Genomic DNA, 72089 nt, shown 5'->3' with positions numbered 1-72089 from the left:
AGTAGATGTTTCGTTAACCCTATTAAAACAAAGCGTGGTAACCATTATTTTGTATTTATTAATTACAATGATAGCATTTTTATATAATTTACAATTATATAAAAAGGGAAATATAGCCTCGATACCACATAAAGGCGAACCGTCAATCCCATCGATAAAAGTGCAATTAAAATCATTCGTAGTCTGGTTATTGTAGTATTTCTGTGTTCTCCAAATACTTCTGTTCCTTTACTATTAGCTAATTAATCATATATTCATTTGCATAATTGTGTAGGAATCATAATGACGTTTTTCTTATTAATGCAGATTATGAAATTTATCTACAAAACAACTTATCACGGCATATATGATTTTTGTTTTTATCTTTAGTGAGTTATCTGACGTCATATGAAGTAGCAGGGACTTTTTATGAAAATAGGATGTTTTTAATTTATATGTGCAGAATATAGATTGTTCGGAGAAACATATTGACAGACTACGTAGAAAAAAAAAATCATCTTATCATAATATTAATTTATATGTTTGCAAATTAATGCCCTGTTTCTGTTTATATTGAAGTCAATTTTTTGGTCGTGAATGACCAGAAAGCATAATACATTAAAGGGAATAAAATACGATGAGATAACACCTCCCTGGAAGAGTGCAAAATGAGATAAATATAACACAATATCATCGATCGAAAAACTGGTATGAATCCAATCTTTGATGAAAATGGGTAAGTTAAATGTAACACTGTATTTCCATGTAGTATATTCGGTTTTCCTAGAATGAAATAAAATAAATCGACCTTTCATAAATATACTGAACCTGAAATAATTCAAAATTCCAACCTAACTGAACAACATAAATTATCTGAAATGCATAAAAAACCCGAGTAATATGAAGGGAAAATAAAGGAGAGTTTATAAGAAATGTGTTTCATTTCCAATCTGTTGACAGATATGAGAGTTGTAAGCAAATTCTAGAATGCCTTGTGAAACTATTTTAGAATTTGAAACAACACGTTTCGAATTTAAAATTTAAAACTTACGTTTAAATTTCAAAGTAAGTATTTTAAGAAATGAGCAACAATCAAGTTCTGTACTAGTTCTTACAAAATACAAATACATTTGTCATAAATTCTCTATGTTCTGCATTCCAAAGTGAGCAGACCGTACCTTGTGGTTCTAAATACTAATTTGATATTACGTGAAATAGTTCATGTTCTATGGTAAGATTCTGAGTTTCTCCGAGAAAATGTTCTAGATATTTAGACAAAAATTGGCTAATAGGGAACCAGTTGAAACAAAAAAAAGGAAAAAGTTACCAGTGTAGTAATCGAACTTCGGAACTTTTACAATAACTAGATCTTACTTTTACTGTATTTATGTTACGTATGTTGTCATAATTAAGCTATCCAAGCATCTTTCCACAACTGTATCTTCCAATAGGATGCACATATTGTGCTTCTTAATATGGCTCATGTTCTCCACCTTTTCGTTGGTTGATCCTTTCGAATATGGTGTCCAAAATTCCACCTGCAGTGCATCCTATACTTACACATTTACAATGTGTCACGCCAGGATCGAAACTCTGACAATCTAATCAGACAGAGTTGGAGATTTAGGCTTTCGAAGGATAAAACCTTCCTCAAATAGTCGAATGGCTGAGATAGTGGCGGTTTATATAATTGAAAACCTGTTAGAAAAAAATGCAGAGGAGCACCATCTTGATGAAAATACATCAGCTAGTTCCTAAGTAATGAGACATTTCGAAAGGGTAAGCCACCTCATTTACGATTATCTGGATCTCAACATACATCTAACGAAAACAGATTTTGGGAATTCATTTCAACTAATCTTCTTAATATTTAAATGCTCATTTTGAATAATATTCAGTTTGTTTTGAGAAGGATCATCGCATCTTTGGTGAACAAGACGCACATCAGAATTTGAGAGCCCCTAAGAACAAAAGATCTTTTGCGACTTATAATCTCTTCAAAATGCTACGATTCTTGTAAATAGAAATCACAAGTGTGACGTTGAATATCTTCAGGCGTTATTTAGCGTCCTTTGATACGTTATTTACATAATACTCAAGCCTGCAGCTATTCAATATTACATTCACATATGTAAATGAAGTACATACGCAGACGTCGTTCGTAAACTTGAGGGATCTTTTCAATAAAATAGACACATAAAGGCGATCAATCCAATAACACCCAATACACTTTTATAAGCACTCTTGCCACAACTAAGCTTTGTAACTAAACCACGATACTTCATTATTTAGACATCTTTTGTGTTACTAGAGGCAGTCGTGACATGATTATACATATCGTTTTTAATGCCAGAAATTCAGGCAATCAGCCTGAAGTCGAATAATTTTCTCCTTGTATATGCTGTATAGAATATAATCATTTCATGTTAAATCTTTTACAGTTCATTTGGCCTTTTACTCTCTATGGTTTGAGATTTAGATTCTTTAGTTGATACTTGCCATGAATATGTCCTTTAACTTCTCTTTTTCTAGTAAATTTATCTATAATTTAATGGTAAATGATACTCATTATTCGTTTTCATATGAATTGTGTGCTGTTTTTATGATATTTCGTATGTATTGTGTGCGGTCTTTCCTTACATTTCAGAAATATATCGAAAGAAGAAAGACAGCGTTGTTTGCATTATATTTTATAGTCTCTTTTTGTCCAAACCAGATAGGTTTCGAAAAAAAGCGTTTTCCATTCTTATTTTCAATATATTTCGAAGCTGGAAACCCATCTTGTTTTTCAAAGCTGACATATGATATATTCAGTTTCTCAAAGCGGTCTCGTCAAATAAAAACTTTCTATCATCTCTAGCAAAATGAGATATTAAATCCTGATATCACGTGACGCATTTCGATTACAGCTTTGCCCGCTTTGATAAAATTACGTAATAATAATAAAAAAAAAGGTGTTTACATTGCCAGAGGGATATTATATTCGCATTCGTTTCAACGTCAGGAATTTCAAGGTATTCCAATAATATTTGTCATATTATTGAAGAAACGTTATCCAAGGATTCGCAAAAAAGAAAAACAGCAATATTTCATGGTTATATATGCACAGAGATATGAAATTTCACACTCCCCTCAATGATTTCCATCTTCGTAACATTTAAAATAACGTGTGTCTATATATCAGATGTTGGATTATAGCCGACGATAACCATAAATAGTCTATTCAGAACTTTATCATGATGTTATCAATCATAAATATGAATATCTGAATTTCTATCTTATTCACAATATCTTATGAATTGTATTTTTAGCGAAAACACGATAAAATGTGTATTGAAATATAGCTAGTATTATAATGGGTAATTTCTCTCTTGTTAATATAAACTTTCATTATTTCAAACTAAACGTATTTAGTAACATTTTTCAAAAATTTAATTTAGATCGCCCGGGGAAAGAATTAAATTTTAATTCTATGAACGAGAACTTATTATAAATAGAATTAGAAAGTTCCGTTAGAAATTGATTAGAATCTACCTTATAATGCTTTTATACGATCTATAAAATCCAATGAGAAATATTCATATGGTCCTGGGTAAAGCAAGCCCTAAAATACAAGTGTTTTATTATTATTATTATTATTATTATTATTATTATTATTATTATTATTTTATATTCACATATTCACATTTTCTACAAAAATCTGAATATGTGAATGAAGAAGTGTATATTTTTGCTTTCTCTATCATAATATCAAAATCTTTCTCTATCATAATATCATGACTTCTTTTAAACTGAAAACAAATTGTATCACTTTTTTTTTCTTTTTTTTTAAATATATGTTTTCCAGTCTAAACCGAAGTTGGTTTTCAGTTACAATTAATATCAGCATCGAAATGACGCTGAAAGTTTTTATTTATTTATTTATTTATTTATTTTATTTTATTTTTGTTAGCTCCGGTATAATATGAAAGTAGCAAATTATGTTCACCGGACAAATATCTGATTGGGCAAGTGAGCAGATTTTATCGACAGTCTGAAGCATGTTCTTCGAAACCGAACCCTAAAATTTGATATAATTGAGATGGATTACAAGAGTGCACAAGAAAAGAGAATTATAGGAACATTATCTCGGAAAGAGGGGTATTTTTTAGAGTTGCCATTCGAAAAATCAGTTACTTTGCTTTGCTTTGAGTACCACTTAGATATAATCACACAATTTGAAATAAACTACGCTTTCTATTGTTATAGCTCTTTCTTTTGAAATAGGCTGAATGTGAATGGGTAGTGGAAGAGAGTTCACATATAGGGAACAGGTAGTTTTATTTATCTATGCGTATTGCAATTACTACAAATTCTCCTTTATTAATAAATTTGACTAGGCTATATATTTCGAAAATAATATAGTTTAAAAAATTGTTTTGTAAACCAGTATTTATTTGATAGTGATATAAACTCATATTGACGGTGGGGATAACAGTCGTCTAGAAAAATAATTTATCTCTAATGCCTTCCTTTCTTCTTATTGATTTTTATTATTAATAATTTAATATAAACATTGTCATTAAGCAGTTTGACCATGATAATAAGCACGACTCTCTCTCTTATGACAGTTCCATCCAAGAATAGTTGAAAGCACATTTTATACATTAGAGATGTAATGAATGCAGTACATTCAGCGGATAAGGATATTTTGGATTTTTCCTTGAATAAACCAAATATCATACCCTTGAAGAGTTATATATATATATATATATGTTTTCTATTATATATATATATATATATATATATATATATATTTAGGTCAAAACATGATATCAGTCATTACAGCAATTTTCCTGAAAATATTCATTTGACTTTCATTCTTCTTAAATAGTTATCATACAGAAGTCGAAGCACAAATTATATTTACATCAGATACTATAAAAATAAATAAATAAAAACTTATTTTATTTGATTATTGTCATTCCTATTACTTTTTATCATTTTCAACTAAGAGCCGTTTTTGAAAATTATATATTTACAAGTATTCAGACATCACTAGACTTTTGCAGTGATATAATATCACTATGGAATAGTTCGTAATAATTTCATCCTATTAAAGATAATGGGATAATAATATGAAAATATGGAACCAGATACATATCTCGTCCCATTTTTTAGATTTTTTTTTATTAGTGATCAGATTGTTCGGTGTACGTTTAGCATTCTTCTAAATGAATTTAGTCAAATCCACATTAGACAGTTAACTAGATAATCGCAAAGCAATTTTGAACTTTAATTTTTGTCATCTTTTGGAGATTTTATTTTTCATAATCCATTCTAAACTGACTGTTTCAACCAGCTTGTGAATCTCTGCAAGAAAAGCAAATTCTAAACCATTCTGGAAGCAAACTATCAGTGAAATATAAATTGATGATGAGAAAATACACGGAAGCATTTAAAATACCGCGTTTTGGAACATTATCTGAGTGAACAGGCTCTTTTTTCGCCATTCTTTTATGGGGACTTTACTGATCTTCACAACGGAGCAACAGTGCTGTTTTTATTTCCCTGCCGAAAGCACCGCTAAAATTGCGATCCCGCTGTTCTTTCTAAATAATGTTTCTTACTTTTATCATTCCTGAAATGAAATAACATCTTCGCGGGCTTAGAAATGACCCAAATAGAGTTTCAAAACCGAAGAAAATAAAAGAGAAGAAGTAGATAAAATATGGCGCTGCAATTATAAACTTTCGGATTAAATTACGGAATAAATAATTTTGAATCCTTTGTTATTCTATAGAATGTATTTCAAAAGTTCAGAAAACATTTGCTTAATTTAATCTTCCTATAAGGAAACTTAATATTTCCACGAGTAGATGAAACTTTGTTTATTTTCATGAGATGAGATCAGATTTTTTTTGTTGTTTAAAAATTAAAATAAGAAATGTCTCAAGTTTTAGGCACCTACTTATCGCACTTGCTCCGATATGGTTTGTATTTGGTTTATACTTTCATTTTGTCGAAATAGAAACGATCACAGTTCCCTGATATGACTTTTTTTATATCTTGAACTTTCAACTCGTTTTTCGAATAACTCCGTTTCAATGACGTAGAAGTTAAAATAATATCATTATTAATATTCTGTAGGGCCATGGACTGAAATGCACGTTCGTACTTTGGGCTGTATAGAGGCACTGGAGAGGACAGTCATTATAAAAGTTCGTTGATGAGTTCCAGATGAGTCGAACCCAGAGTAATGTCCTGCAAATGTTTCCATCTGCAGGACATTACGTCGTCCTTACAATAAGGGAGGGGCTAGTGAAACACATGGAAAACAAACTAATGTAGATAATAATACATATCGAAACAAATCTAGCATCATACCAACATTTTCTAAACTTTCATGTTTCATCTCGTTTTTCTTTCAAATTTCTAACATTTTATCTTTCCAATATTATCCAGACATCTGCCATGATTTTCATATTGTAATTCTCTAGTGCAGGCATGTCAAACTCGTTTACCTCCAAGGGCCAAATTAAGAATTATACATCAAGCCGCTGGCCACACAGAAAAAAATTCTCGAAATAAAGAGGAAACTTTTTTTTTATATATTAACATTAGAGTGTATGAGTACAAATTACAACCATGTTACAAAAATACATATAAAATATAAAGTTTACCTATTTAAATAAAATTATCATTTTTTTGAAGAAACTTGACGTTTTTCATTAATGAAATCTTCAAAATTTGGTTGAATTTGTTGTCTGTAGTTATTTTCAATATTGCTTGCACATGCTGATCTGTTAATCTTGATCTTTACGCAGTTTTATTATTCTTTAACGTTGAAAATAGTTGTTCGCATAAATATTTGCTAACGAAATAGATAAAATACGCCTAATTGCACATAACATATTAGGTTATCGATCGACTGATAAATAATTATAGAACTTCGGAATTCCAACATCCATATATTTTTGTTTCAATATGGAATCACGCTGAATTTTGATTAATTCCAACTGTAAATTGTCATCAACAGTTTTCAACATCAATCGATAGAGGAGAAGTAAATAGATGAAACTGATTTTCATATTTCTTAAAATTTAAAAATCTTCTTTTGAATTCATTTTCTGATAACTTAATTTGATTGGCATATTCTGAAAATTTCAATTTCGGTGATTTTTGTAATAATGATTTTTAAAACCTTCAAAATGGGATAAATTTTCTTTTTGAATTTGTTTTTGCAAAAGTAATAATTTCTGTTTGAAAATGTTGATATTGTCAAATAACATGGTACCTACTGTACTTGATGTTTGCCTTGTAGCTTAAGATTAAGTTGACTAAGGTGAATGTCAACTGAAAAAGCCAGGTCCTTTATCCATTGATCATTTTTTAATATTTCACATTCATAAGTTTTCGATTCTAAAAAAATGGCAATTTCGTCCACCAATTGGAAGAATCGATTTAAAACTTTGACTGGAAATCCATCTAATTTCTGTATAATAAGGTAGATCGCTATATTCACTTTCTATATCTTTTAGAAAGTTACTCACGATGATTAAGCCCACGTGCCCGAATATTACAATTTTATTGACATTTTTTAGGACATGTCCTATATTTAAAACTTTGGAGCATAGTGTTTGCTGATGAATAATGCAATGAAAATGTTGAAAATTATTATTACCTTGTTCTTTGCATTTTTCTTTTAAATTTGTAACAACTCCTTTAACAACACCAGTCATGGTTGGGCACCAGCTGAGCGATATCCCTTACATCTGTACCTTCGTCAATTGCAAGGGAATAGGTCTGAAATGTTAGAATTATTGATTTTAATTAATTCCTTAAGTTCCCGGCTATATCATCAATTCTGCTGCAATGGTATTTCTAGATAAGCTTATATTTTTTAATTTTTTCAATTGATCAGGACCCAACACTTCAACTGCTTTAATAATACATTCGCGAATAAATTCCCCTTCAGTAAATGGTTTCGACATGCTTACAGTTAAATGTGAAAACAAATAACTGGTTTTTAACGTAGGTCTATTATCTTCAATATGTTTAATAAATACACTTTTGTTAATTTTGAAGTGTCAACTTTAATTGTGACAATTTATCTTCACGAAGTTTCGCAACATATTTGTCATAGTTTTCTTTATGATTTGTATCGTAATGCCTTTTAATATTATATTCTTTGCAAACTGCAATAGAGTTTTTACATATCAGGCATAATTTTTCCCCCTCGAATACAAAAATATTGTAACTCCCATTTTTCTTGAAAACTACGGTGTTTTTCTTCAGATAATCGTTTTTTACTCATACTGATTGAAGGTTTCGACATTATTTTTATAATTTATTTATTAATTATAAAGAAAACACTACAGTTTCTTACCACTTGAAAATTGCTAACGGCTAGCCTCCGATTGCTGTGGTCAGCGGATGTAGCGGCGTAGGTAGACTTGCTCGTTAAAATTCGGTAAAATTCGATATTTGTGCAGTGGTAACATTGCACAGTAGTTTGGCGTATAAAATAATCTTAAGTGGAAATGTTAATTTTTTAAATATGTTTATTTAAATCGGTGTTGTCAAAAGTTAAATAACCATATTGGTTACAATGTTTGGCGGGCCGTATGTTATTGTCGGCGGGCCTCATGCGGCCACGGGCTGCGTGTTTGACATGTCTGCGAGTCTAGTGGCTACTTTCTAAATACATGAAAAAAGACCGTAAAATGCAGACATGTAAATAAATGTTTGTAGACATGTTGAATTAGAATTATTGCAATAGAACTGTTGTATATTATGATAAATATTTTCATCAGATAAGCATGACAAAATATTTTTCTGTTATTATAAACATTTAAAGCAGTGACGCGTCACGTTTTTGACCCAAATGAATCCTAGTGACCTTTAAAAAAATAAAAATAAATTTAAAAATGTCTTTAATTTTGATTGATTAATTAATTAATTAGCATAAACTAATATACATATAGTAGTAAGTAGTTAAGTTTTAGAAAAAAAAAGCTTAAGCTTAAAACTTTTATTATATTTCAAACAAAACATTATATATATATATATATATATATATATATAATTTCTCTAAACTTTTACAATTATATCTTCTGTTTCTTCATCAGTTTATAAATTCGCAGTCAAATTGTAGATAAACATACTTTTAATTCTTCTTCAGAGGACAGCAGTATTTAACCAGCGGAAAAACCCCACTCAGAGAGGTAAGTTGATGAAAACTTCAGCAGTATATCAAAACAGGTTTTCCAATTTTGGGAAATTGTTTGACAAAATACACTCCAAACACCGTTCAATGATAATTCATTATATTTCATTTGTAAACTTCGATCTTTTCTTAAAGCAATAAACAAACAAACACCCCTTCATCTTGCAGATTAAAATTACCTTCACGATTGCACATATTTTACATAATATTTTTTTATTTTATTTTTGTACAAACCGTTTAGTTTTATTTATATTCGATATTTCGAAAACATTTCGCAACACACTAATAAGACTTTTATATATACAGTCAAAACCAATTAGGTTACTTTTGTAAAGAAAAAAAAAACAAGGTTGAAAATTAATTTAAAAAGTAGAACGCAATTTATGAAAATATGTCTTATGTAATGTGTTTTTCCTAATGCTTCTAAAATATGAACTGCGAGAGAGAGTTTAATTTTAATTAAAAAGAGTCATAGGAAATTTTCTGAACCCCACAACAACTACCGCACTGATTTCTAATTCTAGAATGTTATCTAGTAAATAGTCACATATAATAATGTGACATATATATAAATATATATATATACCAGTTTATTAAATTTTTTATATATACTCTGTCAGAAAGGTAATCGAGATAACATTTCTGCGAGTGTATAATATTATTCAATATGGCAGCAACAAGCTGACGCTAAAAGAAATGACAACAAAGGTAGTTCCACATTGTTGAAATTTCACTCATGAGCAATTTTCTTTTTGCTTGATTTAAGTTACCGCTTGTTAGTATTTTTACAGATTTGCTGCCTGGCTGAACTGCTGGAAAAAATTCAGTTACATAACGCAATTTAAAGTAAAGATAATTTACTTTCAAAAAGCTACATAGAAATATCGAGAGCGAACACAAATTTAACGTATACCATGCGAAATACTTGTGGTAAGAAAAAAAAAGTGAGATTGTCTAGAGCGCAAGGCTACAGTCATAATGAGCATTTAGAAGGCCGACATAAGAGATGCTTTCGCAAATTGAGGCAAAAACTGTTGAACTATGAAAAAGAAATGTTGAAAAATGACATATATTAGAACGAGTGAAATTACCCAAACGAATGGAGTTTGCACTCCCAATGGTGAGCTGAACAGAGCACAAATGATGGAATTTATAAAGCGAAAGAGTTCGGATGTGAAAATGAGAAAACACTGATGAGAAATATATCGACTACAGTAGTTCTTCTAGAGATATAAATAAGCTACGCATCTATATTGATTCTTTAAAATTTATAAAAATACGTGTTCTGTATATACCGTTCTTCTTAAATTAAAGTAAATAAAGCATATGATTATACTTTATATGAACATCATAAGAACTCGAAAACTCAGACTTAAAATTATCTTTAATATGCAGTCTTATTAAAACCTTCTGATGATATTAAATTAATATTTCGATATGTTATTTATGCTATCTGCATTTTAATAATAACGCAATGAGGCATTCGTAGTAGAGGGGAAAAACTGGGACTTCTCGATAATATTATGTCGAGCCCTAATTTAATTAAACTGGTGTCTGAAACCTAAGGGCGAACAGTATTGCTGAAGATTACAACCGCAAATGCAGAACAATCATCTCATGTGGCAATTTGCATAACTGATTTTCGAATCGCTGGCAAAGGAGTCACGTGATAGCACCCAACAGGATAAAAGGCAAAAGGCTGCTCTAAGCGAAATCTGTTTGAAGGAAGTTCTTTTTGTGAAGGGATAAAGTTCCAAACTTGGATGTCTGGAATATTTAGATATTCCAGACATCCAAGATTATTTCACGCGGGGAAGAATTATTGGAAAGGTTGAAGAAAGCAATATCAGACAATATCAGAATTACTGATATCGCCTGATATTGGAATCTCACATAGCGTTGTATCCAGTTTCTGGGAAGCGTTTCAAGCCAATGGAACGGGTTCCAGATGTTTGGTAAGAGGTTGCCCTCTCTCTCTCTAGCACGGAGCATGAAAACATACTGGTATTTTTGGTTAACAGCAAAACGTAATCGATGCACCATGGCAGGCTAGTTTGTAGGTCGGCTCCATTCAAGCTGCGCTGGTACGCTGACATCTTTAAAAACTGTGGCAAGATGTTTGCGACAAGCAGGCCTATTCTCCCGAAGGTCTGTAGTCTACGTACCTTTATCCACAGCTCATTGTCGAGGACGTTTTCAGTGGTGTGGTATCCATAAAAATTGGAAAAGACACCAATTGGTTAATGTGCTCTTTACAGATGAGAGTGGTTTTAGTCTTTTCTGCGATTCTATACGACACTTGATCTGGCGTGAAAATGGTATTGCTTACCCATCGCAGAATGTTCATTAAATGGATAGATACGATGCAGCTGGGGGTCATGGTGTGGGGAGGCGTTATGCCTAATGGAAGCACCAAGCTAAAAAGTGCTGAGAAAAAGGACTATGACCAGTGAAAGATACCGCAAAGAGAATTTCTTCAACATCGTGTTCAATTGTTCCGTGGTGCTCTAGGAGAAAAATTAATTTTTATGGATGACAATGTCACACTACGAGCAGTGAAAATACTTTTGGAAACCGAGGATATTAATCGAATTGAGTAGCTATCACGTCCCCATATCTCATCCCTAATAGAACATGTTTGGGATTCAACAGAGAGAGACACATTGCTGCTCGAAATACCCCCCCCCCCCACTCCCAAGAAAACAAACAAGGCATTATCCTTACTTTGAAGGAAGCGCTGGCCAGGTTTTCCCAAGAACTGAATCACTTGGTACAACATTGTGAGAGCTGAATCACAATTCGGAGTAGACATACTCTACACTGAAATGTCTCTCTGCATAGTTTTCTGTAAACAGTGTTTAGGACAATTTTACGTTTTGCAATAAATTATTGCAATTTATTTTGTACGAAATTTATGACACATTTTTGCTTAATATAATTTATTAGTATACTGGCAATACATTTGGCTGTATTTATAATTTTTTTTTCACATACAGGTAAAATGTTGTTCTTCCTTAGCTTTTGGACACCAGCGTAGTATTGGGGACTCCTCCTAAATGGCGAGGAAGATTTTATAGTAATAATTAATTCAAATGATAATTTTTATTTATATTTGGAGGAAAATTAACACATTATAAACACATTTTCAAATTTTTTGCAGATAGCATTCGTTATTACTCGCATAATTAATTATGTTGTGCAATTGTACATACTCACTAAGGCGGAAATTCGATCTATGTAAGCCTAGTTCCGAGCTGATATTTTAATTTGCTAGTTTTGTATGATGACAGTTTGCAAAAATCTAAGCATAGAATGCAGTTAATGAAAGGACGACATTTGAAATTAGTAAAAACTGAGAGTGGGCTTTTTCTTTACTGCCTTCTCCATCTTCAAGTATATATGTTTATTGCTGAACTGATACCTAAGTAGTAGACATAACAACAACAACAGGAAATAATTCACTTACGTATTATTATAACTTTCAATGATTGTAAACTTTAGGTCACGTTTCTAGACCACTGAATGCTGCTAAACAGACAATAAAACGGAATATCAATTAATCACAACAATTAAAAATAAAAACGCAGCAGAGGACATAGTCATCAACTTTTTAATAACCAAACTGCCAATATTTTTTAAATTCGGTGAGAACTTGGCTGTTGCTATCTGGAATTTTCCTGAAGAAAAAATATCCTGATGGATATTTTTTCTTCACAAAATTATTTCTCTCCATCCAAGAATTAAATTTATTTTCGAAGTAGAATGCAATGAAACTATTCCTCTCCTAGATGTTTCCGCCTTCTTGCGCAACCTATTGGTAATCTGCAATTTTCAGATTACAGAAAGAAATTAAACACACACACACACACACACACACACACACACACACACACACACACACACACACACACACACACACACACACACACACACACACACACACACACACACACACACACACACACACACACACACACACACACACACACACACACACACACAGAGAGAGAGAGAGAGAGAGAGAGAGAGAGATCGATGGCCCATTACATCGTTTCTGAAGTTGAGCATTAACAAAATCTCGGTAATACATTCCACAGGTTTTCTTCGAAAACAAGAACTGTCGTTTGTGACTTTGCTCTCCAATGTTTACCACCCTTATTGCATTTCAAATATAACAGATGGCAAAGGAATGTATCTTCTCAACCTCAAGAAGTCACTCCTAGAATTTCATTTCGTATGTCAAAGGTTTGTTCGAGAAACCGACCAGACTTCCGTGTCGAATAAATCTTAATGTCTAATTTAACGAGGTTCGCAAATTAGCATCGTTTCTGCTCTCTCTCTCTCTTAAGGATAAACTTCCTTCTCTTTCCAATCCATAAATTTGCACTATTCCATATTCTTGCAGTCTCACAATCTGTGCAAATAGGAATATGTGCTAGGGTCATTTAGAAGAGTACTAAGACTATATTCCTTCAACCGAATTTTAATAGGAATTGCTGAATAAAACTCACTTTTTAGTAAAGCTCACCTGCTTAATACACCTCAATGATTTATATTTTTAAGCAATTTCAATTTCATTTTCTTTGTACTGTAATGGCATTGCATTCTACTCGAGTTTCTACTTGTATATAGCACCATATATTCTATCATGAACTTATAATTATTTTTAATTGTTATTGTAATTTTATTTTCCTTTTAACTGCATTAGTTTGAATGGTCAAGAAACTCGAATTAAAATCCCTAAAAGTTATATTACGCCAGTGGTTTTTCTTGTCTTCTGTTACTGATATACTACTGGTCACATCGTTCGATGAGTTCGATCAAATTAGGAAAAATGGTCATTTCTTATGTGGATTAAATTACACCGAGATGTTTGACAAAATGGAACTAAAATGAAGGATTGGAGGAATTACTTTCCCAGAACAGAAGGCATAAATTATACTTCACAAAAATGTTTTTTTTTCATCTTTACTCAATCGTGAGCAAACCAAAGTTTGCATCTGCATCCTTTTGGAGATTCTCATAATGCGCGATGCATTATGGGAAACATTACTTCTCAGACTGGTTTCGAATGTTACGGGGAATCTACTTATTGACAATTAAAACCAATGGATTACTTGGGGACTTGAATCAATGGCAGAGGTTATAATTCCGTATAAAAATAGGAAAATGGTGTACTGGCTTATCACTAGAATGCTCTAGATTTGAGATGTAATTATAGCAAGTTTTGCTATCCATATAAAACTGGCTACCAAAAGAATGACTGAACCAATCGAAAGGATTACACATTTCATTTACAAAATGGATGTCGTTTTAGAACATATCATATGTATTAAATCCTAAAACAGCCACATATTATTAGTGAAGGAGCAGAATTTGGTTGCAATTTAAAAGTGGCTGCTGACATTACTGCCATAATTGTTAAGAATATAAATAATAACTACTGCAAGGCAGTAACAAAGGTAGGACCTATACTGCTACTTACTACTACTAATAATAACAATAATAACAATGAGACTGTAGAATATCTAATCAGTGCCTGCAGCAAGATAGCTCAAACTGACTATAAATACCGCTATGATTAAGTGGTCAAAATAATTCATTGGCATGAATACAAAAAACATGGCTTTCCTACTTCTAATAACTGGTGGGAGCATAAAATAGAGACAGTATTGGAAAACGAAACAGCAAAACTTCTCTGGGACTTTAGAATACAAACTGATAGCATTTGGAAGACAATAGACTTGAGATCACAATTATCGAACATCGACAGGTTTGGATTACTGACATAACAGTACCCATTGATAACAATATTAACAACAAAGAACTGGAAAAAATTACAAAGGGATCCCAATAGTTATTGGTGCACTTAGTGCAATTTCAAAGAAGCTTTCCAACTATTTACAGCAATTAAACATCAACCAAGTGACCCCATATGCCCCACAAAAAACAGCATTACTTGGAACAGTCCACATTTTCCGACGCTACCTCAATTTGAATCTGAATTTGAATTGTTCTGTATTACCAGTCAATTTGTTGTTTGAATGATATCTTGTTTTGACTGTGTATCAAATATACACAGTCAAAACAAGTCTATTTGCAACTACTCTTCTACTTGCTAATATGAAGCTCCTTTTATGAGATTTTATGTTTTTACTCTGATTTCAGAGTAAACCTAATTCTTATATGAAGTTAAATACACTCTAATGCTTAACTCAAAGCATTTCAAGAAATTCCCATAGTAAATGGTATGCAAACGAAACATTTTGCACGGAAACCCTGCGCAGTGTATAAAGAGACATTTTTCTCCACAATAAACAAGCAAATAAATAAAATAAGACATAAGGCTTATATTTCCTCTCTAATCGATCTGCTCTTTTTCTACTTATATTAATATTTGATAAAAGAAAAGTTTTGTATGTTTTATTTTATTAAAGAAGTTCATTGTTCCCAATAATAAATAAATGATGATTTAAGTACCTACCTATTTACCAGAAAGTACTTTATTATCCACAAACCATTTCTGTCATTTCTTGGTGTCAACGAACAGAAATCCTGATGAGCGAGGTGTGTTGTACAGTAAGTATATTTTCGAATTTACCAGGTGCTTCTCTACTGGTGCTGCCTTAATCACATGAAAGGTAATTATTAATGGGTTCTCGTAGAACTAACAGAGGTAATAAATCTTTAGAAAGAATGTAAATGTCACTTCTGAAATATAATTTATCTTGATTTCCTGGAAGAGTGAATCCTGCCTCAAGAATTTGTTGTACGTTAAACGTCGAGTCGAAGATTAAAAACTACGATAACTTAATTGTGTGTTCTCTAAAGCTAGCGGATATATCTTCCTAGAAATTAATTCATCCAGCGTTATATTGTTTATATATGATGATTCAGTATAATTTGTACTTAAACGGATAAATTCAATAGCTGGATGGTCGTTATGCGACCCAGAAATGTCCACGCTAATAGTGATTCAGCAAACTTTATTACAAGGATCGTGAAAAGAAAAGAAAATTGTCTGAGCACAGACATCCAAAGAGCTCATTTTTCATTTAATGAAATGATATTTACCCTGACGTTTGAGTAGCAATATGTTTTGCTGTCTACTATGGCGACAATATGGCGACCTGTCAACGAAGTTTGAGAAATTGAATGCTAATAATCTTACCCTATATCGAAGCGTATGATGTAAAATAAAACGTTCAGAACAAAGTACATACATACATCACTACGGGAATTTGGTTAGCAGACGTTCGGTAGATAGTTCATCGCTATTTTAATATTGCACTGAAGAAAATTAAAAAAAAATAAAATAAAAAAGGAAAAAATTCATAAGTTGTGCTGAATGAAACTATGTTTGACGTCACAAAATCAAGAAAAAGCCCTTAGAGTTACGTATTTCGATACTTACATATGATACATAAGTTATTAAAATTTTATGTTCGTTAATGGATTTAAAACAGAATATTTTTAATTTGTTTAAAATTTTGGTTTCCATAAAATGTTCCTAGAGATTATAGAGTTTAAAATTCACCTTTTTTTTTTCTTACGTACGGACCATGAGGAAATGTGCAATTTACCACTCCGCGTAAGCAAATATGGCTATGATAGCAGTGAATTATGCCTGTTAATTATGTGTACACGTGTAGCTGGTTTGCATATTTTGCAGGTCTTTTTTTTAGGAGTATTAGGCAAAAGAAATTCTAAAGTCAATGTCACTGAATTTTTTTAACTTCTTTTCTCACCTAAGGAATTTGGTTACTTAATTTGTGTGAACTTGCTGCTCATCGTAGGAAATTTAATACTTGGATAAAACATCCCTGTACTTCATGAATGCAAGAGAACCTTATGTTAAGTCAAGAACTTGAGTTAATTTTTAAGTTTAAGTAGAGTAAATTTTCACATCCAAGTAAATCCATATTTTTATGAAGTAAATAATAATATAGAGTTATTGGAGATTTTTCATTAACTGGTAAATATATTTTTGTTTCTTTGACCAGCAACCCTTTTTAATATATACAAAAATACTTGATAAAAACATAAGAATGGAACCGTCTTTGCATAAAAACCACGTTCTACATTCTTCTGAGGGGATATGCAGCATACTTAGGATTAGTTTCAGTATAACATCTGAGAGTAAATCCATATTTTTATGAAGTAAATAAGTGCCTGTAAGCAGCTAAATCACAAGACTTGGAAAATTACATCTTCGAATACAGAAAAATAATATAGAGTTATTGGAGATTTTTCATTAACTGGTAAATATATTTTTGTTTCTTTGACCAGCAACCCTTTTTAATATATACAAAAATACTTGATAAAAACATAAGAATGGAACCGTCTTTGCATAAAAACCACGTTCTACATTCTTCTGAGGGGATATGCAGCATACTTAGGATTAGTTTCAGTATAACATCTGAGAGTAAATCCATATTTTTATGAAGTAAATAAGTGCCTGTAAGCAGCTAAATCACAAGACTTGGAAAATTACATCTTCGAATACAGAAAAATAATATAGAGTTATTGGAGATTTTTCATTAACTGGTAAATATATTTTTGTTTCTTTGACCAGCAACCCTTTTTAATATATACAAAAATACTTGATAAAAACATAAGAATGGAACCGTCTTTGCATAAAAACCACGTTCTACATTCTTCTGAGGGGATATGCAGCATACTTAGGATTAGTTTCAGTATAACATCTGAGAGTAAATCCATATTTTTATGAAGTAAATAAGTGCCTGTAAGCAGCTAAATCACAAGACTTGGAAAATTACATCTTCGAATACAGAAAAATAATATAGAGTTATTGGAGATTTTTCATTAACTGGTAAATATATTTTTGTTTCTTTGACCAGCAACCCTTTTTAATATATACAAAAATACTTGATAAAAACATAAGAATGGAACCGTCTTTGCATAAAAACCACGTTCTACATTCTTCTGAGGGGATATGCAGCATACTTAGGATTAGTTTCAGTATAACATCTGAGAGTAAATCCATATTTTTATGAAGTAAATAAGTGCCTGTAAGCAGCTAAATCACAAGACTTGGAAAATTACATCTTCGAATACAGAAAAATAATATAGAGTTATTGGAGATTTTTCATTAACTGGTAAATATATTTTTGTTTCTTTGACCAGCAACCCTTTTTAATATATACAAAAATACTTGATAAAAACATAAGAATGGAACCGTCTTTGCATAAAAACCACGTTCTACATTCTTCTGAGGGGATATGCAGCATACTTAGGATTAGTTTCAGTATAACATCTGAGACAGCCTCATTATCTAATTAAAAGGCATAAAAAGCAGGAAATATAAATCTGTTTGGGTGTCAACTAATATAGTTTAATATATAATTTGTTAATATTATTATTATTTTTTTAATCTTTAGCCCATATATGAGAGGTTGGTTGATCAACTTATAGTACATTAGCACTGTGTATAAGTAGTGGGTTGGGAAAGGAGGAACTTGTTTACATTTGACTTAAATGAGTGTAAATTGTATTCCTTGGGAAACACAACAGAAGGGAGACTGTTCCACAATACAGTAGTTGGAGGGATGAAGGAGAAGGAAATGAAACTTGTTCTCTTTGTTTCTAGGTGCACTGTGAAGGGATATTCAACAGCAGCTGCACGTGTTCCAATGAGCTTGGTACTAAGTGGGGGAATTATTGATGCTATTTCAGATGAGCAATTCCCATGGAAATATTTGTAGAATATGCCTACTGCAGAAGCCAAACGTCTGTGCGAAAGTGGGGGGAGTGAGTTGGTAAAAGATGGGTCATTAATAAGTCTAATCGCTCTCCTCTGTATTGAGTCAAGCATTTTGATTGCGCCTTTAGGGGCCCCCCCATCCCATATGTGGGAGCAATTCGATAGCTGGCGGACTTATAATTTGTATAAGGTGAACAGCTGTTTAGAGGTGAAGTAAACGGCTTGAGCGAAAGAGAAATCCCAGTTTTTTGGAAGCTGAGGATGCAATGGTTGTGATATGTTTATGCCAGGAGAGGTTTGATGTGAGGGGAGTGATCTCAAACTGTCTGGAAATTTGGGTATCGTCAAAAAGAATACTGGGATAAAATGGCTCTCTTTTATGGGAAATAGGAGAGAACTGTGTTTTATTAGCATTGAAATTGATTAAGTTATCCGAACCCCCATTGAAAGATGGCTTAGAGATCGAAATTGAGGTTAGTGGTGGTTGATGTTCTGTAAGTTGAAGTGAGCTGTGTAGGGTAAGGTTTATGAAATGAAAGGGAGGAGTGTAATGTGCTGTCGTATGCAAGACTGTGTATAGGGTTGGAGGTCAATTGAAGTAAGTCATTGATATGTAGCAGGAAGAAGGTTGTGAGAGGACAGAACCTTGTGGAACCCCGGAACTAGTTCAATGGTGAGAGGATAAGGAACCCTCCACCATCACAACAAGTGTGCGTTGAGACAGAAAGCTGGCAATCAAACTACAGAAGTCTTGAGACAGACCAAATGATGGTAGTTTGCTTAGTAAGCCTTTGTGCCAGACCCGGTCAAAAGCTTTGGAGATATCAAGTGCAACCACTTGAGATTCGCCAAGCTCCTCCATGGCATTTGTCCTGAGATGAATGACATATGTGAGCAGATCTCCTGTTGATCAGCAGCGACGGAATCCGTACTGACGATCGTTTATTAGGTCGGTACCTTCAAGGTAGTGTAGGAGTTGGGAATTGATGATTTTTTCCATTATTGTAGACAGGACTGAGATAAGCGAGATATGGCGGTAATTGGACGGCAGTGACTTGTCGCCCTTCTTGGGAATGGGTTGAATATAGGTCAATTTCCAGGTTGTGGGATAGATTCCATTAAAGTAAGAGAGTATATATACAGTAGGTGATATAAGATAGGAGTCAGTTCTGGTGCACAACTTTCAGGACAATTGGGGGAATACCATCAGGGCAATACAATTCCACCAGGAGACTTTTCTTTGTGTCTAATTTGGGTATTTTTCTGATCACATCCTGGAAAAAGGAAATAGGGGGGCATTGTATGTTGGGTGTCTGGAATGATTGGGGGACATTTACCATTGTCAGCTGTGCATGCATTGGAAGCAAAGTGTGAAGCCAGAAGATTGGCTTTATGTGTGGGTGATGGTGATAGAGCCATCTGGGTACGATAAGTGCCTGGGAAGAAGTTACAGCTAATTGCTTTGGCGAGAGGGAAAACGGCTAGGCTGCCATTTGAACAAACTGCTAGTTTCCTGCTTTTTTTGCTCTTTCGAACACTGTTTTGGAAACATTAGTTGTTTTTTTGCATCTATTTCGTGCTTCGGTACAAGCTCTAAAGGAAGTGGGGGGGGTCTTGATTTCAGCCAGTTTCGGTATGTCTGGTTTTTTATCTGTATGGCTTTGGCACATCATTTGGAGAACAAAGGTTTAGGTAGAGAATGGCCATTCAGAGTAGTGTGTGGAATGTATGCATGCCGGTGAGGATTACTTTGGTGATAAGTTCGGTGCATATGTTTCGGCTGGAAGTCTGAAAGCAATAGTCCAACCATGAGAATGTGGCATAGAAGTTGCGGAGGCTGTCACTGTTATAATGCCAAACTACCCGTATGGGAGTGTCTGTGTAAGCGTTGTTACATGGGGGAGAAGAGGGGGGGGAATCACTACTTTAACTGTGTATTTGGAGACGTCATTGATGACGAAGAGATCTAGAGTGTTTAGGCAGTTGTTCGGGTTAACTGGTATTCTGGTGGGCATCTAAACAAGTTGTATAAGGTCGTTTACGATGGAAAATGTTTCAGCATCTCTCTGCCTGCAAGATCAGTATAACTGAAGGAGGAAAGCCAGCTGCTGTTGGGGACATTAAAATCTCCTAGGAGAATAATTAAGCTGTTGCAAAAGTGGGAATGGAGAAAATCAATTTTTAAGGATATGAAATTAAAGTGCTCGGAGTGGTGGGTTGCATTGGGTGAGCGATAGAGACAGCAAATGAATTTGGCTGAGTGGGGAAGGGATATTTTTAACCAAAGAATATCAAAGTTGGGTGATCACTGGCAATGTATGTCTTGTATTAATTTTTAATTAATACAAGATAATTAAAACTTAATTTATTAATATTAATATTACAAATTAATTAAACATGTTTCTCGGCTTTTAGTCTTACTCTAATTTGCAACTAAATTAAATATACTTTCTTGATCTGACCTACGGTTCTTCATGATGATATTCCAGTCTCTCTCTCTCTCTCTCTCTCTCTCTCTCTATCTATCTACCTGTCCGTTTCTCTGTCTCTCTCTCTCTCTCTCTCTCTATCTATCTATCTGTCCGTTTCTCTCTCTCTCTCTCTCTCTCTATCTGTCCGTTTCTCTCTCTCTCTCTCTATCTATCTACCTGTCCGTTTCTCTCTCTCTCTCTCTCTATCTATCTATCTATCTGTCCGTTTCTCTCTCTCTCTCTCTCTCTCTCTAAGAATCGCTCTAGCTCAGATGGGGTGAAGACCTGCTTTTAATGTTTTGTAAGGGATTTTAATATGAAGGTGGTTACCTAGCCTTATAAGTAGCAGGAATGTTTCAGCTAAAAACAGTTTTTGCTTTTATCTTCGAAATAATGCCTGTAGAAAATTACATATGATTGATTGACACAGAAGACTGTGATCACTCTTCTGTATCAATCAGTTCTGAAGATTACTTTATAAACATTTGTCTTGCGCACTGTTAATCCTTTACTATTACAGTTAAAGTAGTTATAAAAGAAAATATTATCTACCACAATGTACTTTAGAATAAGCAACTCCTCCTTATTACTGAAAAAGAGTAAGCGGCACATATTGCTGCTTACTGTTTTTCAGTAGAAACATCCTAAGCATTGTAGACAATTTATTTGGCTGAAGACACTGAAAATTTGATCTCGCTCTCTTAATTTGATTTCTGAAATATTTCGGAAGTAGTTATATAAATCTTTAAGTTTTTTCTTAAAACAAATATCGATATCACTCCAACAAAACTATTGGCATGGATGTAACAAATAATAATAATAATATAGAAGAAATAAATTCGGAACCTTTTATACAAAATTTTGGCCAAAATCTAAAGACGTTTTGATTCCTAATTGAAATACGGCTAATTCATAGTAGAATGCTGCTGATATTGTTTCTTCTATTCAAATATAGATAATTTTCCCTTAATTATTACTAAGTTCCACACAAATACAGAGAGAGAGAGAGAGAGAGACTTGTTTTTGCTACTGCAATGGTTTGATCTTATCCACAGGTTTTGTGATATGTAGTAATGTGGTGTGTGTTGAAAGGCATAAAACTGATAGCAACACACACACACACACACACACACACACACACACACACACACACACACACACACACACACACACACACACACACACACACACACACACACACACACACACACACACACACACACACACACACACACACACAAATTCGTCAGAGCAACGGTGCTCAGTAATTCATTACCAAGTAGTAATAATTATCGTCTATCAATTTACCGAATATATACTATGAACAACAAAATCCACACCTAGCGAAACTTCTAGTCCTCATCTGATCTTTAGGGCAATATACTCATGTAAGTAGTGTTCGAAAGGCATCTTTCATATTAAAAATATGTGTCCATCAAAACTGAAGAGCTGGGAGTATGATTCATCACAAGACAGAATTCTATTGCTCTACAGTGTGTTTTTCTGTTTCGTTTATGAGGGAAGAAGCGCTCTTCCATGAAAATGCATGACCACGTTACTATTACTATTACTTGGCCAAAATTCATGGCATACAACCCGTATATTTCGTTGAATTATTTATTCAACAGATTGTTTATGTCTGCTCTTGTCTCCTAATACAAATTCTCTAATCTGAAGACAATAACCTCCTTCATAAGATGTATCGGCCCTTTTCAGCCAGTTATTTTAGACTTATGTAGTCTGATCTCCACTTAATATTACCTATGACTTGGGTTGCCAGACAACTTTTATTTCAAAGGACAATCCTTTATTTTAGCCAAATTGTCCTTGTTCTTTATCGAGACGAGAAAGGACTCAAATTGTCCTTTATTTTCATTTTTCGATGTCATTGCCTCGTAATGGCCATGAAGAATTTCTGTACAGACGTAGAAGGCATACACTTCGGATCTCACATGCTCAAGGACCCAACTCTGAAAAAATTATAAATTTATTTCAGAGTTTTAACTCACACGAAGGCAGAAGCTGGATATTGATTAAATATCAGAATATTTTAAATTAATAAAAAAAAATAAAGTTGGATATGAATGATTGATATAATGAGGTTTCAGTACTAAAAATAAATTATGAAAGTGCGTCAACTTCTGAAAAATCTAAAACTTGTTCAAGTATCTCGAATCAATGGCATTTAATTTTGAAAGGTGATGGTTTTTTTCCTCAGTGCCGGGACTTCGGTAAATTCAGGAAAATATTTTTAGTGCAATGAACTCAAAGTAGGGATGAGCGAAACAGATGTTCAGTTTTACTGATTAAAGCGAACTAATGATCTGCTTCAATTTTAGAGATACTTGTTTAGAATTTTCTGAAAAAAAAAAACTAAAAGCGATGACGAAGTTCTGAAGGCTCTTCGAAGTAGTAGAAAATATGTTCAACGTGAATGATTTCTAAATAATAAACCAGTAATTAAAAAAAAATTTTTTCGCTTACTTAAAATTATTTTAGCTTGGTTTCAGCTAATGTAATAATCTTGCAATAAATATTTGGATCAAATCATGCTTTTTATATCATCCATATCCTTCATTATCCTTATATATCAATCTATATCCTTCTCCATAGAAATCATAGTTTACCATTAAATATTTTTCCATCAAAATGAAAATGAAGTTTGCAAATATTATAGTCAATATGAAAGTTATAATTTTTAAACCAAAATCTAAAAAATATAAACAAAATGTTTAATTATGAACTAAAAATCATTCAATTTTATTTTTTAGGAGTGGGAATGGATGGAGTGAGGGTAGGAGAGTGATAGCGTTAATCATTTTTCAGTGTCCTATAATCACGTTGTAGAAATCTGACTACCCTATCTGCGACAACCTTTCAATTCTTCAGTGTATTGCCAACTCTTGACTTAGAAATGTTCAATTTCTTGAAAATACTGCCTACGAACATATGACATCCAACTATCTTTACTATCTGAACACTATTAATAATTTGATATAATTAACATTCTGTTTTCAAAAGTGAAAGAATCCTAAATGAACCCCTTGATATCATTTTGTACCAAATACGTTCTTAATTGTATAATTGCATCCACTTTCCTGCAATAGAAGGATTTTCCATGATATTTGGTTGAAGTGTATTTTCATGCCTGCAAGTGCAAAGCAACTATGAATCGATAAACTGATAATGTTTGCCATTTATTATTACTAGGAAAAATGCTTTGACAAGTACCAGATATAATTATTACCACTACAATAAACTATATCAGGTAATCTCTTACAGAGGATAGTTATTTGTATCAGAAACCAATACTTTTCATAATACTCATAACATACAAGTCATAAAAGTAAAAGTCAGTATCTATTAGAGATGTCTGCTATACAAATGTGCAACCCTGGATCCATAACAGTTAAACTTTCCACAGCCTGCACGTTTGACTTGGAGAAGAATAAAAGCATGTGTGTGTGTGTGTGTGTGTGTGTGTGTGTGTGTGTGTGTGTGTGTGTGTGTGTTAAATACTGTACATAGAGCAGAAAAATAGATTTTTTCAATCGTCTATCAACGCAAAAAAAAAAAACGAATTCGGGTGAGTTAAAACTTTAGTTAAGTATCAAGGCGTTTATGATATATCCCTGTCTTGCAGGGGGTATATCATAAACATTCATCATTACTTTGCATCATGATCTGTTCAACGATGTTGTAAACAAGGAAGGTAAGAATAATCAATCATTACTTGCATTTTCACCTAAATACTGAGACAAACTCCGTTAAAAGTTGTTTATCTTGTGTCCATTCCAATTGCAATTTCAGGTCCTCGACGGGAAGCAACAATTACACAGTTCATGAAATAAGGTTTCGACAGAGGATTGCAAACAGGAAAAAAAAAGAAGAAAAAATCCCTTTGTTATTTTGTGTAACAATATCTTTTTCCATTTTTCAAATTTTAATTCTGAAAATTTTTAATTTACTTTTTTTTTTGAAAATTAGAATAAGCAACTTAAAAATTTTGGAAATTATAAAACGAAATCTGTTTTCGATATTTGTCAGGAATTTGTAAAATGTCATTTTACAAATTCCTGTCAAGTCAAATATTAATTCTTGAAGCAAGTCTGAGTTCAAAACTGAGTATTTAATAAAAGCAAAAGAAAATTGAGTTAACGTGTAGTTGGTTAGAAATTGGAAAATTTTATAACTATATAATCAGTTTACAACAAAGATTATAAAATCAAAACAAGTTAATTATAGATCCCATTCCATAAGCATAAGTTAGCCAGCATTATTTTTATGAATAGTCATTAAATTATGCTTTTTATGTTCTAGAACAGTATTTTATTATTATTTTTTTTTAATTTGGTTTTGGTTTCTTTGGTTTGGTTTATTTGATTCTGTCAGCGCATAGGTTCTCAGTTTGCAAATCAGATTCGCGAGCAAAATTCATTAGGTAGACAAGCGACGTCTAAAAATCTTTTCCATTTTAATGGCCCAATAATCAGTTGATTTCGCTGATGGGATATCATTATTCAGGAAATTGTCTACCGTATCAGGAATCGGGGACCTTAAAGCAGTGTCCTTCATTTTTGCACGCCTGAAAAACTGTAGCTGTAAAAAAGGTGACCTTTACGATAATCTTCTTTTATTGTTCCTTTTACTGCTGAATTGTTCTCAGGAAGAAACAAGAAACCTATGGCTGTCTCCTTGTTGCTGAAAGTGTATTTACTACTATTCCCCCATGAGATGTTTTCTTTGCCTCACCTTCGTTTTAGTATGCAGCAGTGCACTGATGTGAGGTTCTTTCTGTTGATCATCTGTGGGTAGTGCGATACCATGATTTTTTTTTTTTGTTGTTGTTGTTGTTCCGCAGACTTCTACATGGTGCCTTTAGGCTGTAACATGGAACAAAATAAACGCTCATTATTTTCCTGATATTTTATCATAAAGTTTTTATTTTTATTGTATTTACAGCTATCTTCTTTATATACTTCAATTGTTAAAAATTATTTTTGGAAAAGTTACCAACACATTTACTTTTAGATAAACTATATTAAATATTACTTTTAATTGAAAATATTCAATATTTAATTGCTTAAATACTTCTTTATCGAAATGAATCAATTTCCAAGCTTTTCTTCAACCGCCAATAACATTCAGAAACTGTATATTTATACTGTCCATACTGTCAAGTAACATTTCGACTAACAGAATTGCAGAGAATGATTACTTAGTGGTCTAGATAAAACTTAGACAATGTTCATGGATCAAAACTGAGATTTTGAAAGGTGGTAACGAGGCCGATTATTGCATCGTTTATATTCAAACTACTAAATTCGAAGGATTGATATATGGAACTGTTTTCGATGGATAATAGCAAGCCTGAAATCTGAAATGAGGCTTGGCTCCAACATTGAAGAACTGAAAGTGCAATTGGAATGGACACAAGCTAAACAACTTTTAACGGAGTTTACCTCAGTATTTCGGTGAAAATGCAAGCAATGATTCGCATTTATGATTGATTATTCTTACCTTCCTTGTTGTCAACATCCTTGAAGAAATCGTGATGCAAAAGTAAAGATGAATCGTAATACAGACAAATTTCTAAGAATGGTTTCAAGCACAATTCAAAAACGTGATTGATGAGATAAGCACAAGGCCAGTAAATCTTCTACTTCCGTTATTTCTGATTTCATTCGTCTAGACCGAATCTTAAGGACAAAATAATTTTATCGGGAAATGCATTTTTCATAATATAGATCACGGAAACATTCATCATTGTCAGTGATATTAACAGACACTTCAGCGATCACAACTTTCCAGGTATTATTTCCTAACTATAATTATGCTTAGCCCCGTGTCTGTAAAGTATATTTTGAATGTAAGTTGCGTGTATTCTCCTGGATGGTTTTCATATTTTCCATACGAAACATCCCAGTTTCCAGTTGGAAAAACGCTACCATATTCGCATGAGAGCGTTAACTCACCATCAATTAAAAAACACTGATAGAAGGTGAATTAAAAAGTCCTCATAAATGTTTCAATTAAAAATCCCTGATAAAGGTTCTTATTCTTACTAATTTTTAATTGAAAAATGTTCAATTAAAAAGCCCCGATAATAGTTCTGGATAAAGATGGAATGAGTTTGCGGTTTTTCCTGTGTGGAATTTACATAAAAAAGCAAAATGGTTGAAGAACGCATTATATATATATATATTACTGTTCTAGTAAGTGTTAGTTAATTCTCAGTTGGTAAAGCATAGATTTAGAAACTTTGAAAATATAAATAATATGTGAGTGGGTTCTTCATTAGCTTGTTATGTTTAATGTTTTAAATAGTTCTATAAAGCACAACTCTGGCATCTGAAATTTAGTGGAAGTAATATGACTCTGTGAACAGTTTTTAGCTTGTTTGGATGCACGAAGGTACTTAGCACTTAAATCTTCTTTAAGAAAATCAAAGGTTTATTCGAAACTAACCTTTATAGAGTACCCGAAAGGTGCAGATAGTCCTGGATTGCAGTTTTGTTTAGTACATGTTGTACCTTTAAACAAGCCGAGAGAAAAAGAGGAAAAAATGCGAAATTGTGGCGCATGTTATGGAGATTTCTGTATGAGGTCTTTAAAGGAATGCTGTAAATCCTAGGTACTTACAAACGAAAGGAAGATGAATAGCCGCCATGTATTACTCACGTCAACCGTTAAAAAGGAAAGCTAGTGTGCAAGTGAGAGGTAGGGAGGGGGTAGAGAAAATTCTTGAAGGAGAGTATTAATGGTTCGTTTAGAGAAGCGAAGCTACATTGCTTGTTCTAAACTTTCGAATATTTATAAATAGTGACTTAGGAAAGATTTCAAATTAGCAAATACCTACGTTTAAAGGCATGTTTTAAGTGAATTTTTTCTTCTCTTTTTTTCTTTTTATACATCCTTTTTTTTTTTTAATCGAACATCATCCTCTTACAAAGTAACCGTGTTTCAGTTGTTGATGCCATCATAATTAGAAAATCTTGAGGAGAGCTCATTCCTTCTATCTGCATTAATTTATCATTAATAGATGCATTAATTTCAAACTGTAATTTAATTTTAGAGAAAACGATTTGCATAAGGCGATTATATTGGATTCACCGATAATGAGGATTCGTTATGATGAAGGACTTGAATGTCACTTTTGAATTAGTTTATTTTGTTCTCAATTTATTTAATTTGTTAAGTTTTAATGCAGTATATAGAGAAAGTTCAATAGGCTTAACGACAAAACTGCCTTTTTTTTTGATATCTCAGTATTTTTTTTTCCCCAGGTCATCGTCTTCTTCTTCTGCAGACAAAGATGACTCCGTCTGAATTGAAGTATTCGACAGAATTCCTGCTAAGCGGATTCTGAAATGCAGTACTTAATGAGCATAAAGTGTAATATGTGGAAACGCTGAAACGAGAAATTATAATTTTTCTTAAAATCAGACAATAATAAACACTGTTTCGCATGAAGACCAAAACAGATTTTATATAAACATTATAAGCCTATTATACAGCGTGATCAAAATTAAAGTATTCTGTTTAAAGCCTTGCGGTGCGCTATCCAGTGATCCAGATACTTCGAAACTTTGTAGGAATACATTGTACGTCATGCGGAAGCTATATCTGAGAAAGAAGAAACGTAGTACCAAAATTCACCTGGAATTTGCATATTGCACATATCAGCTGATGCCAAGAGGGTTTAAAAAGATGAACACGGATTTGTTTTCATTCGTTCTGGTTGTTAATGCCGTCCACAGTGATAGCCAACGTGCGTTGCTGTGAAGCTGTACTACCTAAACAGTTGCAATACTGCTGTTGCACACTGCGAATTTCGTCGCGTGAAGAAATATCGACGAGGTACACTATCTTCATGTGATCTGCGACGAATCATTAGTTGTTTTGAAGAAACGGGATCTTTAGGAGTTAGGTTTGCGACCTGACAGGATCGCAAACCAATCACTTCACAATAAGTGAATAGTTCCATGAAAATTCATCGAAAAAACATTTAATCAAAAAGGCAATTCATCGAACGCCAGTTTGTCTAAAATGCAATTCATCGAAAAAACAATTCACCTAAAATTTTAACTAAAATTTCATTAAATTGATCCAGCCAAAGCGGAATTGCTAATATCGTTTCGAAACGTTTTTTCGAAAATGTTATGATAAAAGTGACCATTTAGAACAAAAACTGAACCGTGCAGATCTTGTACCGACAACTTCTACTAATTCCGCTAAGTCAGAGAGTTATCGTAATACAGAAATTGGACACGTTATTTCTTTGTTGCCTCGAATATACCTGAACTGAAAATTGGAACGGTATCAAATAAAAGTTTCGATATTTGAAACTTTTATTCATCTCATAATAATTGCTGTATTGAAGTCGCATATTCCTACTAGTAACAATAATAATAATAATGGAATCTGCGTAGGTTGGGCTTTTCATCCGGGAAAAAGGCCAATCAGTCTCATGAACATACTGAAACAGTTATCGGAATTATTCACTATTAAAGTAGCATTGCTTTCTCACTCTGCGTGGGTCAGTATTTGTTTTAAATGAATCACTTTTATCATAACATTTTCAAAAAGTTAAAATTTTTGGTGAATTGTTTTTTCTATGAATTGCATTTTCGACGAATTGTCGTTAGATGAATTGCTCATTCGATTAATTGTCTTTTCGATTAATTGCCTTTTCGATGAACTCTCCAGATACCCAAGAGACTGAAGTTGCTGATGGTATAGCAGGCCATGTGTAACAGCATTGTTTCATGGAGTGCCCGAGCTGTGCTGTATCAAGACACATGGATGTGCCTTACACAACTATCTAAAAAATTCTACCGACTATTCTGCATTTCAATCCGTTCAAGATAACTCTGAAACAGGAGTTATGCCCGCAGAACTTTGAAAGCCGACTGACATTGCTTCAACATTCCTTGCTCGAGTGTAGTTGGACACTGCATGGCTGAGGATGATTTTGTGGGGTGATGAGGCTCACTTTCTGCTGAACGGAGCTGTGAATACCAACAATTGCAGGGTGTAGGCTACGCAAAATCTGCAAGTAACCCAACAAATTCCTTTGCGTTGATGATTACTCTCTGGTGAGGGTTTACAGTTTAGTTCATTATTGGATCATTCCTCTTTGAACACATTCGCCAGTGGGGTCCTGTGACCTTCTTCTTCTCGGTTACTGCCGAGAAGTATCGTGATATGATAAATTGTGCATGGATTCAGTCATTTATATGCAGAATGAGGTCGCGCAACATATCTATTCATAAAGGAGGTTCTTCGAGAACATTTGACGGAAGCGAGATTGATCAGCCATGCGTTTTGCACTGTATGGACGACTTGTTCGCCTAATCTGACTCCTTCCCTCGAAACTTCTGGCGTTGTGGATTTCTCAAAGTTCGAGTTTATCGGGATCATCCTGATAACTTGTCAGCGCTGAAGGATAGCATAACGCCGCATGTGCGCAACATCAGTCACTAACAGCTGAGTTCCGCCGTTGAACACACTGTGCAAAGGATGCAGTTTGTAGCATACCAGAAGGGCAACATATTGAACAGAACAGCCGTGAATGCATAATGGTAGTGAATAAAAATGTGTTATTTTTTGCTAGTGTCGCTTTTCTCATTCTTACACACAAAACATAGTACTACATTTATATTTCTACATCATGCGGCGTCACTGATGGCGAATATTGGAACGTTATTTTCAGATATTGCTTCCGCGTGACACACAGTGTGTATGTTCCTGCAAAGATTTGCAGCATTTGGATCACCGGAAGGCGCTCCACAAGGCCTTAAACAGAGATACTTTAATTTTAATCACCCTGTATATTAATTAATACTTGCGTTAGCTAAGAAGAGGTGGCTAATCCAGAAATGATATAGAGGTATTTTTTATTTATTTTTTTTTATTGTAAACATAACAATCTTATGTACAGGATTAGCCGGTTTTTGGTTCTCTGCAGTCAGGCAGAGAGAGTTAGATAGAATGATAGACTTTTTTTTTTTATTCAACTTGTAAAAATATACATTAGACGATAGATAACAAGGACTATTTACATATTATAAGTATATAAGTATATATATTACAGAGAAAGAAAAATTTTCCTTTCGGGTATACAATAGAGAATGCAACAAATGAATTCAAAATTTACAGTTCCATTTCATTCTGAGTTATCTTTCAGATGAAGCGTATTGTCGTCGTCAATCCAGAAAAGGGTACCAGTTGGATTCCACTCCTCTGAATTTCGCGACAGTTCTTGTTTCTTTGAAGTATTCAAGTTCGAATAAAAGCCTGCTTTTTAGTTTCCGACGGAGGATATACATGAGGATTTGTGCAGTTTCAGTGATGGATGGGTGCTAGTTATTTCTTGTCTGTTTTAGGTAGAAGCTGTAGATGACGGCCTTAGCGTATATGAAGAGGAAATTGCATGTTCTGTGTCTGTTTTCTTCTCTGTGGACTAAATTCCAGTAGTCTTCTTGGATGTGTGAGTAGTTACAAGCGCTAGAGGCAGTATGCAGGGCGTAGGTGATTATCACTTTGTTTGCGGGACAGGTTAGATATGTGTGTTCCTAGGCCTGAAACGTCACAGAATAGACACAGATCCGTTTCTCTTAGCTGAAATTTGTAGAGTTTAGAAGGAGTTGGCAAGATGTTTTGCCATAGTCTCCACTGTATGGCGGAATCTGGTTTGGCACACTTTGATTTATATGGCAGATCCCACTGAAAACTGAGTGGCATATGCAGCCTTGTAGATGAGAGGGTTAAGGATGAATATAAGAAGGGCGAGGTTGGAGACACTGACATGAGGAAGTGGTATATTTTCTTTTAGTTGGAGGGAAGAATTGGAAGTGAGGCTTCAGATTGTACAAGATGAAATGTCGGCCCCGAGCAGTTTCTAGGAATACGGATTTCCTGAGGTGTAGCGATATCTGGATAGGCTTTTATAATGGAGGCTTGCAGCTGTTGATATTGCTTTTCAGTTTTTGGGTTCTTCATTGGTAGGCTTGTGAATGCTTTCCACTTTAGGGTCTGGGTTAGGAGGTCTCCTGTGAGTCTTATTCCTGCCCAGTTTCATTTAGGTAAAAGAAAAGGCTGGCCAGTTGTGAGACTTGTGATGTTTCTGTTCGAAAATAGTGGTTCTGTAAGTACAGCTGACTCTGTTGATCCTGTAAGTGTGTGATGAAGTTCTGTGTTTTTCCACCACTGTAGAACATCTTTGTAAAAATGAGGTAGTTTAGGAGGAGATGGTGCAGGACTGGCCATTCAGAAGATTGTGAAAAGTGTAAGTCCTCTGGTGGATGATTTCGTGATGTAATCGAAGGTGGTTACATAAGTGTGATTGCATTGAAGTGTCTTTAGGAGGAGGATTATCCTGAAGGATATAATCTTGTTTTCAAGGGAAATCAGGCCTTGACTTCCCTTTCTGAGTGGCTTGCAGAATTGAGGGTATGTTGTCCAGTGAGTTTTGTTCCAGAGGAAACGTTTGATTTCCTTTTGAATGTGGTAGAGAAATTATTCAGGAGGTGTGAGTACTTTGAGGGTATGCCATAAGACACTCGTAGCCATCTGATTAACTAACTATTAGTACTCTTCCTCTAAGTGAAGACATGGAACGAACGCTGTTCCATTTACCTAGCACCTGTTTAAAACGGTGGTGCAGCTGTGTCCAGTTCAGTGTGTTATATATTTTGGTGTTGCCAAGGTGCACACCAAAGTATCTTTGTCCTTCGCTTGACCAGGTACATTCGATCGGAGAATCATTTCTAGACTTCCATCTGCCTGACCACAAGCCCGTGGTTTTTGCAGAATTTAATTTGGCCCCTGAGGCTTGTGCATATAGTTTGTGTGCTTCCTCGGTTACTGTCATTTCTTCTTCATTTCGGACTAGTGACGTCATCGGCATATGTTGATAGGGTAATTTTTTGATGTAGCTCTATTACGCTGGTTCGTATGGAGATGATGGTGTCGTGTACTCTTTTTAAGAAGGGTTCTATGGCCAGTGTGTATAATTCACCGGAGAGGGGACATCCTTGCTTGATCCCTCGAGAGTATGACAAAGGGCGAGTGAGCCTGTTGTTGATTTTTAAACAGAAGTGTGCATCTCTGTGAAGCAATTCCACTGTTTCAATGATGAGAGGACCATAACCAAATGCCTTTAGAACTTCATAAAGGTACTTGTACTCTACCCTGTCAAACGCCTTCTCCTGATCAAGGCTGACGAGTGCTAGGTTTTCAAGGTGGCTGTTTGCGATGTGTGGATGAGATCTCTTATTAAATGGAGGTTATCATGTATTGATCTTCCTGGGACAGAGTGCGTTTGATGTTGGCCAATAACTTCAGGCAGTGTTGGCTTCATTCGGTTTGCGATAACTTTGAAAATGATTTTGCAATCGGTATTAATTAGGGGGATAGGACGCCAGTTTCGGATATCCGTGTGGTCTCCCTTCTTTGGTATCAATCGTGCTACTGAGCTCGTGACGGATTGTGGGAAGCCATTGATGTAGGCTTCTTGCAGTGTTTTGAGAAGAAGTGGTCCGATTTGATTCCAGAAGACTTGGACAAACTCTGATGTGAGACAACCAAGGCCAGGAAATTTGTTCTTTGGCAAATATGTGCATGCGGTTTTCAATTCACCAAGCGTGATTTTGTTTTCTAAGTGGTTCCGATCTGTTGCAGAGATTTTTTTGTCTCTTTCAGTATTTCGTGAATGGCATGATGGGATGTTCCTGCATTCTTGTAGTAATGTAAGATTTCAGAGGTGATTTTACTTGGTTCTTCTGTGATGCAGTCATCTTGAAGTCTGATAGCAGAGATGGAGTTTGCTGCCTGGCATTTTTTTTCCAAAGAGAAGAAATATTTTGTGGAGGCGTCCGAAAGATTTATTTGTGTATGCCGCGATCTAAGTAGGGCACCTTTGGCCGATAATTCTGCCGGTCCTTTCATGGCTTGGAAGGCAGAATGACGTTCAGGGCTTTCTTCTGGGAGATGCTTGAACTGTTCTTCAAGTTGTCGGATTCTAATGTTCCTCTGTTGATTTTTCTGGTGACTGTAGATCTGCGTAAAGGATTTTATTCGTAATTTTAAGGGGGCCACCATGTTTTCATTGGTTCTGTATCCACTTTAGAGTGAGTGAGGTTGGTTATTAAAGCCTGAGTGTTTATTATATAAGCTGGATCTTTCAGGAGAGTATTGTTGAAGATCCAATAGACACTTCCGGATTTGGATGCTTCCAAAGATAATGAAAGTTGCAGCTTGACGAAGCAATGATCTGAAATGTAGGAAGCGATGTGTGAGATGTTTCTAACTAGAGGCAAGGTGTGTTTGGAAATGTAGTATCTGTCCAGTCGTGCTTGGTAGAGTGGCCTATTTGTCGCTGTGATTGCTGACTTCCATGTGTAGGATCTCTTATCAGGATATTGATGCCGAAAGACGTCGATGAGTTCATTATCGTTTACTAGTGTTTGAAGTTTGTTTATTAATTGGCTAAGATGTTCAGCACACTGAAGTCTGTCTTTTTCTTGGTCCAGAGTGCAATTAAAGTCTCCAGTTATTATGATATGTTCTTGGTCTATACTAGATAGATGGTTTTGAACGAAATCCAGGATTTGTGATGCCAGAGCATCCTAGTATATAGATGTTGAATACATGCAGGGTATTATGGTTGGGTGGTATTATGTGAGCATACAAGGCACATCCTGGTATATCAGCAATCACTTTTAGTTTGTAGGGAGATCAATGATGTACACCTAAGCTAACGCCTGCTCCATGATGTTGTTGGGTTGCAGAGTGCTGTAAGTCATAAGGCCACTCTGCCTATCTTCTGGATAAATTGGATGAGGAGTTGATATTTGTTTCTTGCAGAAGTATTAGGTCCATATGATATTTTTGTACCTAGTCAAGGACTATTCTGTTACGTAGAGCAGAGGCACATCCTCTTGCATTGAGAGAGAAAAGGCTTATAGACATTATGATCTATGAAAGTTTGATTGTAAGTTTAATCTAATATTGGTCCTGGTATTGTGTTTGTAGCCCATTAATTAGGTAGTAGATTCGCTTACTCCTGTTAACCTCTGCTCTGTTCTTTTTACATTTTAGTTTCGAGTGTAGGTCCTGAAGTTGAGGTATTTGTTCCGGGATTCTTGTGGTGTATTTAAGGGCTATAGTTAGTTTGTGAGGAAAGCCTCGCACTTTCTGTATGAAGGATGACAGCTGTTTCATGGTTAGGGGACCCTCAGTGTGGGGAAGTTCGCCCTGAGCTTCCTCTTCTTCTAGGTCGTCATGTAGAAATACAGTTTCCTCATCGTTTGGGAACTCTGTTTCTCCTTGGCTGGTTGCAGGTGATGAAAAGCCATTTTGAGTAGTTTCTTCTATAGGATGAGGTTTTGAATTAGTGGGAGGCTGGGTTGGTGATTCTGGTTGCTGGGTCTGGGGATTGCATTTAATTTGTTCGTCCTTGTCATCTCTGTTGGGAGGATCCGTGTTTTCGTGTTGTGAGACTTCGTTATCAGAGCCTTGGATCTCATTACTCGGAAGGCGTTCAAGAGCAACATGAGCGCTGTCTTTTCCAGTTCGGGATTTTCTTTCCTCCGAAGTTCGTGATGGGGGAGAGAATTTTTGGTTTACTTTTTCCTATGCTTTGATTACCTTCATGTACGATGTTATTATGTTCAACTGGTTTGCTATTCTGGGCTGGGATGTTTGTTGATGAACTGTTGGTATAATAGGGACATTATTTCCTAATGTGACCATCTTCATGACAGAAGAAACACTGTGATGAGGAAGATAAGTAGAAAGTGTCGGTTATTCCATTTATGTCCGTGTTGATTAATTTTGGGAGGTCGTGTAGTTCGTCGTTGTTTGGAAAGTGCATTAATGCCTGTCTTCGAAAGCTTTTGACATTGCCAAATTTGGGCTTCTTCGTGACTGCTGACAATGTGCGTATTTTTCCTGTGACAGAACCGTATCTTGATAACATGGATCTGATGAGTTGATCAGGAATTTCAGGGGAAACATTTCATACTGTTACTTTTGTCGGGGCCAGTGCTATTGGGGCTGCTTCGAAGTGATAATCGCCGATATCGACGCCTTTTTGCAGTACCGTTTGTGCCCATGAGATATGGCTAAACTATACCTGCACAGTTCCAGCTACGGGAAGCGTCAGTAATATTTTTTTGCGGGTACAATTTTGGCGATCGCCGTCAGATAATCTTCTAATGGGATGTTTTCTTTGGTGGCGAAAATAACAATTCCATTTTCTCGGGAAATGACGTTGTAACAGTGGTAATTATTTTTGCGTTAATCGGTTTACTGCTAGCTGATGTTGCATTCGTGTGTGAGATCAGTGTTTTGGGAGACGATGGGATATTTCCATTAGATACAACATTAGCGTAGGATTTTGAATTGACTAACCTGTTTTCCGTGTACATAGCTCCGGTGAACTTTGCTCTTCCTTCCGGGTTCGAAGTCGTAGGGGGGGGGTCTTTGAATTGCTAAATCCTTGGTAGTACATGAATGTGCAGTTGCCATGGCGGGTAATCCTTCGCAGGCTATAGCCTCAGGTGAGTGGTGCAGGTGTTGGAGAAGGAATTATGGCGTCGAAATTGAAGATATATAGGTACTCGTACACCAGGAGAAGAACTCTGTCATAAATCACTTATCACTATACTTACGCGTACACGACTAGTATGAGTAGATAGCTCTCAGCTTGGAGAATATACCTACATAAAAAATTAAGTCCTTCCTTGCGGATAAGCGTATAAAAGATGGGGGAAGGTAGGAGCGGTATGAATGCACGTGCAACATCTTGGCCACCTAGCGAGATAGAATGATATATAAATAGATATATATATATATTTTAACTTGTTAAAATATACATTAGACGCTAGGTTACAAAGACTATTTACATGTTGTAAGTATATAAGTATATATATTACAGAGAAAGAAAAATTTTCCTTTCGGGTATACAATAGAGAATACAACAAATGAATTCAAAATTTACAGTTCAGTTTCAGTCTGAGTTATCTTTCAGATAAAGGGTATTGTATTCGTCAATCCAGAAGAGGGTCCCAGTTGGATTCCGCTCCTCTATTAATTTGGTGACAGTTCTTGTTTCTTTGAAGTACTCAAGTTCCAATAAATATCTCCTTTTTAGTTTCCGACGGAGGATATACATGAGGATTTGTGCAGTTTCAGTGATGGATGGGTGCTGGTTATTTCTTGTCTGTTTTAGGTAGAAGCTGTAGATGACGGCCTTAGCGCAGATGAAGAGGAAATTGCATGTTCTGTGTCTGTTTTCTTCTGTGTGGACTAAATTCCAGTAGTCTTCTTGGAGAGAGAGAAAAAATATTTTTCTTTCACTCTTCTTTAGACCTTCAATAAGCAGGTTGGTATCTTCGCTGCGTTAGCTCATATGCTCTTCAAAGAAGAGGCTGCGGTTTCAAATCCTGCAGTGGACTGGGTTGTTTATGATTATCTTCCGGAGGATATAAATTTCAACGGTATTAACTCTTATTTTTCAAGAACTACTTAATGCTAAAAAGTGATATACCATATCCATGGGAATAAGTATGAGAGCAACCCTGCTTATTACAAGTTGCCTGAAGTGACTAAAAAAAGATTCATGTTTGGTCTCTAGAGCAGAACTTCCTGACTGTATAAATAAAATAAAATATAATACAAAAAAATCCTTATCCTACCTGTGGTACTAATGTAATTATCTAAACCTCCAAGTGAATAATAAGTTATTAATTTAAGTTAAAGATGCCAAGCTATTTTAAACCTGGTTTTTACTCCATTTCCCAAGTAAGCAAACAGACAAATAAGTCAAGTTTGCTTACTTGGGAAAAAACCAAGTTTAAAATAGCTTGGTATCTTTAACATATATATTATATCCAAGTTAAAAAAACTTTCTAAAGTTATTAATTTAGCAAACATGTTCCAAAATTATCATTAGATAATTAGACAATAAACAGAAATAAAAAATGTTTTTGAAGATCAAGAACAATAAGCAATACACTCTGCATCCATGTAAAATTCGGAATTCCCCTGTGCATATTATGAATTAAATCTCATTCTCATCGACCAGTCTACAGGCACAGTCGCAATGGCGAGTGAAGTGTGCAAGGAGAGTTCCCTAGTAATTCTGTGTAATTTAACTGAGATTATCTCATCAGTAGCCTACGGAAAACATTAGCTTGCACTGAAGTAAATTATACATTTTTATTTAAATAGATGATGAACATATTCAAAATTAAAATTTAATATTGCACTAAAACATTCATTACGGAGTAGTTGAAACAGACCATAAAAAAATAATAAAATTAGTTTTCCTCCGACATTTGCAGTTTTTTTAGTTGTTCCGTCTAGACAGATTGCCAACGTCAATATATCAATACTCACTTCATTCTGAATATAAAATAGAAATAGTGTGGCAAATTGGAAAATAAATTACTATCAATGCAATAATTTTCCAGCTGTGCAACGTTTGGTAGAAAAGTCTCTTCAGATAAACATAATAAATAGTAATATAACGTAATTGATAAATTATGTTACATTATGGTGATTAACGCAATGTAGAATGTTATTAATATTACCAAACACTTATGATAAATGCCATAGAAAGCATTCTATCTCCAGCTGAAATAAATATATGAACTTTAATTAGTATCACTAATGTCATTATTTATATTGACAGAATAATTTATGGATACTAAATACAAATTATAAGGGTGCTTTAATCATGAATTAGGTTTCCTACGTTTGTGGCACAATATTATTTCTGAAATGTAAATGTTCATCAAAATTTTATATTAACATTTATCAATATTAAAGATTGTTTATACGATTTGGATCCCAGTGTGTTGCATATTTTTATGAAGATATTTAATTAGATTTTATATTTATCAGAAACTATATTTTCCACAATTTGGATTTAAAAGATGAAGATTAAAAAATAAACTTACTTCAAAGAAAATATATGAACTAAAATTAGAGTAATATTTATTCATATAAAATACTAATGCATCAGTTCTCCAAAATGTCACACTGACTGTGGTATCTGTTATAACAAGTAAAATATTAATTTTCCCCAAAGTAATTATTTATTTAATTCTTAGTAGATGACGTACAGTGTTTTTGATAATCTAGAAAAGGAATGATCAACCCGTTTTCGAGATTACCACGAACATTTTGGTATCCTGAAACTGAAGTTATGCTTTTTAGATGAATCTCCTTTTGAATGTTAGTATGCAACACAAAATTAGTTTAAAAATTCTGCCAATCTCTTTTGTGTTAACTGTAAAAAGCGGTCTCCATTTTCTATGGATTTGTCTTATTGAGACTTTTTTAAGTCATCCAAAAACTTATGAAAAGTCTTAGTTTTGACGAGGTTGAGGCCATTAAGCCACGTTCTACGAAGATACTTTGTGATGATCAGAAAACGAATTTTGATAAATCTTTACGAAGGTAGCATAAACGATGGAAAATCCCATGTATGTAGTGCTACAGCAGGGAAGGAGTTTCTTTGAAAGAGGCCAAAGTCCATTTTGTAATTCTTTTATGCTTGGTGAAATACTCTATGGCAGAATAAGTAGATCCTTATTTGCTTGTATAATATAACATAAGCATTGTTTTCTACTTTTAGAAGTTCATTTAGAATGAATTATTTTACTACTGCAGTAGAAGTAGAAGCTAATAAGGAAGGTTTTCTAACATAGCAGTGAGGAGCGGGTTTATCGAGGTGACAGGGTAGCCTTCTAACACATTACGAGTAGAATGCGGTAAGTAATTAGTCTATTACTACACAAATGACGCATGAAATGCGTAGAAAAGCAACGGTAGTGTGAAGTAAAAGTAATTCTCGAAGACTTGATTTGCGCATTCATAGCTTTTAGTTCCATATTTATCTTGACGTCCTCCATACATGGTGTCTATACAATGAAAATTTAATCCTTAATTGTAATGAGATGTAAACTTTAATGACTACAATGACCATTCAGATATATATTTGGATGGATCGCATAATTGAACTCCATTACCTCACCAGAGGAACAGCAGGAAGCCAAATTATTCTCTACCAAACATACTTTAACAGTGAATTCCTACAGTCCAAATACAGCATTCAGGATTCATTCGAGGTAATTATATTTAGTTCCACGGAATGATTTTGAGGTATCACTTCGTGTTATAGACAGTTATACTGGAGTAGAGTTAAGTGGTCATAAAGTGAGCCGAACAGACCGCGTTTCCCATGCATTACGTATCCAAGAGTCACTTTCCGTATAATGTTTACATGGAGAACAAGTTAAATTTTCTCAGTGATTAAGTTTCTACGGTGTCATGTTTACAATTACGACACGACTCATTTCCAACAACATAGTTTATTAGATGATTCATGTATTGATTCCATAAGATTTCCGGAGAAGAATATTGCTTCACTGAACTTTGTAATTCACTACTTCGGACCTGAGCAAGTAAGAAGAATGCCCATTAGGAATCCTCTAATTTCTTTAAGTTCTTGAGTCAATGCATTTGATTGTTATGTTTATTGTTTGTTTTAATATCCTGAACACAGCTTTACGTATTCAAGAGGATATGATTATTTAATTTTTGAATTTCTTTTTCATGTTGCTAAGTTACGATTACAACTCTTATATCTCAGCATCCGCATTTTATTAGCTGAAACTATATTTACAAAACTGATTTTCCATCAGCTCTTCTGAACTTCCTGTCGACATAGAGCCCTTTAATACACATGACACTTTGCAGCTATGGATGTAAAATGTTTCTCTTCAGATATTACGTTTATTGACTTACTTTCAGATAATTTACTTTTATAACACCACATTCAACTGAAACTTTAAAATACTAAAAGCGAGGTGAGTCAGTAAATTGACAAAATAGAAATTCTGTTCTAAAATCTGCCCTTTTTTTCTTTCGTTTTAGTTATTTACTGTTCACAATAGCCTCCGTAGCTCATTCGGTATAGACAAAGCCCTGTGGTTGGAAAGACCTGGGTTCAATTCCCGTTCATGACGTGAGGAACCTTTATCTGCTCTTTTTCAACTAAAGGTAAGTTAACCTCTCTCATACAGTGGTTGAGAGTTTTTTTCACCCGGAAACTCGGGTTTTTCTTCCCACATAACAGGCAAACCGGCCCGTGAACACACATACGGATTTGCAGTTATAAAATATTCTTAATCCCTCACTAGGGATTAAGAATATTTTAATATTCCTAATCCCTCGTTCATCAACCAGTCCTAAGGGACGGTTAAGGAACGAGGGGAACCTTATATGAATAATAATAATAAAAATAGACTGTTCAGAATATCTCAAATTGGATAATGAAATCAACTTCACATAAATTTCAAAAGTGTATCTGTAAAGAAGTGTACAAACGTCTATACTACAAAAGGTTGAAACCGAAAGCCTATTGATACCCAGTGTAATGGCTGCAACCTTCTGATTTATTAAGTTGTTTTGCAGTTTACCTTGAATGCTTCCTCTTGCCTATCGTTCCAGATCATTCAGTATTGCTCAGATTACCATTATTTCACTGAACTTTACAGATAATTTCAATTGCATCAGTAAAATAAATCATATCTGGTTCTCCGCTTAATAAGTCATCTTATTAACGAAGTATTGGATATTGCTAGTTTATGATATTTTTATGGCTTCATTGGATAAGTCGAGAGATCATGAGTCTAATGTTTCTATAATCATTTTTCCCAATCAGTTTACTTAAATAAATAATAATGTGAAATAGTAGTGTATTCAATCAAAATATCTTCGGGTTAGGAATAAACTAAATGAAATCCTTTTGAAGTATTTCCAATCAACGATAAAGTTTGAGTTACAACATTATCTATATCTTGACTTACTTTATAGAATTAATAACCATCGCATCGTTGGTTATAGTTGAAATGTTGTATCATTGTATTGTTGAAATGTATTTTTTTAAAAATTCTCAATTATCAAGCAATGATCGGTCCAAAACAAAATAAACGTTAATATCAAATTGGTCGGTTTGGTGAAAATGTGGATTATACTGTTAGTAGTATGGTATGTGTGCTAAAACCAGAATATTTTATCGACTTAAACAGAAGAAAAACGTTGCTACTTCGTATGAAACTGTGTGAAATATTTTGAGTTCATAAGTGTTTGAAATCTGCCTTTAACATTATATTGGAGTTGCTATTAATCCACCACACATATATTTCAAATATAGTCTCCCAATCTTATTCTCCATCAACTTGCTATTGCTTATTAAGAATGCAAGAAGTATGGAAACTTTTATTATGACCTTTTTCTTGACTACTAGTATTAATAAATTAAAGACTTAATTCTGTATGTTAGTCAAGTAAATATTAGTTTAATATCCAACGTTTCACTGACTGATATCTGTCAGCATTTTCAAAGGAATACACTGGTAAGCAATAGAAAGTAACAAAAACTAGGAAACTAACCGACAATTCTAAAAATTATATAAAGTTATCACTGTGCGTGATACAATGATATAATACGCGTGTCGCAAGCGCAACGTTTTATTTGTTGAGATATTTAATGTAATTTTCACGAAAGTTCATTTCTCTTTGGTTAAATGATCTGATTAGAGTTTTCCATATATCTGGTAAGATTAGGCCAATTCTTACCAGATTAGGTAAAAAAAACAAACTTCTAGCTCGTTCATAGACAAGAGCCAACCTTACAGCTAATGGCCCGGTGCATAATTAAGCCGGTTTGGAGGCCCCTGGCGGTAAAATTTAGGGTTCCCTAAAAATTTCTACATTTGCAAAAGTTGACGATATTTCTCTTGCAGCTTGGTTTACTTGTGATGCAGTATTGAATTGGTCTTTATCTTTTTAAAATAGTAGAAACTGTTCCAATTCATCATCAAAATGCGTAATATCTATATCTTTCTTATAGATCTCTCCTCCCCCCCCCCCCCACATAGCTATGGGCCCGGACGGTCGCCAGGTCCGAGACCCGCTTGATCCAGCTTGCTTTGCTCATGGCAATCGCGTATTTTATCCTTTGCCTTAAAGTATCAAACTAGGATATTGGTCCAAGAAGTTTATGTTTGCTTAGATAAATGCAAATTTCGAACAACGTGATTTTAATTCTTTGAGTTCACACTCATTTGAGGTTTATTGAGAACTTAAACAATGTTTGTTTTGATTTCACGATGATGATACATCGTAAGGAAAAAAGATCAGTCATTTTTCAGTGTACCGAAATAGCTTTTGATTATTTTGCAATAGGCGTTGGAAAATATGAAGGTCGAAGCGTTAATTGTTTATTCTTCATTGTAAAACAATCACATCAGCTAAGCAGATATAGCCAGGGCCGACCATCTCGGGGGGTGCAATGGGTGCAATGCACCCGGGTGGGCACAGTCGGTACACATTTGGGGAACGTATTTTTTATTTTATTTATTTTTCTTCTTCTAATTTTGCTTATAACTAAAGGGATTTCATCGACAGGATTTTAGGGCCCCCGGTAATAATACTATTTCTTTGTTTCTCTATTATATTTATGTTTTGTGTTCAGTAAACGTTATGTTAACCTGTTATATTTCGAATGTGTGTTTTTTTTTTTGTTTTCCTGTGCCAAAATCATTTGCAGGTAAGAGGTTTTACAATGCGTTTATTTCGAATCCTTTAATTTTTACCTTTGAAAAATATTTTAGGGCTCCAAAAGGTTTCTCGCACCCAGGTCCCTTTATAGAGAAGGTCGACCCTGGATATAGCAGAGTATCGCTTGGTTATTTCCGAACTGTCGGTATCCTAAAAAGTTACAGACCGGACTTTATTTCATGCAAAACATATGATAGTTATAATAGAGCCCAATTTCATTCAAAGTATATAGTTCTTACACCTTTAGTGATACTGTATCGCTGTTTTTAACATCTTGAAAATTGACAACGTACATAAAAAGGCAGTAGTGCTTATTTTATAGCCATTAACTAGTAAATGCAACATAATAATAAATTAAAGAAATGACGGGTGAGCGCAAATAAGAATTCAACAGACTGAAATTTTGTACATGCAGTGTACAATCTCGTACATTCTGCAGGGAATTAAAACAGCTACAAAATGAGAATAAATATCCATAAGCTCTGTGGTATTTAAAAAGAGGACAACAAATTTAGTCGGAAATCTTTATGTTCGCTTTTAGTGCTATTTTTTGATGAAGGATTTCACTTACCTAACATTAGTTCTAATGTGTTGTCTTCGATCATTTGGTACCATATAATGCCTCAATTATGTTTTTTGTTTCATAATTAATTGACATATTAATATAGTTTTCAAAAGCTGATTATATTGTTATGTATATGTTAACAGTATATGCATGTATAATGTTTCTCACAATATGCTTAGGATATTACAATATAGTGTAGTTGCAAAATATCTTGGTACATAAATTAACAAATCAACAGTTGTAAATCTAAAAGCGCCAGTATTAGCTAGCATCTCATCATTTAAAATAGATTTTAGCGTTAATGTTAGGTTTAAGAACAGGTACATATATGTACTCAGAAACGTACGATAAAAGTTTCTTCAAAAAGTTCCGTAAAACACCTCTTTCTTCAAACTCACTGAGCGTTAATCGAAAACCTATAATATGTGAATGCCAAGGATTAATCATCGGTTAAATTATGATTATTTGAGAAGATATCTTCAACTGGGAAAATCCAGTCAACAATGCGATACTATTAATTTTGCATATTTGTAAATCCGATTTCTGTTTGACCATCATTAACATCCAAATATTAGCTGAGATCGAGAATATATTAACCTTTATTGTTCATCTATTATATATCTTAGAGATCTGCTGTAAACTACGTTTGAAATATAAATGTAAAAAGAGAGAATTTTACATAATAATATGTTGTCATGTTTAATGTAAAATATAGATATCATAAATATATTTTGATAAATCGTAGTGAAACGTTAAGAGAAAAAAAAACATGAGTCGGAAATGGGACACCATCGTTTTCCAAGAAGTTCTGCTATTTAAAGACCTCTGGAAAAAAAAAATGTCCCGAAAGCAATCAAGGATGCTTTTGTTGTTTGTGTTGTTTATTCACCGGTAGAAAAATTTTAATTCATTTTTTTGGAGAGAAATTCTAGAATTTCCACTCAGATTTGAATAACTCCAAAAATATCTCCTTTCTACTAAATGTGCAATAATGGAAAAATAATTTTCAAGCAAGAAAGAACTCGACGAAACATTTGCACTTTCTCTACTGAAGTTTCTTTCATCCTGGTATTACTGCTGTAGTTAAGTAAAACCATTAAGAAAGAGTGGCTTTTTAAGTAATGAACTTCTCTATTTTGACTTTATATTTCTTACGCACCTCACAACTGTTGGCTGCCGCCATTTTTTTCTTCTTCTCAGAGATAAGTGTACGAACACTCAACAGTAATGAGACACTGCTATTCCCTGAGCGCCACAAATTCCTTTCTGTGCTTACAAACTCACAGACTTTTATCTTTTTCTTCAGAGGTGAAGGTTCTTCGCAGTTTCACGTATTTTCCCACATTTTGTTTTCATTGTAACATTTAAGGAAGTTGAAAGATTTTCTTCTTCTTCCTATAAATTAATTTATATTACCGATCTCATAAAAGAAGTCTTTCCTCTACCACTGTATGTCTTAGATTCCAGTATCTATTTTTGTTTCTCTTCTTCTTCTTCTTCTTGGAACCACATTTTAGTACAATCAATGACTAAGTTATATTTAGATACCAATTAATGCTTGTAATCCGCAGATGCATACTTAATTGCTGTTAATGTATCCATTTATTTTTACTAAAAGAATCTTCAGATAATGACAACTTATCATGTTTCTTATTTACATATATTAATTGTATGCGAACAATATTTGTCACAATAACTTGGAAGAAATGATAAAAAGTATATAAATTAACACGAAGTAATACGAAGTTCACATGCACTAAAATAGTATTAGAATTGTTTTTTTATAAACATATTAAAAAAATCCCAAGAATTAAAACAACAATAAAACTCCTAGTTTCCTGATCATGCCTTCCCGATATAGGACCGGCTAACTCACCTTCAGATCAGAAGTCCTGATAAAGATTCTTCACGTCCAACAACGAAAGGGCATCGTGAATACGGACTGAGCTTCATATCCCAGAAGAACATGAAGGCTCTTCTTTATATCACAAAAATTATGTAATTAAAAACTATTACATAAATAGAAGAAATTAATTTTTATGGGCTACATGTATACCACTTATATTATACAGTAATAAAATAGATTCCTCTCCTCTTGGATCGAAATAAAGCTCGTAAATATTTTAAATGCTCAACCACAAAAAGATATATAATCAGAAGCTATTTCATAATATTTTTTTCCAGTATGGCTTGCATGATTCTAATTACCACAAAATGATAAATACGTTTTTATTTAAATAATGGGTTTTGCAGTACTGTCTTCAAGAATTTTGTCTCAGGTTTCTTCTGAAGATATCATGTTTCTATAATCGATAGAATTCATCTGGAAAAAACAGAGAAAATCACCTTTCGAAATAATTATCATTGAGTGTAATAATTATCAATGATAGTTAATTAATATTATTATTATTATTATTAGGGGGTGGAAGGGGTGGTGAAGCGCAATACATAGCCTCTCCCACTCAAATGTCAACCTCACCTTCCCGTGGTCCATCCTGTTCTAAAAGTACAAACGAGGCACTGGCGAAAGAGTATGGGCGGTATAACCTTAACACCCTAACAGAGCAAATGCTGTTAGATCTGCCTGTCCAGAGGCGTTTGGTAGCAGCCCTACCACTGGACTTACCCAGCGACAGGTTAGTAACCTGCCCTGGGGAAATTCAAAATACTTTCATGTTTGATGCAAAGAAAAGCCGGACAGACTGTCAGGGAAAAGACCACAACCCAGGAAACGGTAAACGAAATTGGAAAAAGGAACGCATAATGAAGATTGCAACATGGAATGTGAGAAGCATTGCACACAAAGAAGAAGAACCTGATAAACAACTAAACCAAGCTAACATAAAGATATGTATAGTAACAGAAACAAAGAAAAAACAAAACGGTACAAACGAAACAAACAACTATATACAAATCTACAGTGGGGTAAAAAAAAAGAAGAAAGAGCAAAAGCAGGTATAATGATTATGGTACATAAATCCCTAAAGAACAATATTGTATATTACAACTATTTGAATGAAATACTAATAGAAATTAGACTCAAGACATTAAGAGGCCACATAACAATAATTGGTGCATATGCACCAGAAGAGGGAAAAGAAGAAGACAGTAATGTATTTTATAAAAAATTACAGAATGCCATAGATAAAGCAAACAAAACTGACTATTTACTGCTAGCAGGAGACTTAAATGCCAGAATAGGAAACAAAAAATACAAAACAAACATAGGTAAATTTGGCGAAGATACATGTAATCAAAATGGCCGCAGATTGCGCGATTTTGTCATTTATAATAATATGAGAATAAGGAATTCAATGTTTAAACACAAGGAAATACATAAATATACTTGGTTAGCCAGAGGATACAAATCAGTAATTGACTACGTTATCACGAATTTTAAATTAGCGGAGTTAATTTTAGATGTAAGAGCACATCGAGGCTTTGAATTAAACTCTGATCATTATATGGTATCAGCAAAAATTCGTTTTAAACCAAAGTGGCTAAAAATACATAGAATTGAAAATTCTTACCAGCCAAGCTACAAAATTTCTTTATTACGGGATCCTCAAGTTAGACTACAATATCAAAAATGCACAAACTTAAAAACAGAACCCACACATGAATCAAATGACATAGAAGATGAATGGGAAAATTTGAAACAAATTCTCACAAAAGCAGCAACAGAAACCTTAGGAATAAAGCACAAATGGATTAGGAAAAGAGGACTACAAGACTGGAACAAATAAATAGAAAATATAATAAAAACCAAAAAGGACAGTTACCAGAAATGGCTAAATTCCAAAACAATAGAAGTAGAAATAGAGTATAAAAGAAATAGTGCAATTGGAAAAAGAGAAGTAAGGAAAAAACATAGAAAAAGATGGAACAATTTCGTAACAGAACTAGAAAAGGATTTATTTAAGCCACAACCCAAAACCTATAAAGTAATAAAATACATGAATAAAGAAATAAAAGAAAAGATAAAAATACAAACAATAGATTTAGAAAAATGGGTGACCTATTTCCAAAATCTCTGGACAGCTGAGAACAATGACCTAATAGAAAATATCACAATGTTAGAACTGAAAAATATAATAAAGAAGATGAAAAATAGGAAAACTCCAGGAGAAGACAATATAAATATAGAACTATACAAAAATGCAGGTGAAAAATTTAATGAAGGACTTATAAAATTTTTTAATATAGTTTGGATGTCCGGAAAAATCCCTAACTCTTGGAAAAAAGCACTGGTTATCCCAATCCATAAAAAAGGAAATAAAGACAATTGCAATAATTATAGGGGAATTAGCCTGCTGAATACAGGATATAAAAAGAGAAAAGTAGCATTGTAGAAAACAAATTACTAGAAGAACAAAATGGTTTCCGAAAAAGGCCGATCCTGCATAGATCCAATTTTTACTTTAAAATTATTAATAGAAAAGAGAAGAGAATTTCAAAAAGAAACAGACGTGGCGTTTATTGATTATGAAAAAGCCTTTGACAAAATTAGTAGACAAAAATTGTTTAAAATATTAACCGATTTAAACATACCAAACCAACTTTTACAATCTATTCAAGAAATATATACAGGAAATAAAATAGCAGTTAAATTAGAACACACCTCAGAATGGAAAGATATATCAAGAGGAGTACGACAAGGATGTACCCTCTCACCTCTGCCTTTCAATATATATATATAAATGAAATATTAAGAATCTGAAAACAGCATAACCCATTTGGTATACAAATGACCCCGCAAATGAAGATAGATACACTACTATTTGCAGATGATCAAATAGTATTAGCTACATCAGAAGATGACTTACAAAGATCATTAAAATCATTAAATGATATCTCAAAGCAATATAATATGACAATATCCAAAGAAAAAAACATAATGACATTCAAAGGAGAAAACCCAATAAGAAGTAAAATAGTGATAGATAATAAAATACTAGAACAAGTAAACACTTTCAGATACTTGGGATGTGATCTATCATACGAAGAAGAAGACATAGACACTAAAATATCAAACTTTGTCAAAGTAAATGGCATAATAAATAATATATTTAAGCCATCCCTGGTACAAAAACATACTAGAATCAGACTATATAATGTCTTGTCAAAACCAACTCTACTATACGGAAGCGAAACATGGACCATGAAAAGGAAAGATGAAAAACGAATTCAAACAGCAGAAATGAAGTTCCTCAGAAAATCTTACAATCCCTGAAAATAAAACCAATTAATTACTACATAAGACAGTATAAACAAAAATGGCTAGAACATTTAAATCGAATGGACAACAGTAGACTACCAAAATATTATACAGATACAAAATAAGTGGAAAAAGAAGAATCGGAAGACCAAGAAAGAGATGGCATGAGACCGGAACAGGCCACATAGCCTAAATTCCATGTTAGGAAGAAGAAGACGGAGATTATTATTAGGTGACATTTCCAAGTAGTCTAAGTAGACATCGCATGAGGAAACTCTACTCTGTCCAACTACAGACAAACACTTCTACTACGATCTACCACCATTACTGGCTATCACACCAACAATAGTATTTTTCATCTATAAATTGGGTGTGTTCTCATGGCCAATTTGCCTGTACGCGGAAGGAAAAACCGAGTTTCGGGGAGAAAGTACCCTGTTACTTCCCTATGAAATCGGTTAACTTACCTTTAATTGAAAAACCCATATAACGATTCCTCTTATTACGAAGAGATTCGAACACAGGTCTTTCTGAACCGAAGGGCGCAATGTTCCGCTGCTTTCCAGTTGCTCTACGGAGAAGCAAATGATTCATTAAAATTAATTACACTATGTGCAAGTTAAGTGCGTTTCCTGGCCAGTTGATTCGCCCTCAATTTAAAATCATAATAAAAAACAACATTCATAGAGTTTTTATTGTATTATTATCGGGATTTCAACCCAGTTTTTTGCACGGGATTCGAACTTAGGCTTCTGTATCTTAAACAGGACTTGATCATTCAAGGGGGCTTCGCCTAAACCCGCTGAGCTACTGACTCTCTCTCTCTCTCTCTCTCTCTCTCTCTCTCTCTCTCTCTCTCTCTTTGTATCTATCTATTCAGTTACATTACAGCAGAATTGCAGCTGTTGAATTTGAGCTGTTGAAGTGCTTGAAGTGCTTGAATTGCTTGAAAATTATACAAATTCCATTTGTTAATTATACAAATTACGTATCCGTACTTGAAAATCGAGCATGAGGATAAAATCTAGCGTGAACGTGATTCCATTAAAAAATAATTTTTTTTTGTATACTGGTATAGTGTATTGAAAGATAATTAGATTATTGTTAGTATTTTACCAAAGCGAATAAACACCAATGTAACAGGAATTTGTTTATTAAAGAAGTAAAATTAAAATTATAGCATTTAGTATGCAATTCCAGGAATGAGTAATACAAATAAGTCAGCTGCTTGTTGAACACCCCACATTCACAAATTGTGCTCAGCTGCCAAATAGATAAATACATTATGAACAACAAATGATGCTGCTAATAAGTCATATTTATTTATTTCTATCTTATCTAAAGTAAAGTATGCCTTTACTTTAGAAAATCGCATAAAAATCCCCTTTAGCGAGTTTCATAAAGTCAATGAAGGACATTAGACTAATACACCTCAGCAACACGTATTGGCAGAAAGCTTGGTCACGAAAGTGTTCGTTAACTGACGAGGTTATTCGAAGAACTATCGATATTACTCAGTTCCCACCTAGACACGTTATTATGGGAACCAATGTTTACTTAGTGCGTGCTTCGACTGCATGCTCTCAAGGTTTGTTAGCTTTGGTCACATTTTAATATAAGATACAGAACGTCTGATCTCTGCATTTACCTTCTGCGAGCTAAGTTTCATCAGCGAATATTTATTTTGCAGTTCACATCGTGCCAGTAATTAGAAGAATATCTCTTTATGGCAGCAATTTTTTATTTTTTATTTTTTTTCTATGAAGATTGTGAAATGTGGTACTCTGAAAAGTCAATAGAATAATTTTGAAATAAAAATTAAATACATTAAAACTATGCACTAAGAAATGTTTAAATATATTGAAATAATTAAATAGCAAAAGCCTAAATATAAAAGTATCTTGCGTATGTCATCTAGATTTTCATTAAAATATATAACGATTGTTTTGTTCATGAGAGAATTCTTGAGATCCTTTCCCACGCATGCCTTTTGACACTGCACTTTCTGCTGATCTATATGTTTATTCATCCGAAAATTCACACAGAAATCCGAAAAAAAAAAAAAAAATGAAATCATTTTTGGAATCATGATGTAAAAGTCTATTTTAATGAAAAAATATTTCTATAAGAAAAACTGAGTTCAGAATACAAAGAATAAAAACATTTGTTCAGAAGTGTTGAAACGAGAGTTTAGAGTTCGAAAAGAATACTACCAACAATTGAGATAGTTGATATCAGCATTGTTCACGTGTACATAAACTCATCATAGTTGATATCAGCATTGTTCACGTGTACATAAACTCATCATAGTTGATATCAGCATTGTTCACGTGTACAAAAACTCGTGTATTAAATATTGCATTTTGAAGCATTTTTCAGTTTCGTGCTTGGTTTATTTTTTTTCCTTTTTTCTATGTTTCATAGGTCATATATATTTATATAAGTATAGTGGAATGTTATTCATTACATTTAGAACAGCAGTTCTGCCCCAACGCGAATAAAATCAGATTACAACAAAACCACGCCCATTAGCCGCAGAAGCTTTGAACTAACTAACCTTTACAGTCTCATCACAGAGGACTCGCTTCCTGATTTTAAGACCTCGTCTAGGCAAGGTAAACACTACTACACTGCTTCCCATCTCTCTCTCTCTCTCTCTCTCTTTCACCCAATACTCATTATCGTATACGATGATTTTCGTTGTCATTTAGAAGACCTGATCGCTTCTTTTCATTGTTGAATCCTTCATTATATAGATTCTTTTTTTTATCTCTTCATTCAAAACATTCCTTTTTCTCTTCCCACTATAATGGCTTACTTTAAGTAACGCTAAAATATCTTGCACTTGTACATGCGAGGCCCATGATCTCCTAATTCGCCAACCGGCAATTCCACCTCAACTGGTGATATTACTTCGGCGCCGTTTGGTGACCGCACTATTAGTGGAGCAGCAATTCTATCCCTTTGTTTTACGCTTAAAGGCGCTAGTGAGATTTCGTTTGCTTTATTTTTGTATTGTATTTGGAATTCATGCAAATATATTCAAATACTAAACAACTGATGATAGTTTTTTGCGAGCTTGGAGAAAATTCTTGTATTCAACATACTGTATTTATTTGTGAATATCCGCTTGTGAAAAACGTTACAGGGCTATGATATTTAAAACTAAGTTATTTTAAGAATTTTTTTATGTTGATTCACCTTCATTTAAGAGTTGTATTTGTTCTTACACACTATTGGTATGTTGTGCAAGAACAAACAGTTTCATTTATATTGCCTACTTGTAAAAATAAATCAACAAAAAAAAATAATAATAAAATAGAACTCACTCGCCTTTACGAGGCCAATCCTTAGAACAGGAAAACGATTGCTATTTTCAGACAAGCAGAAATTGTGGTCAATTCTTGGGGAGGAGAATGTGGTGGCCGACTTTGCTACCGCGATTAGCACTAAACTAAATAATAAATGTGTTGTCCTAGACTCACGTGGCTGTTGAACTAGAGTAATTCTATGTGCCTTTCGGAATCATACATACCACATCAATGGACAGAGAACTGTATAACGAGACGTAAAGAAAGAGTTGCAGTTTTGCAGAAAACCTGTCCGAGCAATGTAGTAATCAGATTTCCCCTGAGATCTGCAAGGATTATTTGTTTTTTTTACGCTATTCAAGAAGATAAGGAAGAACAGGCATAAGATAATAATAGATGCAGACGACATGATAGTTATTTTTATCTAAACAAGAAAGAATCTGTGAAAGTTAGATAGCTGATGATATCTCGTGCAAATCCTAACTTCGTCCACTAGGTAATCCATCTGTAGCAATCTTGGGATTTATTGAACATTAATTTTCCAGATACTGTTGATTACAACGAGTCTGCTATTCTTTATTTCATACACTGTAATACTGGGTAGATATAAAATAAATGAAAAAAAGCTTCGCGCTATAAAAGAAATGAAAAAACTTCGAGATATAAAAAATGCAATAGATTGTATTTAAAACAAATTAAATATTACCTTTAAAATTTTATTAAAAATAAACAAACAATTAAATTTAATTTACTTAAAAACTTAAATTACATATAACCTGTTATTAGGAGTAGAGAAATTAAGATTGTCTCTAATATTAGGATCAATACAATATTAGGTAATGAATTCAGCGAGCTCCATTGAGATAGGCTGACAGTTATAAATAATAATGTGGAAGGTAAGACAAATTTTATTCTATATCAGGACGATTAATTCTGCCGACCGTGGTATCCCGATCTTGCTGAAGAGGTGCTCTGACAAAACGCATTATGTGAACATCAGAGCAAGTTTATATTCCAATTTAAAGAAAAATTTTCTTAACTGGTGTGACTCGTCTTCTAAAGATTCATATCAATTATACGACGTTTTTTTTTTTTTTTTTTTTTTTTTTTAAAATAGAGACAAGTTATAAACTGGAAGAGCCCTACGACCTCGTCCAGAGCAGGATTTTACAAATATCCACACTCAAGGTTGGATTCGAATATTTCTTTGTTCCTGTCTTGTACATATTTGGCATTCTGCTTTTAAACATGTCATGTTGAAAACATATGCTGTTCTTTATTTCACTTGATTTATTACATATATCTACAGAAACCATATATAATGTTTGTACCTTTTAAGTTAACTTCGGCTACTTGTCAGCAGCTTGAAGAATTGAACACAGTAATCTATACTTCACTTTTATATATCTGATGTGTTCAATGTTTGCATCGTAACAGGATTTCAAGAGCTCTGAAATAACAAAAAGCCTTTGTAACATACAAGTCATTTTTCATGTGAATAGCCGTCTCTTTAAATGAAGGAATACTTAATTTCAAAAGCTTTTCTGTAGAATTTCAACTTGAAAGGTAAAGCCAATGAAAAGATACAAAGCAGCCACCGAAAAACGTAACAATACTTTGTGATAAATATCTACACTCCTCTGCAACAAAAAAAACATACCACTAAGTCAGTTTATAATATATATATCTAATACAGAATTATCATCAATAAGAAATTAATATCAAGAATTAAGATAAATAAATTGAATTTTTGCATTAGAAAAAATAGCCTTCTTATTTTTAAATTTAAAATTAAACGAACTAAGCAGCAGTTAATAATTGACTATTTCGGCTATTTTGATTTCAATAATGTTTTTCCTGCAATTTTTATTTTTAGTATTGATTTAGTATTGATCGTAATTACTAATCAGCTATTACGATGAAATATGTTCATAATGATATTTCATCGGATGAACTATCGGTTTAATAGTATGAATAACTGATCTATGTATTTTTCTTCTATGCTATACATCATATAGTTACAGATCGTATGAAGCTATTAAAGTTGAGTGTTAATTGCTTATTGGGACGAAAAAAAAAACTAATTTTTAGGAACTAAAACTCTTCCAATCCTTCATCAATTGAAAAGCCTAAATGATCCTTATTTCTAAATAAGGAATATTTGCGCTCCCGAATGGAAGCGAATCCAAGTATTTCCAAAGGAATTGCCCATTGCAGGGTACTACGGCTACTTTTCGTTTTGGATTTTTGAAGCAGCTTGAAAAAGTACACTGTTTTTCTTCTGAAGATGGCTTCGCGTTTTATCCAACTCATAGCTTACCACAACAGCAATGTGCTATAGTTTTGCTAATTGAAAGGCGGGTTAAATGCTTGATGATATTGTTGAAATAGAAGGTATATATACTCTACTTCTGTCGTAGTTTTTAGTGAACCTCTGAATTTTATTCAAAGGTTAACTAAAAATAAATATGTCAATTCCCTACGAATGGTGGCCATCATTCTTCAGAGATATTTCACAGCTCTTTCATGTGTGAGCAGTTTACGTGAAACGAGAGCTGAATGCATTATTTTTATTCGCCTTTCATAATATATTCCATTTTAGGGAAGATTTATGGGAGAGGAATGCAGGTAGTGCTCTGAAAGGCATGTTGTTGGAAGAAGAGGATGCACAGTGATATAGCTATTAATTCATGCTAATCTGTCGGGCTCTGTAGGTCCTCTCCGCTTCACTGTATGCATAGTTTCAAATGAACAGTAGCTGATGGAAAGATCGAAGTGTTGCAGAAGTTGAACGTGACGAATTCTTTTGAGACATCATTAATACTTAAAAAATCCCATTTATATTTTAAAAATCTATCGCCGGATTTAAGCTTGTTTGCAGTATTTACTCCGATTTACTATTTAACTTAATTACTCATCTATAAGACTAAATAGGCAGTATTTTAAATGAACATATGCAAACAAGAATATTTTCCGTTATTCTCTGAATTACGATATTTCAGTATTATGTTTCATAATTTGTATTCATTATAGTGACAATTAATGAACCAATTGTTTCATAGAAACAATTGGTTCATTTCTTACTTATAAAAAGAAATACAGATATTCATTTGATTTGATTAAAATCTTTGATTAATACGAAAAACGATCTGTTAAATGCAAATATTAATTGCCCTCACCTTTTTTTTCTAGTCATTTTATTGTTTCAATTACCATAGTAGTGGTCTCACGTTGATGTCCTCAAATCATCTATCATAAAAAATATATTTACAAACATCCATGTCAAAGTATGACTTTGATTCTGTTTGAAGTAATTTTGATCAAACTTATATTCGAAATTTAATAATATATACTAAAGTTTCTTATACTGTTTAATAATACCTGAGTTTCTATACAAAAAACTTTACCACTGCGTATAAGACCGAATAAATGCACCTTCGTTTGAAAAGTCCTTATAAAGGTTCTCCCTATCTAGACTGGATTCATGCATGCGAGCTGTTTCGTAGGTGTTTCCAATCAAAGGGTATCGTAAAAATTGATTTAGATACGAAGGCTCAGTCAATATCTACATTACTTCTCTTCTGATTTCCCTGTACAAAACTTCAGAATTATTTCTATACTAAAAACAGAGCCCTTCATATTATAGAAGAAAATTATAAAAATAGTCCAGGACCTTCTTTAGAACTAACGCATTGTTAATGGTAATCAAAGTTCTGTCTATAAACAACTATATGCAGATAAATCACCACGCTCAACCACTGAATTGTACCGTGACCTCGAAACGTATTGTTTTTATAGCACAATAAGGGTGCATCAGAATCTCTTATGAACATTTCGGAAAAATTAAAACTTTTTAAAATGGCTTAAATGCACTGTTCCTTTCCAGAAATATCTGGTGTCTATAAAATGTATTTCATAGTCTTACGTAGGTGTAGCGGGCAACAGATACGAAATTCAACACAGTATGAATACCAAGGCCATATCGTACGCAGTCAGTGAGATAAATGAAGATATACACTACTCATGTTTTCACAGAATAGTCATAAACTTATGTAATCCGCAATTTTCTTTGCCTAAGCTTGCAAATGACTTTTCTTGTAATTTTTTTGAAACCAAGCAAGTTGATTCGATCACAGGATACTAAGAACTTATACCAGGATCTCATTTTACATAATGTTTAGAAATCATTTATTGTGATCTTATTGTACTTCATGTCGAACTTAACTTGCATCACTTCGCTTATGTTGCATCATATCGAAACACTACACCAGGATCCGCCACACATGCATAAACTGCTTTTTAAAACCATTAAAAAGAGCCATATATCTATATCTATATATATATATATTCGTATAATTGAAACTGTAACGCTTACTTAGGATAAACCATATGTCTAATGACCATGTCTAATGCTGATGAAGGATTACTCATCTGGAAATAATAAAAACAATTCCTCTGAAATCCTGTGTTTTTATTATCATAAAACTTTTTCTCGAGACTTGTAGTCTAAGATTTTGTTTAAAAGCGAAAAAACATCCAGTAAAAATTACTGGATAATGGATACGAAAAAAATATTTTCTTGTAAAAATTCTAAACATAATAATTTTTATTCCCATCTTGCAAGAATTTACACTAGAAGGACAGTTAAATAATTGAAATTCGCATTTTATATTATACTATTTTTTGTTGAATTATCTGTTGAAAAGAAATGTGGAGAATGCGAAGAAGCAAGAATATGATCCCCTCTTCTGTTACGAGATGATGGGATCATGTGTTGTTGGAAAGACGCTCCTGTATCAGACAGCTCTAGGCTCACCCGAAAGACGTTTTGGACTTTTGTTTTGTACATAACTGATAGTAAATATCATAACAAGTTAGCAAGAACGAAGAAAAAGATGTTTCAAAGAATAGCATGTACTTTTTCTTCAGTGAAGTCAGATGAAAAAATATCAACAGAAAAATGTATTTAATTTTTAAAGTGTGAGATAGGATTAAGGCAGTGAGATTAATGCAATTTAATTTCCATTACGTTGGCATTCTAAACAATAATCACCGATTAAGAACATGTTTATTGTCTTCTTCAATTTGTCCCTCTATCAGAGAGAGAGAGAGAGAGAGAATTCTCATTAAAATTACTGAATAAAATATCAAACTCAAAAGGTTACATCTTTAGCGATAATCGCAATCACATTTGGGAATTAGCTTTAAATTAAAGTATTTGATATTTGTTACAGAACTTCGAGTATTTCAACAGTTATTCCTCTAGCTACACAGATTATATATTTTCGATAACAGGAGCGGAACTTGTAGATAAAACTAGTTTTTATACAATGGCTGATTAGTCAGTTAATTCAGAGCTTGAGTAACGATAATTCCAAAATTAATTTGCTTTTCATTGTCATCATAATTGAATTCTTCCTTTTTGCATTTCTGTAATATTCTTTCAAACATATAATTTCGTTTAATTTAATGCGCTGGTGACTGCTATCGAATCTAAAATGTTCTTACTTGCACTTATTTTATCGTTGTTCCATCCTTACCTTTGTCATTCTTATCTGAGAAAATTTTCAGAAAATGCTCAGCAATTCTTAATGCATATTATCTTGATTGCCACTCTGCTCTTTATCTTTTAGCATGTACACTACCTGTGTTCACTTTCTCTCCAGAATTGATTTCGTAATCCCTTCTATTTAGTGTCCCTTGCTAACAGAAATATCTGTTTAACGGCTATCAATAATAGGCGCAGTCAAGTAAACCACACTGCGATATTTATCTAAGGCATTAATAACATAAGAGAAGATGTATTTATTTGTTAGACAACACTCTCTGACATTGCAATGCACCGTTCCTAATTATTAATAAGATTACGTCTAGATTAAGTTCGGTCTTCATATTAATTTTCCGATTTCACTACTAAAGCTTAAGGTTGTAAATGTCGGGATGAGTCGAAGCATGGATTGGGAACTGAAATCTTATGATTCAATTTAGAAGCAATGTTAATTTGTAACAGCAATTCTTTAGAAATGTGCAACACATTAATGTAAAATCAGAAAGATGCCCAATAATTGACAAAAGATAATGACAGAAACCATATTCGAAACTGATTTAAACCTACTACTTGATTATGATTTTTTCCATACGCTTTTCGAAAATTTGTATAATTAAATAATATTAAAATCCTGTGTAATGACTGTTGTATATAAAGTTGATTTTTACATGAAGTGATAAGAGGTTATTAATGACTGGATATTAGTGGAAACTTTTTCTGCAACAATTTCTGTGAAGAAATAAAATATACTTTTTATGCAACAGTGTCTGAAAAAATTTTTCTGCAACAGTTTCAGTGAAGAAAGAAAATATACTGTTTAACTGAAAGGTATTCAGAATCAACAGAACAAGTCGTTGAAGAAGGCAACGTAATTAATATAATCGTCTGTTTGCTGTAGATCTATCGCTATCGTTCACTTCACTAACATGCCAGCTTAACATCGAACGGCTTCTAACTAAATACCTGCTACAATACCACAGATTGTCCTTTGTCGACAGAGTGACATACTCTGTCCTTGCTGAGCTGTAAAATCGTCTTATTGTTGGAAGAGAAGAGAGCATATCACCAGATTCAGGAAATGAGATACACCTGCAAATGCAATTTGCTATTGCGGTGATGTCGGCAAATGTCCGGCAATTCACTTCTGAAACTGTGCTAACGGCGCTAATCTAGTCAAATAGGTTAATTAGTTTTGGCCTTTTACATATCTTTCATGGTGTTAAGTTAATCTCCATGTTTGTGTTTCTTTTCTTTCTTTTTTTTATAATACGTCGTAATTACATCATATCATCATCAATAGAATTGAATGCTCTAATTTTTTTTCTTCGAATATTTGGTTTAGTGTTTTGAGTTATATTATCATATTGATCATAATTAGCAATTCTAATTATGATCAACTTTTTTTTTTGTAATTTAAAAATGAATTTTGTAGTTTATACTTTAAATTTGTCTGGATGATATAGCTTGTAGTGTAGCAGTATTTTTGTTCAATAGAATAAGGTGCTATGTTCGAATCTCTTGAAGGACGTTAAGATTTGTTTTCTAGGAATTTCCAATCGGTAGTCCTATTAGGTCCGCGCTGTTAGCCTAGTGGCTGTGCACTTCGCAACCATATGCCTGGGGAAGGAGTGTCCTAGGTTCGATTACCGTCGGTGATGTGAGGAACTGAAGGATCTTCCTCAGCCATAGCCAAGTTAGCCGGTCTTGGGCGTGGACAGCAGGGTTTTTCCCCAGTTTATACTGGGGATTTTCATCCCGCAGACAGGCAAACCGGACTCGTGAACATACAGGATACATCCATAGGGTATATAGCATAAGACTGAAGAGGAGATGGGCGCCATCTGTCTTAATTCACCGCCCATTAAACATTCATAGCTCAGCCATGAGTGACTCAACGATCCATTATGGACGAGATAGATAGATAGAAGTCCTATTAGATATTTCTGTATGTTAGTTTCCTTTTTTTTTTTTTTTTAAGAATCCAAGAGAAAAATATCAAAGTAACTAATGGAGATAAATCTCCCTTAAATTGGTTCCGTGTCATAATCCAAGCAACTGTATACTGTTAATCTGTCCACTAGATCAGATTAATCCCCCGCTGGATGATTAGTTCTTATCGATACAGTTATGTTGACGTTCTACGAAACAACTCAGATTTTAGTATTTAGTAGAGGAACTCAACTTAAGAAATATGAAAGGGGCTTCTAAGATAATCCTTTCTCTCCGTTTCCCCATTCGACCACGAGAAATGAACAAGCTATTAAAATAAGAAACCCTTCTAGAATTTCTATGCAATGAAAAATCAATTGATAATAGTCATTGTAACAACTAGTGCTATGTTTCACCCATATCGAGTCTAAGGCTATTAATTTATTTAATTATGAAATAATAAAATAAATTAATAGTATTAAATTTTTCACACAGCTGTACAAAACTAAATTACATAAACCTGACACTAATAATCGCTGATCCTGCCAAAAATCTATGCTTAGTGATACTGAACGACAATACTTGTTTTTCACAAGACAGAACTCTTTTTTTTATTGAAGTCAACTTCGTCATAGTTCATGAAATCCAAATTCGTTAATAAATTTAGTTCAATTTTACATTGAACTGATGATAATATGACTATAGGTCCTGCGACTTGTGTATGAGATTAAAAAAAATGCAGAATAACATCGTTCAAGATGCGGTTAACATTCTTCCCATTTCACAACCACAAATGAAACGATAGCATCTACAACTGCCTGCATTAGAAGAATATGGCACATATTATAGGTGTGCATCATAATCACAAAATATTGTGATTACGATGTATAAACTTCTCCTCTGTATACAAACGAATATGAACGATGTGCAAAAAATATATTTTTATATATTTTAATCATACGAACATAATTGAAATATGAATCCTTGATGTTTTCGTGACTTGTTCGATAACATGACAGTTGTTAATGCGATTTCCAAATTTTGCATTCCGCCTGCCCATTCCTCGTACAACAGGAACAGTGAAGGTTCAAAACGTTTTCTGACCCAACACATCCACACCATAATCTCATGCCATCTACTCTATACACGGACTTATGTTAACATTAAGAATGTGGTTGACATATTTTAAATCTCATAGTGAAAGGATGTCATCCATATCCTTTTGCATTAGAAGAATATAGCAGCATTAGAAATTAGAAAAAAAAGGCGGGTGTCGAAAACCCCTTATGAGAACCAAATGGCTACCGATGCTGCATCTTCCCCTAGGAATATGTGTTTAATGTAATTTTTCCAACTGATGATTGTTTTGAACGTTTTGATCAATGTATCACAAGAAATAAATTAAACCTATCATTACACCTCAGAGAGGATGATTTGGAAAAATTTGTGGAGTCATGTCTTCGGCAATCTCTCGAAAAGTTCGGTATTAGTCCAAGTGCACTAACAGCAATGTTCATATGCCTTTCAGACAAAGGAATCATGCTAGCGTGCTACGTTCTCCATGCTGAATCAGATAATAGAGACACATTTGATTGCTGTAGATGTTTTTTTCTTCTTTCATTTTCTTCTTCTTTTATAATGGTGGCTTTTCAAAAAAGGATTTTTGGTTCGATTAACAGATGTGTTGATGAAAAGCGTGTTATGTGTTTCTGTGATTATGGTAATCAATTAATTTTAACAAGTTTTACATAGTTTTTTTTAATTTTTAATTATAATTTTAATACATGTTTTCTTTATTTCTATAGCACGAAATTAGAAATATTCGTTTGCTATTTGCAGATTTATTTTTATGTAAAGAATGTGCTCTACCAAGATTATTTCACGTTATTAACAACTATTTTAAAATGACACAATTCAGTTTTGTTCTTTACTTATTGTTCTTAACTCTAGTTTCAAATGATATTTGGAATGAAAACAAATAGTTTCATGAATCTTATTAAATGTATGAAATTTAATTAAAATAAATGCATACGTATATCTGTACCATGCATAAGTATATTTAAATAGACTGGCGAGCAAGCAAGAAATGCTTGAAATCTTATTATTATTATTTTTTTTGCTAAATACACTTAAAAAAAAGTTTATAAAATACGAAAAACATAATTCGCATCACAACAGCTTCGCCTTGTTTTAGGAGCTAGGAGCCTACTGTATAAATACAAAGTACTACTGTTAAGCTAACGCATTTTTATTAAACAGGACATAAATTGTGTGGCGAAAATTCAATTATACGGAACATAATGAAGATTCAGAAGAAATTCCTGAGCTTCGCCAAAAAAAAAAAAAAAGTCTGTTGCCGAGAATATTGCTGCATCCATTTTATTCTTCACATATTAATCCATTTATTATTATCTTATTTTTAACAGATTTTTTTTTCGATGGAAATATAAATTATTTAAATTACTTTTCAGAAGGAGGGTCCATTTATTGCTCATCAACTCCGAGTATACGTTCGGAAATGTCGTTGCATTAAAGTCGGAGAATCCTATGAAAGAGCAAACAAGATTGAAAATTACTTCTTAAATCGCCCCTCGAGGGATATAAACTGTTTATGAGCGTCGTTACGAAACTGTCCTTAAACTTCTGTTCAATACCAGATCCATTAGTTTCTAAGATATCTTTAAACAGTTCCAATAGTTCCTCTGAATAGCCTTAATTGCCCGACTTCTTGAAGTACAAGAATCGCACAAAACATCTGTAGAAAGAAATGGGACCATCAGCAGATGGAACTGAGCGTCCATTTGACCTACATAACTGTCTTGTTTACCCTTTACGTCTTTTGTCGATTTCATAACTACTGTATAATTCTCCATCCTCCTTCTCGTATCCCGCTTATAGTTATATTTAAAAAAAATAATAAATAAAAAATCCGTTCACACAACTTTTTAAAAAGAAATCTGGGATAGACTTCTCTCAACTTCTTAAAGAAAATGGCATTTTTATTCTTAATATGTATTTAAATTGCACCCATGTATTTCATTATGTTTTCAATTTTATGCATTCACAACAACCTGAATGTTCGCTATTCTTCATTTCTTCAAACATTATATTCTCCCCCTCGATATGGGGAAATATAAAAATAAAAAAAAGATCATTTCCATTTATCCACACGACTGGTTTAGAAAAAAGAGACTGGACCGACAAGCCAATTTTATATTTACTGAAGAAACATGGCAGTTTCTGTTTAACAATTTTTATCATTCGGCGAATAGCAATCACATAAAGTTAAACGGAAATCCGTTTGATTTATATTTATAAGATATTTAAAATTTATGACAAAGAAATATGAAAAATGTTATATTCGCTACAGCAGTGAATCCTATAAATTCTTGTACTTCATATTATAATGGAGCGTGCTGGAGATATATACATTATATATATATTTTTTTCAATTATTTGGATTGCATATACTTATGTAATACGAAACCTCTACATACTACTAATTTTATGATCTAATATTAAATACTAATATTAAAATTATAGTTACAATTTAAATTTTATTATACATTTTAAATATTATTCCACGAGAGATATCCCTCTCACATTTATATTGTTCATTTACAATATCTCATTATATTTAAGGAAATATTACTCATTTTTCATTTATTCTGCTGTCCTGAATGACAGAGAAAAGCACTATTAGAAACAGTCAAACTGAGCGTTCGTTTTCCAAAATAGATTAATATTTTAATAATAATAAAAATCGACCTTGAAAGATCTGATTTTCTTTGTTTAAGTTAAGGGATATTACATCCCATATCGTTTCTTAGCCGAATATGAGATGTAATATCCCTTAACTTAAACAAGTCATATGTCGCCGAATTGAAGCCTTTGGCTCTTCATATATCTAATGATCTGATTTTCTTTCTGCGTCATCGTTCTCCTCATGGACCTGACGAATCAGGCCTGTTCAACAATTATCGAACTTACTTACTTACGAAATCATCCACGAGAGGATTCACGCAATCTACGACCTCCGAATTGTCACTCCTGCACCTCAGAAACTACTTTAATTCTACGTAGATGTTCTACAACGCTAAGTAGTACAGAATTGCACTCAAGTAGAAATATAAAAAGTTTCACAACTGACCAATACCTTCTTTTTCCTATAATGGAATTGGACAGAAATAAGAATCACAGGGGACATTCTCATCCAGACCCAAAGTGGAAAAACTTTGGGTCTGGATGAGAATCCAGACGTTCGAGTGCCAAAAGCATATAGCCACTATAAAAATACTTTCCAAACAAGAATACACCTTATCCGAATTATTTCTGGTACAGGAATAGTTTTCTCCGATAAAATGACATTTTTATTCTTATGGCTTGTTTGAATTGCATCGATGCTTTCATGGACACACTCGAAACTCCCACGAACCCACTTTTCACCTTATGTCATCTGAAACGTCAGTACTACTTATTCCTTCCAAATTCAAGAAAATATACGAATTCCTCACGTCATTGCCTACTACCTTATTGCTTGCATACGCATATACAATTTTCTCTTCCTCCTTCTCCTCCTCTGCAAATCAACACTCAGTTTTGAATCGGATCTTCAGTACCAAACGAAGTTCAACGTTCTAAACGCATGCATAAATTGAAGGCTATATTGCATGCCTACTCTTACTGAGCTTTATATATTCCAACTCATAGAATCGGTTCATTTTCACTTTTGCATCTCAGGAACAGTGTAGCACATCAGACATACCTGACTTTACTATAAAAAAAAAGAACATCACGTATATCCTGAACGCTGTGGCTAGTGACTGCAATCACATATACAGTCAAGAAGATTACTGATATCTATTCCATACAGGTAAAAAGAGAAGCAGAATTTGTAATAACTTCCTCTTCATTTAAGCCAAGACTCTCATCTACAGCTTCTACGTTAAACACACAAGATAACGAACACCCATCAATCACCGAGACCGTGCAACACCTCACATGAAGCGTAAACAAAAAACTACAAAGCAGACGCTTCTTTGAATATCATTATCACAAGGAAAGAGGAACTCTATCCAATTTAACGTGGAATCCAACTGAACCCTTCTCTGGAACCCACTTCTCAGAGAAAAAGTCTCATCCTTTTATTCATGTTATCCTGAATTGTCACTGTTATATTTTTGTTGTAATAATCCTTTTTTTATTTTCTTTTATATATTTATTTTGTTATATATATATATTCATTTATTTCTTTTCTTTTCTATATTTTGTTAGATGTAAATAGTTTCCCTTTCATTCAAACGTATATCGTAGTAAGATTAATTTGAAATAATAAGAGTAATATCTTCTTCTTATTATCATAAATTTTAGGCCAAGTGATCTGTTCCGGTCAGGAACAGACAAAGAAGAATTTAACGTGGAACTTTATGAAAAATATTATAACCAGCTCAGCTGACAGTATTTTAGAAAAAAACAATAAATCCAAATAATCACTGGATAGCACCTGAAATAATAAGATTTTGGAGAAGAAAAGATAAACTATATAATGCCGAAAATAGAATCTATTACAGGTAAACAAAACAGCTAAACAGGATGTGCCGAAATGCAAAACTAGATTGGTTGAGTGATAAAACAGACAAATGTACAGACCCTATTTGCGTAATGACTATAAATTTCTGTGTTCTATAGTTAAAGAGATTACCAAAGAGAATACATTCCTTCACCTCTCACCACGCAAGATTGGTAACACAGAGTGACAAAAAATATTAGAGAAATGGGCCGCACATGGATGAATGTGGATGAAAGCTTTTATCTTAAAGGCTTTCACTGCAACCACGCACATTACACAGCACCCATTATTTTGGAGGAAGAAGTAATCCTTCACTTAAATGAAATCATTAAAAGCACCTGGAACTGATGAAATACCAACAGCGCTCAATAACAATGATGGGCTCGATTTAATTAAACTACTAACCGAACTTTTCAATAATATTCTTCTTCACCGGGACTGTTCCAAACGATTGGAAAATAGGCAAAATCTTGTCTATACATAAAAAGATGATGTTCAAAAATGTAACAATTTTAGAACAATTACTCTTATTTGCCACTGTTAAGAATTTTTGAAAAAAATTATACGGAATAATCTAAATACCATTTGCAAACAGGTAATAGAAGAAGAACAAGCTCGCTTTAAACAAAAACAGGTCAATAAGTGACCATATATATTTTTTTACGTTTCATAGTTTAGCCTTACCCATTGTTCCATGCTGACAAGGGGAAACATCTTTATTGCAGTTTTGTGGATTTTAAACAAGCATTCTATTCTATACTCAAATATAAACAAACGAACAAAAAAACACAGACTTTGAAATACTAAATTTTGTTTCAAACTACTATGAGGACACAAATGTAGTAACTCAATATAAAAATATTACAAGTAAATAAACTTGAAATCAAATCAAACTTGAAATCAAACCTCACGTTAAAAAACCGTGCTTTTTTAACATGAGGAAATCTCCTCAACAAAAAAGGAGGGAAAGTCAATCACACATATCGTATACACAGATGATGTAGTAATTATAACCGACAACAAATCACATTCCCAATAGCAGTTTGCAAAATTACAAGAAATTTACAGTACTGGACTGATAATGTGATTATAAATTCAAGTAAAACAAAGATAATGAAAATTGTTAGACAGCACCCGGAATATACATTGAATATATACAGATGACGCTTAATCAGGAAACTAAAACTACAGAACAAGTTAATAGTTTTAATTACCTATGAGCATAACTGACTTCAAATTTAAATAACATAGCAATAACAAAACACAGATTATTCATAGCATGGTAAATGTTGAATAAAGTTAATAAAACTTGGAAAAACGACAAAATTCCTACAACTCTAAAAATAAAATTATACTCAAGTACCAGGCAGCAATAAAATAACTTTTCCACTTTTGAGGATTTAGCTAAAACCAATAAACGGAATGAGACCAAATTTTATATTGAGACTTTTGAAGGCATGGGGAGATGATTTCCGTGAAAAAAAGATTTAGTACCAAAAGTCGCCGATAGGGGAAACTTTGGCGCTGGCGAAGCCGAAAGGACAAATATTTGCAGTAAACGCAGGTCAAAAGGATTATGCAAATTTTACTGTGCGTACGTGACAGCAGCGCCAACAGTTCCACTTAAAAAGGGATTGGGAACATCCAGACAGTTATTCGAATGACTGACGAATTGTGCTATATGCGTCCTGCCTTGCTTCAGCATACTTTACTTGTTGAGTTGTTTTACCTTAAACAGTGCAATGCCGTAGCTGCCCTTCGGGAATTTAGAAGGCTTCATAACCTGCTTACAGGTCCTATGTCAGCTGTAGCACTGAGACATATGATTAAGAAGTTTGAAGAAACTGGATCACTAATCACTAGGAGTTAGACCTGGCAGAGGACTGAAAGCATTGAATTTTCAGTATAGCGCCTTTTATGCTAGTATTTCAGTAATGAGAGGGTTATCAGTCAGTTCTTTCCAACGGCATGGCCGCCTCGATCCTCGGACATCACTCCATGTGACTTTTTGGCTGTGGGGGTATTTGAAATCCGTTGTGTATGTTGTTGGCGTTCCCAATTTGCATGTCTTGAAAGAGAACATAAAACGGGCTGTAACATCCAATCCGACTCCTTACGCTCAGCTGTAGAACATGTCGCACACCGGATGCAATTTTTTGTACACAAGAAAGGTCAGCACATTGAAAATCGTGTATGTGGTCCAGGGAACCCTGATTCTGATGAATAAAACATTATTTCCTGAGTTCAATCACTACATTGAATACTTCTGTGTCTCTCAAGTTGTTGTTTTAGCTTAATTATTATCATTATTATTATTATCATTGTAACGCGCCACATATTCAGCTGGAATGAGTGACGCGGCTGTCGCTTACACTGTCGAAATGTTATTATCCCCTTTTATTTACCTTTAATATAATTATCCGCTTGTTTTCGGCTCCGCCAGCGCCAAAATTTCCCCTATCGGCGACGTTTGGTACTAAATCTATTTTTTTCACGGAAATAATCTCCCCTTCAAAAGTCTCATTATAAAATTTGGTCTCATTCCGTTTATTGGCTTAAGCTACAGATGCCTTCAAAGAGGGAAAGTTATTTTATGGCCATCCTGTGTGTGTGTATGTATATATATATATATATATATATATACTAGGAGCATCTACCCCCCCTGAACCCTACGGCACCCCCTCCCTGAGATTCGGACTGGTAGGCCAGTTTTTTATGAACCTCTCTTTAATTATTCAAAATCACGAAATGAAAATAAAACATTTACTATATTTATGTGCGTCATAACATGACATGCGCGTTATGCTAATTTCAGTAATGGATACTAACAATTTCAGCTTATCGGCTTAACAAATGGTTGTCTCATGAAGGCAAACACATTGTTGGACGTTTCAAAACGTGACATAAAAACGTTTCAAATTTAGGCTTTATATATATATATATATATATATATATATATATATACTGTATATATATAAAATCTGCATAATCTTCATTGTTAATATTATAATAATATGTGTTGTAAATAAATCATCATCATCATCAACAACAACCATGGTCCAATGCCCCTTGATATGATTCTTTCATTGCATTCTATTTCGTGCAAGATGTCTCAGTTTGTGTATAGAGTTTCTGCACCATTTGACAATGTGATTGCCCCATTCTCTGTTTGATCTTCCTTTTTTTGTTCTTTCCTTCAATGATCCTAAACAACAGCATTTTTATTTTCCTTCCATCGTTCATTCTATATATATGGTCAAAGAGACGTAGTTTCCTTTTGATTATTTTCTGGATAAGGTTTTCTTTTGGTTGTATTCATTTGCAGATTTCCTCATTGTTCACTTTCTGGATCCAGCTTATTCTCAAGATCTTTCTACAGCAGTTCCTCTCAAATGCTAATATCCTCCGTTCAGATTCTCTCAGGAGTGCCCAGGCCTCACATCCATAGAGCATGCTGCTGAAGATACCCTTTTCTACAAAGCGCAGTTAAGTTTGCATTCTAATTTTAATCCCTTTTTTGGGTCCAAGTCATGCTTCATGTGGCAAGCAAGATATGTGAAATGTTCCACATTTTCCAGTTGAAATCTCTAGGTAACTCTGTTCAGTAACTCCTGTTGTCCAAATATCATTGTTTTAGTTTTCTCGAAGTTGACATTTAGTCCATATCTTTTCCCTTCTGTGTATAATGTTTGCAATATCTGATCCAGCCTTGCTGCATCTTCTTCAATCAGGACGATGTCACCTGCAAAGGAGAGGTAGTTTATTCTCATGCCATTTATTGAAATGCCTCCACCTTCTTCTTTAATCTTATCTAGTGTTCTTCCCAGATGTGTGATGAAGTTGATTGGTGATATTGGGTCCCCTTTTCTTGTGCCTTGACTAATGGAAAACCAGTATCCAGTCTCACCTGCTATTCTGGTTTTTGCTTGTGCTTGGCTGTTTATATCTTTCAGCAGACGGATCAATTCATTGTCAACACCATAGGATTCCAAGACAGTCCATGTTATATTTTGGTCAATATTATCAAATGCTTTTTGGAAGTCCACGAAACAGCAGTATATCTTTTTGTTCTTTCTTCGAGTTTTCTCTGCTATTAGTCTTAGTGCTAGTATTTGTTGCACTACACTTCGATCTTTTCGAAATCCGGCTTGCTCATCAGGAAGATGTTCCTCCTTATGAACCATCAGGCGTTCTGTTAGTATTTACATCACCACTTTGCCAAGAAGATGCAATATTGATGATGCCAAGATCATTAATGCAATAGTTCTGTAGTTGGTGCATTCTAAAACACTGCCTTTCTTATGAAGAACAATCAAGACCGATTTTCTCCACTCATCGGGGACTAACCCTGATCTCCATATTTCACTACATAGCTTATGCATTTCTTTTAAAACTGATTCTCCCCATATTTTATCATCTTGCCTATTATGTTGTCATTTCCAGGACACTTGATGTTCTTGAAATGTTTTATACCCGTATTCATCTCCTCTTCCAAGATGTCATTTTCAAAGATCTCTGCTGGTGGAGAGATTGCTTTTAGTTCTTTGATTACTTCTGTTGAAGTATTATTTAGTTGATTTTTATGTAGTTCACTGCAACATCTTGTCCATCTGTGTATGATTTTGGTCTTGTCCATCAATACTTTACCACCTTAATCTTTGACTGCTACTGATCTTGTTGCCACTTCCTATTGGCATTTCTTATAAGTTTGTAGTTTTGTATTCTCTATAGTACTGTTCGATATCTTTGTACTAGTCCTTCACCATTTGGCTTTATCAGATATTGCTGATTTCCGTACTTCATTGGATTTTTGACGATATAACTCATCTGCTGCCTCTGAATTATCTCTTTTAAGTTTCAGTTCTCTTTTCTCTTGTACCAATTTTAGGGTTTCTTGAGTTATCTATTTCTTGTTGATCTTCCCTCTTTCAGGAATTACTTCGTCTACTGCTTTATTTAACACTGTAATCAGTCGTTCTGCTCTTGTATTTATATTTTGTTTTCCACTTGGGTCTTAAGCTTAGTTTCCAATATGTTTTGATATGCTGTTCTTAGACTGTCTTCATTTAGTTTTGAGATGTCTTTAGCTTTTTGGAAGTTTCCTTTATACTTCTGTTTCAATTTTAGTCTTATATTCGCAATCACTAAGCTCTGGTCCTAATCAATATCAGCTCCTTGAAATGATCTACACTGTTGAACTGAGGTTCTCCATTTCTGGTCTATTAATATCAGGTCGATCATATTCCTGTGTTTGCCATCGAAGGAGCGCCATGTCCATTTACGACAATCTTTTTGTTGGAATTTGGTATTGGAAATCATCAGGTTGTTATCTGTGGCAAATTCCAGAATCATCTCTCCATGTTCATTTCTTTCTCAATATGTAAATTTTCCTATAACCTTTTCCCATCCTGTGTTATTTTTTCCAATCTTTGCATTCCAGTCTCCTCCAATGATAAGTATATATCCTACTTCGGCATCTCATCAATTTCTAGTTGTAGATCCCTGTAAAATCTCTCAATGTTTTGAAATCATTTAATCACGATCATTTGAATGGGTATTATAATTACAGCTATTTTGCCTGCTTCAGTTTAGGAGTACCCCTGTTTAAATGTCATTGGCTATTTACTCATGGATTCTTATGGCATTATGAGTGTAGATGTACTAAAAAGTATATGTAGCCTAAGGAATAGAAAATTGCACATACCTTTTTCTGGGTGTTGTGGCTTTTCCTCAGTCTGCGATGTCGAAAACTGCAGAGTGTGTGTGTGGGGGGGGGGTAGGCAGTTTGGTAGAATAAGTTAGAAAAACCCGGTTTTTTTTCGTAATATATAGAAATATATACTTTTATATAGGGTGGGGAAAAAGTGAAAGGGTTAATTTTTTAAAATAGGGAGGGAGAAGAGGAAAGGTGGTTGACGAAGTGTGGA

Source organism: Typopeltis vanoorti, chromosome 8 (assembly GCF_054136105.1).
Source record: "Typopeltis vanoorti isolate ZY-2024b chromosome 8, IOZ_Tvanoo_1.0, whole genome shotgun sequence".
Lineage (NCBI taxonomy): Eukaryota > Metazoa > Arthropoda > Arachnida > Uropygi > Thelyphonidae > Typopeltis > Typopeltis vanoorti.
The sequence above is the reverse complement of the archived record's forward strand: the minus strand, read 5'-3'. Positions refer to the sequence as shown.